This window comes from Tinamus guttatus, unplaced genomic scaffold (assembly GCF_059628265.1).
Source record: "Tinamus guttatus ecotype Peru unplaced genomic scaffold, ASM5962826v1 Tinamus_guttatus_pri_ptg000245l, whole genome shotgun sequence".
NCBI classification, from domain to species: Eukaryota; Metazoa; Chordata; class Aves; order Tinamiformes; family Tinamidae; genus Tinamus; species Tinamus guttatus.
The window spans coordinates 160,696-221,643 of record NW_028288779.1 but is presented as its reverse complement, the minus strand read 5'-3'; the positions used below and the strand labels follow the sequence as shown (position 1 = coordinate 221,643).

General features: G+C 45.3%; 3 protein-coding genes across 4 annotated transcripts; 2 read left to right on the top strand and 1 right to left on the bottom strand.

The window, feature by feature from the left end:
• The first annotated feature begins 485 nt into the window (after positions 1-485).
• On the top strand, positions 486-14,677 carry OPTN (optineurin). Of its 2 annotated transcripts, none has more exons than XM_088526289.1 (13): positions 486-664; positions 1,865-2,067; positions 3,454-3,609; positions 4,784-4,860; positions 6,894-7,025; positions 7,802-7,883; positions 9,552-9,667; positions 10,119-10,268; positions 11,362-11,455; positions 12,107-12,265; positions 12,520-12,650; positions 13,393-13,475; positions 13,712-14,677. In XM_088526289.1, exons 1-13 carry the CDS (start codon positions 499-501, stop codon positions 13,831-13,833), a joined length of 1,671 nt encoding a protein of 556 aa, XP_088382415.1. In that variant the 5' UTR covers positions 486-498; the 3' UTR covers positions 13,834-14,677. The 2 variants fall into 2 exon arrangements, with proteins under 2 accessions (XP_088382415.1, XP_088382414.1); XM_088526288.1 differs by having other exon boundaries at positions 6,891-7,025.
• Positions 14,678-19,009: 4,332 nt separating this feature from the next.
• Positions 19,010-40,002, top strand: MCM10 (minichromosome maintenance 10 replication initiation factor). Its single transcript, XM_010214276.2, has 19 exons — positions 19,010-19,016; positions 19,811-20,131; positions 21,398-21,502; positions 22,081-22,215; positions 22,556-22,730; positions 23,237-23,402; positions 24,133-24,300; positions 29,508-29,624; positions 30,467-30,666; positions 32,821-32,921; positions 34,017-34,118; positions 34,209-34,326; positions 35,104-35,332; positions 36,296-36,455; positions 37,147-37,265; positions 38,287-38,400; positions 39,131-39,276; positions 39,458-39,500; positions 39,919-40,002. Exons 1-19 carry the CDS (start codon positions 19,010-19,012, stop codon positions 40,000-40,002), a joined length of 2,610 nt encoding a protein of 869 aa, XP_010212578.2.
• A 6,333-nt stretch (positions 40,003-46,335) lies between these two features.
• On the bottom strand, positions 46,336-53,409 carry PHYH (phytanoyl-CoA 2-hydroxylase). Its single transcript, XM_088526313.1, has 7 exons — positions 53,305-53,409; positions 52,932-53,097; positions 52,542-52,623; positions 49,884-50,065; positions 48,902-49,048; positions 47,876-48,007; positions 46,336-46,407 (listed from the first exon to the last, which is right to left on the bottom strand). Exons 2-7 carry the CDS (start codon positions 53,046-53,048, stop codon positions 46,354-46,356), a joined length of 714 nt encoding a protein of 237 aa, XP_088382439.1. The 5' UTR covers positions 53,049-53,097; positions 53,305-53,409; the 3' UTR covers positions 46,336-46,353.
• Between the last annotated feature and the right edge of the window lie 7,539 nt (positions 53,410-60,948).

Below are 60,948 nucleotides of genomic sequence, written 5' to 3'. Positions count from 1 at the left end.
AGCCAGAGCTGGAGCGGGAGCCAGAGCCGGGCGGATTTTCCGCAGGAAATCCCCGTGGAGGTAGGCGGGGACGCGGCAGTCAGCTGAGCCGGCACTGCCAGCCGCCACCGCCGCCACCAAGGCCACTGCTGGCCGCCCTCCGCCTGCCGGCCATGGGCACGGCGTGAGCGAGGGTGAGCGCGAGCCGAGCCCGGAGCCTCCGCGCCTCTCGGGAAAGGGATGGGAGCATCCCGGGGCCAGAACGCGGCCCATGGGGCAACCACGGCCCTGCTAGGCCCAAAGCACCCGGGATCGGTGGCCCCGGACTCACTGGAGTCCCACGGAGGGGCAGCCGAGTCCCTTGGCTGACAGGTCATGGAAGGAGAAGGGGGCTCAGCCGGCTCATGTGGATGCACTGAAGGTATGATTGCTTTTTTTTTCTTTCTTTCTTTTTTTCAGCGCTTCTTTGGCCAAAAGCAGATCACCCTCTCGGCTGCCCTCGCCTGCGGCCGCCTCAGGATGTCGGGCAAGCTGCAGAGCCGCCCGGCCGAGCATGGCGAGGATCCCCGCAGGAGGGTGGCCAACGGCACGGGCGGCCCGGCCGCCCCTGTGCTCAGCACCTACACGCCCGAGGAGATGGTGCAGCAGATGAAGGAGCTCATCACCGAGAACAACGAGCTGAAAGGTGAGCGCCAGCACCAGCCAAATCCCACCGGAGCTGTGTGGAGGGATAGGGGGAAAACAGCTCCGTTTGTGGGTGAATTATTTGCTTGGGAATGGTAATTCTGTGCACTTGGGGAAGTGAGCTGAAAAATCTTTATATCTGCATCAAAAATTGCTATTTTGATGTGAAATAAAGAGCTGTCTTTATTCCCTCTAAAAGACCTCGGTGTTCATAGCGCAACAGAGCATGAATTTGCATTATTTCCTGGGTGTTATGATTTTAAGCTGTGGTATCTAAATCCCATCTGAATCCTCTGGAAATCTGCTCTAAACTCTCTGCCATGAAGTCATAAGGATATCACTGATAGGAAAGTAGCTTCACAGGTACCTCTGGAATTCTGCTAGAAGGTCCTATATCCTACAGAATCATTTTTAGGACCATATTTTCAGCTGTTCTAACTTATACCTTACAGAATGATTCTCCAGATTAATATTCATTTACAATATCCAATTTCTTCCTGCAAATCTTGTTGGCTGTGTATAATGTAACATCAGAATGCAATGGAAGTTACTGAAAATAAAATGTACAAAAGATTTTCAAGCTACTAGATTTGCATTTGTTGCTCTAAAAAGCAAGTCCAAAATATTTTAATTGACTCTGTAAAAATCTCATGAGCATTCTGGAGTGGACTGGCACATGCTTCTCAGCCAGGGGAAACTGTCTTTGCTTAAGATTATTGATTGTATGATTTTCAGTGCTTGCAGTCAAGTCTCAAGACGAACATTTTTAGACATATTTGAGACTTTCAAATTGATTGCATCCTTTTAAATTAAATAATTTACTGGCCTAGAATGAACATTTTCTCTACTGAATCTTACTCTTCTACTGTAAAAATATCTGCACTCTAGAATTAACTATTTTCATTTTGTTATTGTTCTTTTAAAGAATGCATGCAGCAAGGCAAGAAACTCTATACTTCTTGGCTTAGAATGTAGATATGTGATTTGAGCAATGGATTTAATGCTATTTTATAATAGTTAGGGAACTGTAAGAAATGTAGCTTTGGTTTGCTGTTTAGGACACTAAGAAGGAGGTCCCTGTTTTATACCTAAGTTAATCTATTAGATATAGAAGACTGCTAAGCCTAGTGTTGAGGAAATCTGCTATTTTACTGGCAGAGTATTGATGTGAATCAATGTCTTATCTCTGACTATGATTTAGAAGCCATGAAGTTGCACAACCAAGCTATGAAGGACCGGTATGAGGAACTTTCTGTCTGGCGAGAGAAGCAGAGAGAAGAACGTGAATTTTACGAGTCAAAATTTAAAGAAGCTAAGCAGTGTTTGCTAGCCAAATGCATGGAAAATGAACAGCTACAGAAAGAGCTTCAGAGCTTAAAAGCAAGAGAAGAAGGAGATGAAATGGTAAGTTGGGAATTGTTTGGATTGATCGGCTTTTAAACTGGAAGCCTGGAGCATTCATATCCATTCATCACACTGGGGGGGCGTGGAGTCTTGTCCACATACTCCATTTTCATCCTTATGCTTTAACAGTAAGTGTTGGCCTGAGTTATTTTATGAAGCTGGTCTTCTCAGAAATACATGTACATTTCCTGCCAGCTTTATGTCTTGCTTGCCAGAAGGATGAATATTCGTATCCAGGATCTGAATATTGGTATCCAGGATGGCCCTGGATACCAATATTGGATACCAATATGGACCAGTATCCTGCTGGCCCTACCTGAGTTTTCTGTTGTCCAGTAAAGGGTCAGTGTATTAGTCTTCTTCTCAACAGTCACTGATAGAGCCTCCTCTCTCTCCTAACTGCCAGTGTTATGGAATTCCATAGGAAGTCTTTTGTTATGTTAACTGAAATTGGCTAATAAGTTCAGAAGTTGCAAGAGTAAGAAAGACCCCTCTTAGCCCCCTTATAGATCATGTGATTATGTAAGTACTGCTTACATAAAACTAAATCAGAAGTCATATTCCAGATTTTCAAGCAAAGTCAGGAGGAGAGGAGCCAGGAAGAGACACTAAAGGGAAGTAGGGGCATTATTCTGCTTTTTCCTGCTTCAGAACATGTTGTACTTCGGATCCTTGAGCATTTGTCATTGGTTGAGTGATCCAACTTGCTTGAGTAATACGTTACTTGATAACGTTAAAAAAAGTCTCTCTCTATAGTCTTATCTCCAAGATCTTCAAAGAGTAAGCCTTGATTCTCGAGGGTTTCTTTGCAGTTTTATCAGTCAGTGACAACCATAACATATAGACACTTCATAAATAAAGACTGTGGAAGATGGTCAAAAATATAGGGAGAGATATCTACGTGCAGACAGAATACAGAGAGGACTGAAAGTGGGGCATGTATAAAATCTCCCTGATAATTTTTTTCTACCTAGAATCCTTGGTGGATTTGGGAAAGAGAAATAATGATTTGGGGTGGAAAATTAAAAGACAAGAATTATGGAAAGAAGAAAGTGTGGGCTGGCCTGAGACATTTTGTGGTGATGAGAGACATAGATTCATGCAAAGATTTACAACCTAATGATCTGTACTCTGTAATTATCTGTATCTCTGTATCCAAAGATCCAGGTCCACCTCCTGCAGAAGCGTGATCCTCATTGTGTGATAACTTGTTTCACTTCTTGCTATCCAGCCGACCAAAGCATAGCTCAGGAGTCTGTTCTGGGTTGTTCTAGGTGAACTTCAAGAGAGAAGCAGCAGTGTGGGGCAGTATTATTCTGTGTCAGCCTCTCTGCTCCGTGGCGGGTGTTTCCTTTCTGTTGCTAACGCTGGTTTCGTTTCTCCCAGGAGGGCTCCCTGACTCCCGAGAAGGCAGCGAGGCAGCTGAAGTCCCAGGTGCTGCGGCTCCAGGCCGAGAAGGCGGATCTGCTCGCCATCATCTCGGAGCTGCAGGTGAAGCTGAACAACGCTGCAGAGGACTCTTTTGTGGAGATTGCCATGCATGTAAGTGCAGGGAATAAAAGTAAGTGCAGGGATAAAAAGCAGCAGCCAGCAACTTTGATTCCAGCATCTTTTTGCCAGCTTAGTTTTCTTCCTGCACCAGTCTAGCTGATGAGAAAGTCAGGTCTGACTGAGAGTGTCACCTTGCAGTGAAGGTGCAGCTATTTACTTGATGACATTTTTAAAAAGTTTGAAGTATTTAGTACCTCATCTTCCTTTAGTAGAAAGAGTGAATTGACTCTGAAAGTAATGAACACTGTTTATGCCTCTTTGAGAGGGAATACCAAACTCTACCAGCACCATCAGTAATACAAGATAGAGGCAAGCTGGATTTGGGAGAGGGGTTGCATAGCCTCTAACATCAGCTGATTTATTAAGGGGCAACACTTCTGCATAGAGGGGGTCAGTTTCTTTTAGGAATGGGCTTTGTTTTCCTTCTGGCAGAAGCACAAAGATGAGGTCAAGCAAAATTAAGTCCACACTATTTTATTACAAAGTTATAATGTGTGCCATAAAGGCACAGAAATTTACTTCTGCTGTTCTTGTATCTGACAAGTTTTAACAGGGAAAATGTGAAAAGTGAAAATATGGATCTCCACTGTCTCCATAGTAGTGGATCCCTCTCTGGAAAGGACAATTTTAACAAGAGAGTAAAATAATTTAATTAAAACATATTTGTAAAGGTTTTTGAGTTGTCAAAGAAAATTTTAAATTGCAAGAAGTCTGTATTTTCATTTTTTGCTGTAAAGATTCTCCTTTGAGCTACAAGGTTCAGGGAGAAGGTGCTGAATTTTACTCTGGAAAAGAGGAGAGGTTCTCTTTGGGAGTGGGGAAGTGATTTTTAGGCCTGTATTCAGTCATCTCCAGTGATGTTGGGTCTTATTCCTTGGTGCCCCATCATCTTTGGGGAGAGTGGCCACATAAGTTGTGGATGAAAGAAGGTCAAATCTCTGAGTTCCACTTCTCTGATTGGTCCTGGAAAGATACTAGAGAAAACATGTGAAATATTTCAGAAATTCCAAATGTGAATCTGATCTGTAGAACTTTTATGTTTCAGTTATTTTAATTTCCACTGGAGTAATTTTTTCCTGTTTTCTTTGATTGCTTAAATGAAGTAAATAAAATTGTATGTTCTGCTTCGTTCAAATTCGAAGCTAACTGTTTTTCTGTTTCCTAGGAAGGAGAAATAACTAGAACTGCAAAAGAAAATCAAGATAACAGTGGTGAAATGACAAGTAATGCTGCTATTTACATGTATGTATGTTGTCATGTTATTTATCCTTCTGCAATGTGTTTTGCTCCTAGTGAGGACAGTATTTTTTTTCTATGAGCAATGAGCTAGTAAGTTTGTTTTTCTGTGATCTTGCATCCTTCCGTTTCAGTACTTCTGCCAGCCTACCATGGCAGGAAGATCTTCAGCTGTCTGATAATTATCTTTCCTGTTTTCATCTGCCCTTCCACCGAGAGGAGATAGTAAATGCTCAGGCCACTTGCAAAGGCACTTAGGTACACACGGACTTGCCAAGTGTCTGATAGTTTTCGAGCTTTCAATGGAGACCAAAGAGAGGAAGGCTGAATCTCCGCCCCTGTCTCTAGTCCCTGAGGACTCTAGTAGATCATCTGCTCTCTACCCCATTATCATGATGTTTTTAAGAATCAGAGGTCTCCAAACCTAAACCTTGTGAGCAGTTGGTATGAGGTCTTTTATGGTGTGGTAGGCAGAGAGTGCAATCACATAGTCCTATTTTTCAAATTACCAGGCTTAAAATATCAATGATCTCTTTAAGGTACATCTCAAAATTTGTTCTTTACGTCAGCTCCAGGGCATAAGGGACTTTCTCGCCCTTAGCTGAACCTTTACTCTTCATGGACATAGACAGCTGATACTAGTAAAGTTTCCATTTTGGATAGTGCCCATTTTAACAGCTAGATGGCTGTGGCTGAAGTTTCTTATTTACTTTGTGGCCTTTGCTTTTGGAAGGGACAGACATACAGAATGCTAATGAGACAGCAGGCTAGAAAGCTGTGCACTAGGTAAAGGTTTTTCCTTGAACCAGTCACAGTTCTGGAAGGGAGATTGGCATATAATAGAAGATAATAACAATATAATACAATATTCCAATATAATAACATGGAAAGCTTGGGCTTATATATGAAGTTAAGAAGTTGTAATTGAGTTAAGTTGCAAGCAAATAAACGATTAAGGTCCAAGAGAGACACAGTGAAAGTGTGACCACAGAGCAGGCTGCAAGCACTCAGACTGTCATTTGCAGCGGGTTGTGAGAACGTTCTGGTTACGAGGAGACGTTCTCTGTAAGACTTGCTTCCCTTTTGAGGAGTGTCTATGCCATATCTACAATAACAGGAGGTTGATGTGCCTCATAAAACGTTTCCGATGTCGCCATGTGTCTTTGTCCAGCATTGAAACTTTAGACTGGTGCTGTTAACAAGCTCAGAGAAACGTGATTCACTCAGGATTCATGCCTAGGGTTAGAAGCATGCAGTAAAAATCCCCTGATAAAGGTGTTTACTTAAAACACTCCTGGCTGAACACTGTCTTTGATACTGAACTTTGCTCTAGCTCACAGCAGCACATATAAGACTATTGTTTACTTTCAGTTCTGAACTACAGAAATGAAATTTTAACCACATGCTGCTTTCTAGCTGAGCTTTTGAAACGCAAAATGCACCGTGTATGCACCTATATCTCACCATATAATTAGAGGAGTTTGACCTTCTGTCTGGCTGGACATAAACATGGGAGGGAATAGAATACAGCATTTTATCACAGGGGATATTTTTTCTTATTTTTCAGGGAGTTTTGCGTTTGTTTTGAATTGTTCCTACATTACCATAATATGATTTTCCAAAGAGCTTTAGAATAGGATAGAGGTGGAAGTACTGAAGGGATTTTACCTGAAAAAGAAAGCAATTTTCAATACTTCTTTCTGATGGAACATGCCTTCTTTTCCTGGAAAGGAGTAAGACAGAGATAAGAAATGTTTCCTGTGTTTACCGGTGTCTATATCACTTTCGTTTTCCTTGCTCATATACAAAACTGTTTCCCCAGCTGTCTGAGCACTGTGCAAAACAAGGCCCGTATTTGCACACACAGGGGCTTTTTGAGGGCTTTGGCTCCCAGCCTAGGAGCAGGTTTTGATTCCCCTTTGCTCAGTGTTGGTTTTCTGTACTGGGGCCTTTCCCAACAGGTCCTGGCATTGGAGGAGAGAGGGTTCTGCCATAAAATCATAGCTGTTGTTACTTACAGTTGGTTTTGTTTGAAGCAGGAGCAAACCTGCAGATGAAGGGAAGAATTTAGAGTCTGAGGATCTAACCGTGAGTCAGCTGCTCTGCTGCCTTCGAAATGAAACGCAGAAGAGAGAAAACCTTGAGAAGGAACTGCAGAATCATAGAGAGAGGTATGAAACAGATGCACTGTGACAATGTGAGCTGCTTGCTTTCATGGATGCTGCTGTAGTTACCAGGTCTGTGGCTGATAAGAGACAAGCTGAAATATCAGTGTAATCTGTATGGGGAATGTCCTGAATGCTCAATAGTAATAACTACTTTTTATCATAGTCCTGGCAGGGATAAACCAGTTGTGTGAGGCACTGAGAAAAGCTCATTGGAAATGTCGAAAATAAATTTAATTCCAAACTTATCAAAGAGTATGTTTTTCCATGGAGATTTGCATGAAGACCTGTGTCTTCTCAGTTATATTGTTGTAAATCAGCATGACTGTTCAGGTCCGGAAACTGCCTGAACAGGAGCTGTTTCCTGATCCCTAGTTTGCAGAGACAGAGTTAGATTTCCTGAACATCATCTGCTGTAAAAAGCTGGTCTCACAGTAATTGCTTCTACATGGTCTTCCTGGAAGAAGTAATGAGCCATAGCCAAGTGATTCTTAGAAATCTCAGCCTTTGAAAATATCAGAGGAAAATAGAAGTAATGTTAATTATAGGTTCAGTGAACAGACTGACCCGTTTCCAGAGGGTAAGCAGTTTTGGACAGCACCAAAGACTGATCTCTGTGAGCAAAATCACTTTAGTGGTCATGTGGGCTTTCCTGCACATTTGTGCCTTCAGTTCATGGCTGTGATGTTAGGATGAGATTACATGACACATATGAAATCCTTCAACAGTCACAATCTCACTCAAATGTGGGCCAAATCACCTTTGGATCCTTCTGATTTCAGACTGTCAAAGCTGAAGAAGGAAGAAGGAAATTGTCTGGAGAGTGGGACTCAAACTGAGAAGGAAGAGGACAGTTCAGAGTCTGTGAGTACTTGTCCTCTTGGGCTGAGATGTGAAAACTCAGAGCTTGTCTGTTGAGGACAATAAGCTCAGAACCTTGATTTCCACTTGTACACAGGAAGCAAAGCACAAATATCCTGCATGGGGCCTGGAAATGAATCTTGAACTCTCCAATACAGATCTTAGAGATGGTTCAAAATTACATCAGGCAACAAAACAGATGTATGGTTAATAGCCAAGAATTAGGGGAGCATGACAATTCCAGGTATGCTTCTTTGCTGTGACTGTGCCCACTAAACAGAGAGGATTGCAGCCATTCTCAGGTTCAAAAGTATTTTAAACTGGGTGAATTTTCTCACTGCTGGGTAGGTCAACTTATGGGTCAGAGTCCCCTGGCAGAAAGCTGTAAAAACAGACTTTATATGTAGGCTCATATGGTACCTGGTGTTATTTTTTTTCCATCATTTTGATGAGATCCATTATAAAGGTGGAACATAACTATCCTGGACTGAGATGCAGCTGCAGGCAAAAAAAGTCTTGTTATTTTCAGTGACAGCTTTGAATGGATACTGGGCCTGGGATATAGATTCAGATTCAGTCTAATTTTTGTGCCTGCATTAGGTGTCTTTTTAGCCATGGCAAACCAACTCATTCCCAAGCTGAATGTAATGGGCTGGAGACTTTTCATGCATATGAGACGATCAGACATTATCAGTGAACACTACAGTACTAGGGACAATTAAACTAATGTTAGGAGGATTAGGAGATTTCAGGGTTTCTTTAGGAAAGTTCTGGGATGTAGCTCCAGGAGTCCAGGGTTTCACCTCTTCTAAAATACATGGATATACTTTAGGGATTGGGACACTGAGGTGTCCTTCATGTGTTGCGTTGGAGGAGAACGTAGCTGCTGTTTCTTTCCTCCTCCTGCTTTTTACCTAGCTTTAGGATTTTTGCATTGAACAAGCAGATGGGCAGTGAACAAGATGTTAGTGATCTAAACAAAGTCAGTACAGAATATGCATGGTTCAGTATCTTGCCCATATCAGGTAAGAAATAGTCCTGGTTCTGTGAATATTTGACCATTAGAAGTGAATCACTCTGAAGATTTGCAAACATCTCAGGCATTGATGGCAGATAATAGAAAATTTAACTAATTAGGTGTTTTGTCTAGTGCTCTTCCCAGGACTTAGAGCCCAAAGGAGAGTGCCAGAGACTCACAATAAAGCTGATTAAAATTTTGCTAGAAATTATTTTCTTCTTGTCTGCTATGTTGATTCATGAATGAGTGGTAATGGAGTTATTCTGGGGTTATTTCAGAGGAGTGGCAGTAAATGCCTGAATGTGTTTTACATTGTGATCTCTAAGAAAGAAAATGCAGGTGTGTTTCCCATCTAGTTAAGTTATACTCTAGCCAACACTGGAAAGTCAGTAACATTGGTGTCTTTGTGTCACCCAGATTTTACCAAAGTGTTAAGTCAAGATGACATTCTGTCATGTTTAGAGATAATCTGCAATGGTGAAGCACTGCAAAACTTTATGTTGAGCATAAAGTGTTATGGATTGACTCGTGCTGTTTTCTCTAGAGGAAGAGTGGTACTTCTTGGGGCTGGAGGTCTTTATTAGCCTGCAACTTTCCTATCTTGCATTCTATCATCAATTTTCCTATTTTTTCCTTATTTTTTTCTCTGTAAGGTTGGCAGTGAAGTAGAAATCCTGAATTTGCAAGTGTGTGCTCTGTTTAAAGAGCTTCAGGAGGCCCATGGGAAGTTAAAAGAAGCAGAAATGATTCAGAAGAAGCTTCAAGAAAAGTAAGATTCAGAAAAACAAAAATTCTACTATTACACCCACTATATATTTGTATGACAACTGATGGGAAACTCACCATCTCTACAAATATCAACTTAAGTATCAGCTCCATAGAACTGCTGTAAAAGATTGCTCTTCCTTTGTAAGTAGAAGAGCAAGTGCAGAAACTGAATAATTCTGACAAAATCTGAGCTGCCTTCCTCAAAAGACAAATCTTTCTTGTTTTCTTCTTCACATAATCAATCCGTGTTTTAATCTTAGATTCATAATCATAAAAAAAAAAAGTGTTGGCTTCCTCTTCTAATGGATCTGTACAGACTTAGTTTTGTCCTTCCTTGTTCTTCATCAAAATAAGTCTTTAAAATGAACCACAAAAAAAGATTTTTTTTTTGTATAATGCCTAAGAAGAGCTGAACAGAAGAAGCCAACCATCTTTTTTCCTTGTTCTGTCAGATGCCAAGTACTCGAAAGGAAAAACTCTGCTGCTGCATTAGAACTGGATGAGAAGCAGCAGCTAATATACACTGCCAAGAAGCTGGAACTTCAAGTGGAGAGCATGCAGGCAGAGGTCAAACTGGAACAAGCCAAGACACTGGAAGAAAAGTATGACTTGGTTTTGTACTTCAGATATCTGTTATCAATAAGGGAAGGAAATCAAAGAAATCCTGACCAAACTGACCAACTGAATCTGAAATAGGAGTTTTGTGTCCTCACCCTCTGTTGAGACCATGTTTGTCTGTAGAGTTTAAACTAGAAATCTGCATTACCTGAACATCTATGATGTCTTGAATCTGGTGTCTCCATATTAGGCCCAAACTGAGTCCTGTTACTCAGTAACCCCTTGCTTAGGGAAATTTGAGCTGTAAGTTCTGACTTGTATCTTCATTTTGTCTTCAAGTCTAAGAAAGTGGTAGAAGTGTTTGGGATCAGATTAAATAAACAAGCAGACGAAGCAGAAAAGTGACAACAGCTCTCCTATTGAGGAACAGGAGTAAATGTGTCCACAGGCTGACATGGTAAGGACAAGTCAGGGGGTGACAGTAATGGGCAAGTGACAGTAATGAGGAGGCCTGCATGCCCTCTCTCCCCTTCCTGTGCAATCCAGGTAAAGACTGTGAAAATGGCAGTCCAAGCCGTAGCAGGAGGCTGAATTATTTGAAGGATCAGTCTTTGGCTGCTTGATAGGATATTCGCTATCTTTGGGGTCTATGGTTCATTTCACCGTGAATTCTTCCTCACTGAATCCTTCAGTCAAGACCTGGAGGTCTTTTTAAAGGAGGTGTTGAAATTTGGGACAGAATTTATGAGCTCGATATAAAAATATTGTGTGAGAGATTCTTTAATCTGACATGCAGATCTGTAAGAACATTTGTTTAGACTTAGTCAGATAGAGCAGCATGCAATTCCTTGGAAGAGAGATTGAGAGAGATGGAGACCAATTTTTCTCTCATCAGGGATACAGATTCATTCTTAAGAACCATCTTTTTTTCTAAAGTCTAGTGGATTATTTAGATTTCTAGATACAATTCTTAGTCTTAAACCTGGGAAAACTGAAATTTTATGGAAGAATGAAAGAAATCTTCACTGGGAAAAGCAGGATAGTTTTGCAAAATGGAAGATGTTGAAAGGAGCACAGAAACATTCAAAAATTTTGAAGTTTTTAAAACTTTCACCTCTTTTTTCTCTTCAAAAACAGGGCAAAATTTAGTGGCTTGCAGGATGCATACGACAAACTCCTCTCTGAACTCACTGAGGCAATGACAACAATTGATGACATGAAACTCAAAGAGGTAAAGTCACCACGAGAAGAAATGACCATGAATTAGGAGTAGAGAGGGAAGGGTGGGAGAATGTATCTAGGAACAAATTTAAATTATTGTCATCCCTTCTACCTAACATAGCATGCAACATAGTATGCTCAGAATAAGAAAACAGCACTGCAATAACAGCACTGCAATTTCAGCACTCCTCTGAAAAACACAGATGCTCTGTTGTCAATTATTGAAACACATCAGCACTTCCATGCTGCTTTCTAAAGAGGGTCTAACCTCTGCAGTCTGGAGCCCAGCCCATGGACAGAAATGATATAAATGATATATAAAGGCATATGCGTGTTCCTGTATTGTAATATGTTATCTGGGGAAGGTAGACCTCTAAATATTTGTGCCATCTTAAAATTATAGGATGACCACAATGAGGTCCTGTTTGTAGCTCCTGTAGAATTTTGGAAAGTGGGAAATTATCTTTTCCAGCGTCCATTAGGGACTTCTTTTTGTCTTGTTATATTGAAACTTAAAAGCTCAAAACAGATCTATAAAATAAAATATTGAGGTGTTTCAGTTCCTTTCATGACCAGGGAGATGCCAGGGCAGGAGGACTAAGTAGCAAACTGTCCCACTTGAGGAAATGTCATATCTTGAGGTGAGAGTTCTTCCTTGCAGCTGGACTACGTGGATAAAGCTGCTTTCAAAGAACTTTCTGCAAAGGTGGAACTGGCAGAACAAGCCCTCGCTGCAAAGCAGCTCAAGATGGATGAAATGAAGCAAGTAATTGCGAAGCAAGAGGAAGACTTGGAAACCATGGCCGTGCTCCGTGCTCAGGTATGAGCTCTTCATCAGCAAAGGGATGGTGCCTTTGACCACTCTTCAGAAACAAGGGAGTTATCTGCCAGCTCCCTCGCTGCAAATTTTATATCAGTTTGCTGAATTCACTTTCGCTGCAGCCTGTAGATACTGTTGGGGTGTTTTAAGCACATGCAGGATATAATAGGGGTTTGCTGTTTTGATGTATGCTACATGGGTACGACTCAATCTAGACTTAAAAGTTCTCAACACAATTTAATTTTTCTGATCAGATGGAGGTGTATTGTTCTGATTTCCACGCCGAGAGGGCAGCAAGAGAGAAGATCCATGAGGAGAAGGAGCAGCTGGCCCTCCAGCTGGCCTACATGCTGAAAGAGCAGCAAAACCTTGAAGATCTCAGCCGGTAAGAGGTGCACTGCTTAGCTGAGCTACCGTTAGATTGTCTTGCTACTCTGTGTGCTGGAGCTGACCAGTATATTCCTGCTAGCATCTCCCTAGAGAAACAGATGGGCTTCAAGTCATTTATTTCTTGGTTAATTTGAATTTCAAAAGAGAAAAAAAACAGAGGTGACTGACTTCTGTTTTTTAATTTTGTGATAGAAAATCTGTAAGGTGTTTTAATCCTTGCTAGCCCTGGAAAGATTTCGCTTTGGATGATTCATAAACCTGCTTATTCATTTGAGGCATTTCTTGGGGGTTTGCCTTCAATTTTAGTTTTGAATCTGTAGTTAAGTTTGCTGGATGTGTCCCAGGGGTATCTGCTTCTGCCTTAAAGGGGTGGCAATATGTGGGCACATGCAGTGTTAAGTTCTGTGATATCCTGGGCATTCGCTATTTTAGCTCTTTTAATGGAAAAGAGGGGAGAAAAAAAAAGCAGCATTAACACAGCCCGTGTCCTCCACAGCCTGAATTCTCCACCCTGTTTCTGAGCAGCAGTTGTGGACCACATGCATTACTGGTTGACACAAATCTTACGTATCTAATTTATTTTCATTGTTACCTTTTCTGGAAATAATAGGAAGGAAACCTTCTCCATCTTTTTTATTATTTTTTTTATTTTTTATTTACTTATTTATTTATTTACTTATTTATTTACTTTTAGTTCTTCTAAGTAACTACCCCGTTCGCTTCTTTGTTCTCCTCAGAAGCAATTTGGTAGAGATGCAGAACCGCCATGGAGCCAGGGCAGCAGGAGATCGGGAACATTCACCTCATCTTGTTCAAAGAGGTACTGTAAGAAGCCTCCCTAGCCAAAAAAAAAAGACCAGGTTCTGCAGGGTTAAAATAGCTTTGCTTGGCTGCAAGCAAATCCCCAACTTCTCTTTGGTTATCCTGGCATCCGGCTAGTTGAAGGGAACGTGATTCTCTGGCAGTTATGAGCTAGACTTACTTCAGCCATTGCACAAAAAAAAAAAGAATAAAAAAAATCAATAACAAGTTATCTTTTATCCTCTCTGCTTGCAGGAACTGGTAGTCAAGACTGGTCACAGCAGCGGAATGTCTCTGTGTATTCATGTCCCAAATGTGAAGAAATTCTCCCTGATTTGGACACGCTGCAGATTCATGTTATGGACTGCATTAATTGAGTGATGCCCTCCGATTCCTCATATACTGGAATTTCACCTGCCAAACAAATACATTTTTCTTTCTGCTATAGTAACAGTCAGCATTATGTTTAGTCAAGGATTTTTCTAGGATTTTTCTCATTAATTCAATGGGAAATGGGGAAGACTCCCATCCTGCCCTGTACTCAGTTGTCTTGTTTTAATCTGCTTTAGGAAAAGAATTTTTATAGGCTAACAAAACAAATGCATTAAGGAACAACCAGGGTGTCTGCTGCAGTGAAAACTTGGACTAACATCTCCCTGACACGCTTTGCCCTCATGGCTGACATGCAAGTGATAACCTACAGTATCATGTTGAATTACTGAAATCAGAAGAGAAATGGGATACTGATCAGTTAAAGTATGGAAGCCCACATATAGTTCAGCTTTCCTATACTATTAATCAGGAAGGTAGGTCATTAAAAATACTGTTGGAGAAGCTTTCACTAAAATGGGGTAGTGTTGTATTCTTCAAAATGAGCCCTGTTCTTCCTTCGGGTGACAGTTTTATTGCTGTCCTTGTGACTGTGTTAATCTGATGTTAAATTTTTGATGGCCTATGTAACTTCTTGCTTTAGCCAGATGTGGGCAAGGTTTAAGATAGATCATTTAGGTCTGATACATGTAGCTACCGGTGTATTCAAGTCACTTGGTTTTACAGAACTGTTCATTTTAAGGTGTGGTCTTTATTCTTCTTTATTATATTAAGTTCATTTGAACCTGTACAGTATCATGATAGAAAGAACTGAGATGGATGTAATCTAATTTAAAAAGAGGAGTATAATGAACTTTCATGTCTGAGAATAAATCTATTATAAGTATAAAATCATCTCTACCCGTGAATACTTTAGAGGCTTAAACTGGATTGCAAATACCTGTGGCTCAAAAATGGGGATAGAAGAACTGCTGTGTATTAGTTCTATCCGTGTTTTCATGTGTTTATATTCCAACTTGCTGTCACCTAGTGGAAGAAAATACACCACTCTAACAAAACATGAACCAGCTTGAAAGGCAAGAAACAGCTAAAGGAAATTTCTGGGATCCATGAAAAAGAAGAGTTCAGTTTGTTTTGCAAGCAACTAATATTTGCACTGTTAGAAAATGGCAGGGAAGAGAGACCAACCAAATGCACAAAAACTTTTGAGCTGGCAAAATAGTGTCTTGTTATGATCACAGGAGCTATGCAGAATAGCAAGGGATTAGGTAAATCAGGTGAAGGACAAAGAAGGTGGGAGAGAACTCAGTATAATTATTTCTTTTTTCATTTGAAAACAGCATCTACTCCCATGCAGATAATCATGTAACACAATTCAGTTACAACACGTATCTCTGTTACCACATAAACCAGAAAAGGGGAAAGCAATTGTCGCTGTGGAGCTACAAATGGACAGACCCTTTTCCACAAACACTGCACCAGCAAAGTAAGTTACAGCAAGTTTCCTTCCACATCTCATGCCCTGACTTGAATGCTGTGTATGAGCTGGGCCTGTTTAGCCTGGAGAAGAGAAGATTGAGAGGAGATCTGATCAACATGTACAAGTACTTGAGGGCTGAATGTAGGGAGGATGGGGCCAAACTCTCCTCGGTGGTGGCCAGTGACAGGACAAGGGGTAATGGGTACAAGTTGAAAGTTCCATCTCCATGTGAGGAAGAACTTCTTTCCTGTGAGGGTGATAGGGCCCTGGACCAGGCTGCCCAGAGAGGCTGTGGAGTCTCCTTCTCTGGAGATCTTCCAAACCCACCTGGATGCCACCCTGTGCCACGTGCTCTGGGTGTCCCTGCTGGAGCAGGGGGTTGGACTAGATGATCTCTAGAGGTCCCTTCCAACCTCAGCCATCCTGTGGCTCTGTGTGATTCTATGTGAAGGAGTCACACGGTCACCTCCAAGACATGGTTCACTACCCCCGTCACCCATTTAGAAGAAATATGATGGTAAAGAACAGGTCGTGCACATCTGATGATATGCTGGTTTTCCTTGAAATTGAGACCAACATTATAATGGTGGTACAATCTATGAGAGAGAAAAACCTGTGAATTTAATTCTTCATGTTAACCCCAAAATGACACTCTCATGTCAACTTGTTTCTGTAAACAAGCTCTTTTCAGAACTGCCCTGTGGATGAAGGTCCAAAAGGAGGATCACAGAGGAGAAAACACACTAAACAGATCAGTAGCAGAACTAGCAATTTTGCTGTCTCAGTATTTTGCTTTGAGCCTGAAATAGAAGCTATTTTTCCCTAGACCCGATTACCTTAAAACCAAGGCCTCAATTCTATGAACACTTACATTTCACTCTATGCATATGAATATTCTTAAAATATACATATGAAAAATACCTGCATGTGTTTCCTGGACCAAAGAAAATATTTCTTCTGTATATTTTCAAGGGAAAATACAAACATTTGCTGTGTCATGTTGTCAATGCATTTTCAGCTACCAATACAAGGGAAAAATAATCCTTTTTTATTCCTCTGTGTGAAATAAGGAGTAGTTTTTATTTTGGTGGTTGACATTGTTATTTTAATTATCTACTGTAGACTCAGGATCCTTGTTTTCTGTTACTTATAGCTTATCCCACAGCTCCATCAATGCAAGTGTTGAAATCTGCGGTGAAGAGATATTCATAGGCTTCGTTGCAACCTTCCTCAATTACTACCACTCTCAGCAGATGCAATCTCTTATTGACTTTTAATTACATCCTTGTGATAGTAGGATTTATGGGCTTTTTCCCTGAATCTCATTTTATTATTGGAGCTTTGTGAACATTATGGATTTGGCAATGATCAAAATTTGATTGGATTGCTATTATGCCCAAAATCAGACTAAAAGAATGATATTAGAGCCGATTTCATCTGAGAAGCATTAACCTTAATAAAAACACTGCACATGCGTGTGAAAGGCCAAAGTGGGAATTACGCATTTGTCAAGTCAAAAAAATAATCATTTTAAGAGCCTTCAGTAAAACAGGGATCTAAGCACAGGAATAATAACAGGCAGACATGAGCTAGGGTAAGACAGCAGATCTAATGTTCATTTATATTATACATTATATTGTGTTTGCATTATATATAATTCATTCATTCCATAATTCATCTTTCATAATCTTAACAGCAATCTTCTAAAAAGCAGAGATATGCTCCTTTTTAAAAAAATAAATTATTTTACAGGGTGGATTTAATGCAAACCCCATGGAATCTCAGCTCAAATATTCCTCTTTGATTTTTGGGCAATTTCAGTGTAACTTCTGTATATAGTTCATGCAAGCCGGTAGGGACAAAAACAGTGGAAACAGTGTATTTTTGGAAATATGTATTTTTGAGAACCGTGGTTGCTCAAATTGAGGAAATATGGAAGGCGACTATGGAATCTTATCAGTGCATAGGGAAACAGTACATAGGTTGTAATTTGTGGAATTAACACAGGTGCCGCTTAATGCTCGTGGGGAAGCAGCGCAGCGGGAGCTTGAGGCGAATGGCAGCGCCATGATGTCGTCATCCTCCCCCCGTGACGTCATTCAGCGCCTCCTTCCCGGGCCCTGATCCCGGCGGGACACGAACCGCCCGTCACCAACATGGCGACGGGTGGTGCTGGGCTGCCAGGACTAATGATGGCGGCTGCGCCGAGGCGCGTGCGCAGGGCGGGCGCGCGGGCGCGCATGCGCGGAGGGGGCGGAGCGCGGTTGATTTTTGGCGGGTGCTGAAGAGCGCGGGGCCGTGGTAAGTGCGGGAGGGAAGCGGGGGAGAAAACGGGGATCTGCTGGGAGTCCCCGAACGGATCCGCCAGATTTGGGGGTGGAAGCGAGCAGGGATTCCCCGGGAAGCGGGGAGGGAGGGAGGGAGGGAGGGATGTCCTGTGAAGGTGGTGAAAGGAATCAGGAATCTTGTTTGGCGCCTCCGTTGGGATCTGTTGGGCTGGAGAGGGTCAGAGATCCCCCTTTTAGGTGAAGGGTGATGGGATTCCCGGGAAGGGGGTGGGAAGGATCTCCTGGGTTTGAGCATGGCCAGGATCAGGGATCTCCTGGAATGGGCCTGAAGGGATCAGGTGCCCCCTGGGAGTGGATCCTGGTTGGGGTGGGAGAGGGGGGTTGGATATTGACTGGGAATGGAGGGATACAGGAGATGGGAGACTCCCTGGCCAAAGGGGGCTGGAATGTCTCCCAGGGAGGGAGATCGTGGGATCCTGTGGCATGGAGAGTCCTTTTCCTTGCTGGAAATAAATATCCTGGAATTACAACCAAGAGGAGAGTGTGAAGTGTGGCAGACCCGGGTACGGCCCCCGGACACCCCCGCTGTGCAGCCGGGCCGCGCGTTACAGCCTCTCTGCAGCTTCAGCTTGTTTTGCTCTTGCGCTTCTTGTTCGCTCCCTTGCTCTCGCTCTGAGCTGCTTCTTGCAACACCTCAAATCTGATACACTGTGGGGGGCACAGGCGCCCTTTCTGTTTCTCCTGGACATGTTGAGGCTCACTCATTGGCACAGCATGCAGATCAGCTCCTTCCATGTGGACCCTGCTGTAAAGATTCAAAGAGAGATGGTTTATTATTAATTAACATTGTTTTTTTTCACCCAGTGCTAACACTGATGTTAGCACTACTAGACTCTCATGAAAAGCCACTGAAGAATGCTTGTATAGGGTTTATCTAGCCCTGTACCTGGTCTCCAGAACGCACACTTGTAAGAACAAGAACTGTTTTGGAAGAAGGTACTAGGGTTTCACTGTCTCCCAACATTTTCAAATGAAAACTGAGTGCTTTTTGGAAGATTTGCTTTAGCTAAATGCAAATCATGATTATGATGCAGGACTGGCAAGGCTGAAATCTGGTACATGATTTTTAGAAAAAAAATCGTGTACATGAAATTTTAAGATGTTTCCTAAAATTTCTAGTAGTGAGGGAGCTTGTTTGTAGAAGTTATGCTCTTGTGCTCAGGGAGTTCAGCAGAGATCAACCTCAGGTGTAGCAAGTGTACATGGGGAGTATAAATTTACCAGAGTTCTCACAAGGGAAAATGAGTGAGTGCTCTACAAATTACCAAGTAAAGAGTCTGACCTCCTGTACCCTCACTTGACCACTCCATCCTTTTTAGCATTATTGACTTTTGTTCTCCCTTTAACACAGAATATTTTTCCCTGAGGGACTCTTGAAGAAATTCTGGTGAAATCATGGATGGTAAGATCTTACTTTTCTACTCTTGGCCTCGGACCAGTAAATCAGTTTCAAAGTTCATATATTTATAAAATTTCCTCAAGTTTTTGGCAGTGGAGATTATGTTCTACTGTTTCCCTCACAAAAGTCTTTGAGGTTCCCCCTTAGCTTCCTCAGTGCCACCTCCCTCCGAGGCTGCTCTGATGCTTTTCTGATTTTGTGTTTTGTTCTGCAGCAAAGGCTAAAATACATTGCTTGGTGTGCTCTGAATTTCAGTTCTGCTCTGTTCCTGTTCTTTCTGTGCTTGTTTTTTTTTTTTTTTCCATTATCTTCCATTATTTTTATCCATTATCTATCCACACCCTCTGCTCGGTGTTTCTTTGCTGCTCTGGTCTTTTCCTGGAGCAAAACATACCCAAGTTTATGCTCTCTTGCCAGCTTTGCAGCTGATGACTCTAGAGAGATCCAGGCTATTTCTTTACAGATCCCCAGGCTTTTCTTTATAGCAGAAGCTGTTGTGCAAACAGCTGCCTAGGAGGAAAAGCCAGGAATAAGTGTCCTGCAACCTTTCTGCTGACCACCAGCTTGGATCACAGGTTGGGATTGTCTGCAACCACATTTCCATTCGGATAGGCAGCACGAAACTCCTTTGTCTTCCTTTAGCCAAAGATGAAGGAGCTTTTTCAAAAACAGCTCTTGCTGCTCTGTTTTACCTCTGGTTGCTATTAGCTTGTTAATAGAATGTCTTGGATGTTTTATTCCATAGCAGCTTTCCTCTAGCAGAACAGAAGTAACTCTGAGCTTAATTTCTGCCTCAGCTGATGATGACTTGGATCTATTAGCCTCCCTCCTGGAAGAAAGTGATGCAGCCGAGGAGGCAAATCCTCCACAGGAGGAAGGTGCCCCAGAGGAGGAGGGAGGAGAACCAGACGAATACGATGAGCTCTTCGATGCAGAGGATGATGGATCCTACACTGAGGAGGCCGATGCAGAGGAGAGCGCGGTCGAGGAACAGAAGGAGAACTTGGCTGCTTTGTTTGGAGATGTGGGTGACCTGCTGGAAGAGGAGGAAGTGGAAGAAGCTGTCCCTGCTTCAGCTCCTAGTCAGGCGAAAGAGAAAACCAACCAAGAGTTGCAAGGTTTCTGTAACGGCGTATTTGATCCGATTTGTTTTATGTATTGTTTCCACAGAGCTTTTGAGCAGAAGATAGGGCCTAGAGTGACTCAATTTAGGTCAGATGATGCCCTGATAGGGAATATATTGACACTTCTTATGAAAAATACTGGATAGAGCAGTTTAAATCTAGTTTTCATTGCTCATTTGGCAAAACTTGCCATACATATTGTCCCAAAAGGGAGAGTGATGATTGAGTAAGCCAGGGAGACTGAGCTTCTAGTGAGATAACATGGAGAACGTTACCTATGGACCTGTACCTTGTCTGACAAATAGCAATGTTATTTCTGTCCTCAGGGCTGTCTTTCTGACATTTTTTACCAGCCCAACTCTGTCTTCCTCTTTTAATGGTCCTAAACCACTTTGTGGTTTATCAGAACTGGGTCCTGTGGATCTTTGTCCCTGCGCTTGGCTGAGAGGTATTTTTAGGGATCAAGTCAGAGCTACTGGCTCTGCTCAGAAAGACAAGAAGATCAGAGGGATTTCTGGACCCTCAAGGCTTTAATGATCTGCTGAACTTGTTTTTTATTGTTCTCAAAATACCTCAGTTTTTCTGTTTTCTAGAGCTCCTCTTTTGGCCATCTCTCTTAGAGGGATGTACTTCATTTTTGAGCCAGCAGTGATAGTGTGATGCCCCCCATGTAATTAGGGGATGGGCTTTGTAAAGCTTCACGAAAGTTGGTGAAAAATTGACCTCAAGGCAAGTGTTCTTGCCATTATGTATCCCCCAAACAATTTTACACAGACTCAAACCATAAACCTGTTTTACAGAGAGGGAACATTGATGAGATCCCAAGTTCTGCCTTGTTGTGTGGAACATCTCTGCATCCGTACAGGAGGTTCTGCCATCTCAGCAGAGCCTTCCTAGGCTGCCCAGGCCACACACAATATATTTCATTATACTGGAAACATTTCTCTATGCCAAAGAATGCAATCCTCAGACATTGAAATTATTTGATGTTCAGTAGCAAACATGAATGCAACATGGCCAGCAAAGTGCCGTGCAGAAGCAAAATATTTATATGAGAAAAGTCAGCTCCTGGCTATTTTGGATAGTGGCCCTTCGCTGAACTATCCAGAATTAGATCTCGAACTGTATCCTGGCTCTAGTTCTCTTCTAAATTCCTATGATGTAGAGAAACGGCCAGTTTTCTAGGGGTCTCATAAATCTCTTGCAATGACTTTGTACTGTCTTCTTTATTATTCTTTTCTGTTCCCCTTTCTTTGCTAGCTGAGTTGAGAAAATTGCAAGAACAAATGAAGACATTACAGGAGCAGTTGCAAAAGACTGCAATTGGGCAGCCATCCAGCTCGGAGCCTGAGAAGAAAACCCCTGGTAATGAGACTAATGAAGTGATTTTCTGATTTGCTGGCCTCCCAGCTTGCAGTTTCTCGGCAAGGCTCCAGATAATCCTAAAGTGGGCACTGGGTAGTAAGGAGGGATGGTGGTTTGGTGTGCTCACGTGCAGACTGTATCCTGCAGCTGCAGACTGCTGTGACAATGCAAGAAATTACTGAGCTGCAGTTTTGGTGTCTGTATCATGGGTTGATAATGCAGGGGGCATCTTTTGTGACTGAAGAGCTCTGAGCTCTTCTGCTGGAAGTGTCCTTATTGGCACGTGTTGATATGTCCAGAAAATGATAAAACTGAAAAGCAGGGGAGCCCCAATGGTTCTTCCCCTGATGACACAAAACTCTAAATGTCACTGAAACCACAAGCTGTGGGAAGTAGAAAGAGCCACTGGGGCTTTTCCAGCTGTTGCATTTCAAGTGCTGGCAACTCTGTGCGAGGGTTTCCATGTGGGACCATGACTTGAGTTTTTATTCAAAGAATTATTTAGTTTGAGTAATTCTTAGTATTTGAGGCCAGATACTGAGATCTCATAAAATATATTTTTTTACTTTTTTGGCCAGGTAAATCACTCTGTCATCCCTTAAAGGAAAGGAAAGTTCAGAAGCTGCAGGAGTCACCGTGTTTCTCAGACCAGCTGGGCAGTCCTTTGCCAGCAGCCAAGCGACGGATCCAGAAATCCAAAATGTCCCCAGCAGGTACCATTCTCAGTCTGCTTTTCACTAAGCTCTTGCTGAGTTTTCATCCAAAAGGCACCTAGTTCACAGCAGCAGCATGGACACATCCTGGCTAGTTTTGCATGAGCCAGTGGAGCAGTAGCAACATGGTCACAGGAAAACAGAGCTTATTACAAAGTTGGTTATTGTGATTGTGATCAATGTACTTTTTACATTGCTTGATCTGGAACTCTCTGTTTCTAGATGATTAGAAGTTTTTGCTTAACTGTTTCAGATTCCTGTGTCTGGTTATGTGTAAGGTGGTGTTATTTATGTTTTCTTTCATTGTTGAAACTTTTTCCTCATTTTTTCCCCACTTAAGAGAGCAAGACTCCTCCTCCACGGCAAGTTCTCAGTATGGCCTTCCAGCCTCTCAAGTCTGCACCAGGGAACACAGCCAGTAAAGGGATCAGAGAGAAAACTCCTCAAGCGCCCGCGTGCTCCAGCGCAGCAGCTCAGCCAGTGTCTGTAGAGACCTTCTCTGGACTCAGACTAAGGTCAGCAGGTTAAAACTGCCTGTCCTGGGATGTCCTGAGGGGTGGAGGAGGGAAGCAGTGCATGTGTACAAGGTCTGAACAGGCACTGGTTGTGCAGATCAGAGCAAAACGTGCCCTCGGGGGACATTCCAGGTTCCCTGTGCTTGGTGTGGTGGCAAGAGGTCTCTGAGTGCTTGTGTCTGTCAGAAAACATGCTGGATTTCAAACCCTTCAGGTATTCAGTTCTTCCCCAAACAAACAGAATAAATGCAGGCCCAAGGTGAAGCTGTGCTGCAGGTGTTTGCACAAAGAACAAAGTGTGTGATCAGTGCAAATGCTGTGACTCGCAGGTGCAGAGCACTAAGGAGAGCTGCAAGGAGTCTCCTGCAATGGTGGAGGATGGATAGGTGCCAATTGCCAGCTATCACTTGAGGAATTTAAAGACATTTTTGCTGTGCTAGATGTTTTTTGATTGGCCCTATTTATGCCAAGGGATGTGTTCTCTTGCATGTTTTTGCTTCATGCAGAAAACCCCGGGTTTCATCAGCTGAAATGGACAGGAAAATGGCCAACCGGAAGCTCATCAGACTGTCCCAAATAAAGAGCAAAATTGCTGCAGAAAATCTGGAGGAAACGGACTGGGTAACATTTGGAGTCATAGTAAGGAAGGTCACTCCTCAGAGCTCAAATAACGTAAGTAACTTCAATGTATCCCTCACTCAGAACCAGTGAAATGTTGATTATCTTCCCTGAGAAACTAATTAGGTTTTTAGTTTCATCAACCAGATCCAACAAATTAATGAAAACTTTTCTTTTAAATGTCTTGGCTCATCTGGATTCATGCAGTGATGCTGGTCTCAGTCCTCAGTTATTAGCTGAACTGGTGCTGCTGTCCTGAGCATTACTGTAAAAAAATTGGCCACGGCATAAATCGCTAAATCTGCTCAGCTGCCTTTACCTGCTAAATGCTGGTGTAAGTGAAAGGTGTGAGTGTCCCTTTCTAGACAGTGAAAAATCTCTTGTTCTAAACGTGCCAGCAAATTTTCCTTCCCTCATTTCCCTAGAGGTCATTTTGTCCTCTGTTTTGTACATATGATATAGAAAGTAATTTATAAAGCAGAGATCTGGGTACATCTTGGTTTCATTTGCTCAGTGGGGTTAAAACCTGTATTCAAGTGAGCAGAGGTGCAGCCTGGCTATTAATACCAGGAAAACTAGTGATAGCAGCAGTGTCTATTACAGCTCTTATAGCCACTTTTGTTGATGCTGTTATTGTGTTGTCTTGGCCTTTAAGAAGCCCAAAACTGGAGATTTTCTAAAATTTAAAAAAATATCAAAATAACTCTTTCAAAGCAACAGCAAAAGGGGATGTCAGTAGGGTCCCCTTATGGAGAGCTAAAAGGAGAGTGAATGTCTGTTACAGGGCAGAACCTTCAGCATTTGGCGGCTGAATGACCTACGAGATCTCAACCAATGTGTCTCGCTCTTCTTGTTTGGTGACGTCCACAAAGAGCACTGGAAGACCGACCAAGGCACAGTCATTGGGTTGCTCAATGCTAATCTTATGAAACCTAAAGAGGGCTCAGATGAGGTGAGAGGATTTGTCACTTGCCTATCAGCTGCGGATAAAAATCCGTGGCTGAACTTCCTGAAATCTGTTTGAGAGTTACCACAGTAAGGGTGAATCTGTAGTAGTCTGCCGAACTAGTTTAAATTTCATTCAAAAAATTTATAGTGTATATTTGCCCCTGCTCTTTTGGAAGACTGAACTTCAAGAAGTCCCACTAAGGATTTAAAATCAGAGTTGACTGAAGTGGTTAACTTCCCAGGGACACAAAAGGAGAGAATGTGTTTGCACTGCAGGTTTTCTCAGCCTCTTCAGTGCACTGCCTAGTTCAGCTGAAAGGTCCCTCAACTTGGAGAGCTGAAAAAGGTGGGAGACCCATTTCCCTTTCCTAATTTAAGTGTGAGATGTGATTGGAAAATGATTCCTGGTTCTAAAATCATGGCTGCAAAGAGAATAAGCAATGTTCGACTTATTAAACAAGTGATATCTTATGTATCTTTAACTTAATACATAGAACTTCAATTGTTTAATCAATTACTTTAAATGCAGAACTATTTTTTTTCCTTATGTATCAAAACATTTAAGATGGCTTCATTTTGCTAACAAGTTAATCATTAAATATCTTTATAATGGACTGGTAACTTTTGAATCTAGTAACAGCAATGTAGTGCTTTGTATTTAAAATCCTCAAAATGGAAAAACGAAGAATCTCTGTCTATAAGGCTGTGTAACTGCTTAAATTCACATGAATAAGCAGTAGAAAATATGTTGCTGAGTAGAAAGGCATAGCAGATTTAATGTAAGGGCTCTTTTAATTATCATTGATAAGAATGACTCCTCTTAACTAAAAAGTACAAACTCAGAGCAACATTAAAATTCATAGAATCATAGAATCATAGAATCATAGAATGCTTAGGGTTGGAAGGGACCTCTAGAGATCATCTAGTCCAACCCCCCTGCATACGCAGGGACACCTAAAGCACGTGGCACAGGACTGCATCCAAGCGGGTTTTGAAGATCTCCAGAGAAGGAGACTCCACAACCTCTCTGGGCAGCCTGTTCCAGTGCTCTGTCACCCTCACTGTTAAGAAATTTTTCCTTAAGTTCCTATGGAATTTTTGATGTTTCAGTTTCCGGCCATTTCCTCTAGTCCTATCAGTGGCCACCACTGAAAAGATACCATGACCGTCCTCTGCACTCCCTCCCTTGAGGTATTTATATACACTGATTAGATCCCCTCTCAGCCTTCTCTTCTCCAGGCTGAACAGGCCCAGCTCCCTCAGCCTCTCCTCATAGGGCAGATGTTCCAGGCCCCTGATCATCCTTGTGGCCCTGCGCTGGACTCTCTCCAGCAGCTCCACATCCCTCTTGTACTGTGGAGCCCAGAACTGGACACAGTACTCCAGATGCGGCCTCACCAGGGCTGAGTAGAGGGGCAGGATCACCTCCCTCGACCTGCTAGAGACGCTCTTCTTAATGCAGCCCAGGATCCCATTGGCCTTTTTGGCCACGAGGGCACACTGCTGCCTCATGGTCAACTTGTCGTCCACCATGACACCCAGGTCTTTCTCCGCAGAGCTGCTCTCCACAAGCTCAGTCCCCAGCCTGTACTGGTGTCTGGGGTTATTCCTCCCCAGGTGCAGGACCTTGCACTTGGCCTTGTTGAACTGCATGAGGTTTTTCACCGCCCAGTTGTCCAGTCTGTCCAGGTCCCTCTGGATGGCAGCGCAGCCCTCTGGGGTATCGGCTACTCCTCCCAGTTTGGTATCATCAGCAAACTTGCTGAGGGAGCACTCTGTGCCTTCATCCAGGTCATTGATGAATAAATTGAACAGGACTGGACCAAGGACTGACCCCTGGGGGACCCCACTAGCCACAGGCCTCCAACTAGACTCTGCACCGCTGATCACCACTCTCTGGGCCCTGCCATCCAGCCAGTTCCTAATCCATCTCACTGTCCACTCATCTATCCCACACTTCCGGAGCTTGCCCAGGAGGATGTTGTGAGGGACGGTGTCAAAAGCCTTGGTGAAGTCGAGATAGACGACATCCACCGCTCTCCCCTCGTCTATCCAGCCGGTCATTTCATCATAGAAGGCTATCAGGTTAGTCAGGCAAGATTTTCCCTTGGTGAATCCATGCTGACTACTCTTGAGCACCTTCTTGTCCTCCATGTGCCTGGAGACAACGGCCAGTATGAGCCGTTCCATCACTTTTCCGGGGACGGAGGTGAGGCTGACTGGCCTGTAGTTGCCTGGGTCCTCCTTCTTGCCTTTTTTGAAGACTGGCGTGACATTGGCCTTCTTCCAGTCTTCCGGCACCTCCCCCGTTCTCCAGGATCTTTCAAAGATGATGGAGAGCGGCTTAGCTATGGCATCTGCCAGCTCCCGCAGCACTCTGGGGTGCATCCCATCAGGGCCCATGGATTTGTGGGTATCGAGGTTCCTTAGGTGCTCTCTGACCCAATCTTCCTCTACCCAGGGCAAGTCTTCCTCTCCACCCGCTTCTTCTCTTGCCTCTAGGGCCTGGGGCTCTAAAGGGCTGCCCTTGGTAAACACCGAAGCAAAGAAGGCATTGAGCAACTCTGCTTTTTCTGTGTTATTTGTAACCAAGGTGCCCATCCCGTCCTCCAGCGGACCCACGTTCTCCCTGATCTTCCTTTTGCTGTTAATGTATTTGAAGAATTTTTTTTTGTTATTTTTAACGTCCCTTGCCAGCTTGCCTTCCAGACGTGCCTTAGCTTTCCTTGTCGCATCTCTGCACTCCCTGACTACGTTCCTGTATTTCTCCCAGGGGGCCTGTCCTTTTTTCCACATTCTGTATACCGCTGCCTTCTGCTTGAGCATTGCCACAAGCTCCCGGCTCATCCACGCAGGTCGCCTGCCCCCTCTGCCTCCCTTCCTACACACAGGGATGCACTGCTGCTGGGCGTGGAGGAAGTGCCGCTTGAAAACTAACCAGCTCTCTTGGGCCCCCCTTCCTTCTAGAGCACTAGCCCATGGGATTCTACCGAGGAGGTCTCTGAAGAGGCTAAAGTTGGCCCTCCTGAAGTCCATCGTCGCAAGGCTACTTACAGCCCTGCCTCCTCCTCGTTGAATCCTGAACTCCACCAACTCATGGTCACTGCAGCCGAGGCTACCCCCCACCTTAACATCTCCTACTAGGCCCTCCCTATTTGATAGCACGAGGTCCAGTAGCCCACCTCTCCTCGTCGGCTCCTCCACAACCTGCGTCAAAAAGTTATCGTCGACGCTCTGCAGGAACCTCCAGGACTGCTTATGCCTGGCTGCGTTGTCCTCCCAGTTGATGTCGGGGTAGTTGAAGTCCCCCATGAGAACCAGGGCCTGTGACCGTGAGGCAACATCCAGCTGCCTATAGAAGGCCTCATCAACCTCCTCGTCCTGGTCAGGTGGCCGGTAGCAGACACCCACCACAGTGTCTCCCACATTAGCCTGCCCTCTAATCCTTACCCACAAGCTCTCAACTCGCTCATCCTCGACTCCCAGGTTGAGCTCCATGCATTCCAGTTGCTCTCTCACATAAAGAGCAACTCCACCACCTCGCCTTCCCAGCCTGTCCTTCCTAAAGAGCACATAGCCTTCCATGGCAGCGCTCCAGTCGTGCGAGCTATCCCACCACGTCTCTGTGATTCCGATGAGATCATGACGCTGGGACCGCACACAGATCTCCAGTTCATCCTGCTTATTCCCCATGCTTCGCGCATTGGTATACAGGCATTTCAGGGAAGCAACAGAGGCCACAGGTTTCCCAGGAGGGGTGAAAGAGGACCCTCCGTGATCATTTCCTATCCTCACTTCCCCACTACCATACTCCCGCTGGCCGCCATCTGACCTGGGCTGTGCGGTACCGCTTGCCGCGTCAGTGTGCCACTCCCCTTCCCCCTTCTTGCCTAGTTTAAAGCCCTCCTAACCAGGTTGGCCAGCCTTTTTGCAAAGAGACGTGTGCCCCTCTTGCTAAGATGAGTACCATCGTTCCCCACTAGCTGTTGGTCATCAAACAGAGACCCATGGTCGTAGAAGCCGAAACCCTGTTGCCAGGTCCAGCGGCGCAGCCAGTTGTTTAGCTGCCATATTCGCCTTCTCCTCCTTGAGTCCATTCCCCTCGTTGGCAGAATGGAGGAGAACACCACCTGGGCACCCGTACCTTTGATGGCCATCCCTAGGGCTCTGAAGTCTTGCTTGACGTCCCTCATTTTCCCCATGGCATCATTAGCACCCACATGAATCAATAGTAGAGGATAATAGTCCGACTCCTGAACTATTCTTGGGAGTCTTTCTGTGATATCCTTTATTTTGGCCCCAGGCAAGCAGCACACCTCTCTGGATGAGGGGTCCGGTCTACATATCGGTGCCTCTGTGCCCTGCAGCGTGGAGTCACCCATGACGATCACCCGCCGCTTCTTCCGGGTGCTCCTTCTCACTTTAGGGGGAGCAGCCTTGCTGCTTGGATTAGACTGCCCCTCTGTAGAGATCCCCTTAGACAGGTCTTGGTTCAAGGCCTCCTCTATCTGATTCACATGTTCCAGGGCCTCGTACCTGTTGAACGTGGTCACCGGTGGAGGTGAGGTGGGCTGTGGAGGGGATCTTCTGCCACCTCGAGTGGGGACCCGTTTCCATTGTTGGTCGTCCCTGGAAACTGTTAAGTCCACCCCCTCTACCCTAGGGCAAGAGGGCACTGGACTTTCTGACTGAATTGGGGAGTTCTGAGGGTCGCTTTCCTGGGAAGACTGCAGGATGCAGCTCCACCAGTCGATTTCCCTTTCGCATTCCCTGATGGCCCTCAAAATTGGTCGCCCAGATTGTTTCTTGCCTACAAATCCAACCTCCAGCATCTTTGGGTGATGTGAAGATGAAATTGTTGTTGTTGTACAATGGACTTAAGCCATCAGTCGCCCCCTGGAAACTTTTGAGTTATCAGTGACTTTTAGGGCCAGATTGCCAATACTGAGACTGGAAACATGCCCAGGCTGAGAGGGCTTTTTGCTCTTTGGTTTTGTAGAGACTGCCACCTGCTGCTCTGTTGAGTGAAGGTTTGTGCTCTGAAATTTGGCTAGAAACATTTCAAAGCCTCTAGATCACAGAAGGTTGGATGCTAGTGCTTGACCACTGAATGACTGTTGATTGGTACCAAACTGAGCCAGACCCAAGCCAATGACCTCTGGAGAGAAGCCCATTTGGTCCTCATCAAACTTTGCTCAAATTTCTTTCTAGGTGTGTTTGTCTGTTGACCATCCCCAGAAGATCCTCCTCATGGGTGAAGCTCTGGACATGGGGACCTGCAAAGCCAGGAAGAAGAACGGTGACCCCTGCACACAGATTGTGAACTTGGTCTGTATCTTGGTAGTTAGGACATCCTTAATCTGCTGCTGCTTTTACACTCATGTTTGACTAGTTTCTGTGTCTTAAATTGTAGCTAATTAAGTGTATTGAGAAACTGAGAAGTGAAACCATGCTCTGGGTGGTGCTACAGTGGAAGGAGATGGTCCTTACATGACTGTCCCCATCTCCATATCCTTTCCCTTCCCTTACTGCCAGTACAAGCTTCCATGCACTGCACTGGGGAACTCATCCTAGCTAAAACAAATGGAATTTCCATGTGGAAAAGGTTGTGGTTTTTCGGAGATTACTTTAACCATGATGAGTTCCCAGCTCCAGTGCCAGTGTGTTACACAAACTTCCAGAATATTTGTATGTGCATGTGAGGGACTGGAGAGGAAGCAGGAGCAAGCTAGGGAAAGATTGGTTTCTTCTTTTCGGGATAGCACTGGTTTGTACTAATAACTCTAACTATAGTAAAAAATAGTTTATACAATAAACCAATATACTCATATGAAGTAGTTGTGGTTTAGAAGCATGAAGCCTTTTCGTGTCTACAGAAAATGGCACTCGGATCATGAGTTGGCTTGAGCCAATGAATGCCCTTCAGATTCCTGGGACGGGAAAGTCCTCAATGCACAAAATTTGGGATTTTTTTTTTTACAATGATTAGCATGTGAAATTTTATCTTTGCTTTTTCGTTGCTGAGTTGTGGATCTGTTTGGTGACTGCACTGGACAGGAGAGCTGCAATGGAGATGTGACTTCAGCTGCAAAAAGATGAACTTGGTTGAGGGGAATGAACTCTGTTGTAATTGTCAGTGTTCTGCAACGGGTCTCTCTTCTTTTCTTCAGAATGACTGTGAATATTGTCAGTATCATGTGCAATCCCAGTACAAGAAGCTCAGCGCGAAGCGGGCGGATTTGCAGGCCACCTTCTCTGGAGGCCGCGTACCCAAAAAACTTGCTCGAAAAAATCCCACTTTGAAGGAGAGGCTGTGTCAGGATGGGTTTTACTACGGAGGCGTCTCCTCAGCAGCGTACGCAGCCTCAGTGTAAGATAAAACTCCTTATTTACCTCTAGCTAAAGCACCATTTTCTTCGCTGCCTTATACAAGTGAGCTTGTAGGCAGCTTTAAGAAGTTCCACGTAGTTAGTGGTTCCTTTGACTTAAGTACATTCATCAAAGAAGAGTATTACTGGCTGGATAGACGAGGGGAGAGCGGTGGATGTCGTCTATCTCGACTTCACCAAGGCTTTTGACACCGTCCCTCACAACATCCTCCTGGGCAAGCTCCGGAAGTGTGGGATAGATGAGTGGACAGTGAGATGGATTAGGAACTGGCTGGATGGCAGAGCTCAGAGGGTGGTGATCAGCGGTGCAGAGTCTAGTTGGAGGCCTGTGGCTAGTGGTGTCCCCCAGGGGTCAGTCCTTGGTCCAGTCCTGTTCAATTTATTCATCAATGACCTGGATGAAGGCACAGAGTGCTCCCTCAGCAAGTTTGCTGATGACACGAAACTGGGAGGAGTAGCTGATACCCCAGAGGGCTGCGCTGCCATCCAGAGGGACCTGGACAGACTGGACAACTGGGCTGTGAAAAACCTCATGCAATTCAACAAGGCCAAGTGCAAGGTCCTGCACCTGGGGAGGAATAACCCCAGACACCAGTACAGGCTGGGGACTGACCTTCTGGAGAACAGCTCTGCAGAGAGGGACCTGGGTGTCATGGTGGATGATAAGTTGACCATGAGGCAGCAGTGTGCCCTCGTGGCCAAGAAGGCCAATGGGATCCTGGGCTGCATTAAGAAGAGCATCTCTAGCAGGTCGAGGGAGGTGATCCTGCCCCTCTACTCAGCCCTGGTGAGGCCACATCTGCAGTATTGTGTCCAGTTCTGGGCTCCACAGTACAAGAGGGATGTGGAGCTGCTGGAGAGAGTCCAGCGCAGGGCCACAAGGATGATCAGGGGCCTGGAACATCTGCCCTATGAGGAGAGGCTGAGGGAGCTGGGCCTGTTCAGCCTGGAGAAGAGAAGGCTGAGAGGGGATCTAATCAGTGTATATAAATACCTCAAGGGAGGGAGTGCAGAGGACAGTCATGGTCTCTTTTCAGTGGTGGCCACTGATAGGACTAGAGGAAATGGCCGGAAACTGAAACATCAAAAATTCCATAGGAACTTAAGGAAAAATTTCTTAACAGTGAGGGTGACAGAGCACTGGAACAGGCTGCCCAGAGAGGTTGTAGAGTCTCCTTCTCTGGAGATCTTCAAAACCCGCTTGGACGCAGTCCTGTGCCACGTGCTCTAGGTGTCCCTGCGTATACAGGGGGGTTGGACTAGATGATCTCTAGAGGTCCCTTCCAACCCTAAGCATTCTATGATTCTATGATTCTATGATTTGCCTCGTGTTTGGTGTAATCCTCTAGATCTCATGCAATAAGAGAGTTGATGTGATAGGAAAACCTCAACCACATCTTCTTGCCTTTGATCTAGTGCTAGGTTGTAGCAGGGGGTGTCCCTACCTCCTAATTAGTATTGTGTTGCAGAGCATAAATAAATTTTTTTGTGAAGTCCCAAGCGTTTGAGTATCCAAGATGATATTTTAAGTGCTGTTCCCTTACCAGATTTTGCTGTGACTCACTGTATTTTAATCCCAGACTCGGCATATTCTTTTCCTTGACTGAAATGAGAGTATCACTATGTTTTAGTAGAGAGGCAGTAGTACATCCTGTGTATTAAGTGGCCACCAAGGTCAGTAGATGTGCATGCATCTCATGCTAGCCTTGGGTTAGGGCCTGCATCCAAATCCCAGTGAAGACAGCAGTGCAAAGACTTGAGTTACAGCTGCATCAAGCCCTGTGCTTGCTTTGATTCTCTTCCCACTGCTATCCAATAACCTGTGCAACTCCAAAGTAATGAAGTAATTCCAGCACTCTCTGCATTTTTGGAGCTAACAGTGAGCTAGGTTTAACTGTGACATATTTAGTATTCGCTTGATGGTTAGGAAATATGTATTTCAACCCAGGGAAAAATGGGAGACTAATGTGCTGGGATTAGATTTAGGTCCCAGTCCTTCCCAAAGACGAATGACTGGAGAGAGGATCCAATCTGGATTGAGTAAACGGCAACTGGAGCTTTGTTGAAACACTAGCTCCTGTTCCTGCTCTAAGTGTGGAAAAACTCTGATGTTCTTGTTTGTTTCCTCTTTCTAGTGCAGCAGCTGCAGTGCCAAAAAAGAAAATTCAAACGACTCTGTCCAATCTGGTTGTGAGAGGAGTTGATGCAATTGTCCAGGAAACCAGGCAGAAAATCGGTACCTACCACCCCACGTGGTCCCTTCTCCCATCATGTAGTTTCAAGTTGGTGTGTGGCTGTGTCCCAGAATCTGTCATTCGCTGAGCTCATCTGGCAGCTGGTTTGCTACAAAGATGGCCACTTGCAGGGTGCTCTCTCAATTGACCTAAACTCCTTTTCTCTCTCGAGATCACAGCTGCAAGGGAAATGTAACTAAGCAACTGGGTCCCTCCATGTATGATTTATCATTGAAGCCCCTAAATTAAGTCTCTGGTTCTGTCTCTGGATGGTGACAGAAGATCTTTACCAGATTAGTAGGAAATAGAAGCTCTGAGAACTTTGAACCAGAGAATTTGTTTTCATTGATTAAAATATATGACTTGTGTCAGTCTTGGAGGATCCAAGGAATACTAAGTATAAAGCAGAGACAGCTCTGCAATGCAGGCAGCCTCCTGAGTGCCCAGCTTGTTTCTAACACCTTTCTTTTGTGGTCTTCAAAGCGTGTTCCTATCATACCCTGTCAAAAGTCACTGATCTTCCCTGCCTCCATTTCCCTTCTGCAAAACACTTAATATTATGACACTCTTTACACTCAGTGGATAGCAAATTATTCTGAATTATTGAGTATTCTGAATATATGTTCTAGATGTCACTTAAATATCCAAACTATCTTTCATTTTCTTCAGTTATCTCCATCTCTGTCAGCATAGTGTGGGTCCTGGCCCTAGTTTTTAGCTGGTCTTAATTCTCCAAGGAAAATATTTAAAGGCTTTCAAGCATTCTAAAAACGGGAATGCCTCAGACTGTCAAGACTGGTGGGGGGACTGTCCAGCTAATGAAATTACTGAAGGGTAATGTGCTGTGTGAGGACAAGGCTTTAAGCAGCCTAAAGTAACTGAGAAGTTCACAGAATCACAGAAGGGACCTCTAGAGATCATCTAGTCCAACCCCTCTGCTCCAGCAGGGACTCCTAGAGCACGAGCTGGCCCTGCTTTGAGAGGAGAGCGTGACCCAGTGCCTTCCATAGGTGCCTTCCAACCTTAACTACCTCTCAAGCAGGCCTCTTCCCCTCCCTGGCTCTGAATCTGTTGGATTTCTGCCTCTTCTACTTTAGGTGCAGCAAAGAGACCCGCTCCTTGCTCTGAGGAGTTCAAAGAGCTGCTGGCACAGCCAACCTTTGGAGCACGAAATCTCTGCAAACACTGGACCAAAGCAGGTATGTGCCCTACGGAAAGCCCCCTCCTGATAACAACCTGGCTCCTTCTCAGCAAAAATTAGATTAGATTTATTTTGTTTTGTTTTCCAGATGCTGAAACTAAACAAGGGGCCGCCTTCCAGTCTGTCTCTGCTTCAGCACTGCTCAAGCAACAGAAGCAGAAACTGCTGGAGGCCAGAAAAAAACGATCTGAGGAGATTCAGAGGCGGTAATTCAACCTGGCTTTCATAGGAAGGGACCCCTTATTGTGGCCCTGCGCATAATTATGGAAACATTTTGGTGTTTTTATAGAAATATGCCAGTGTTTATTCAGTGGAGAAGCAAACGCTCCAGTGCAGTGCCTAGCAGTGGGAAGGGGTAATGGGAGGAGGCTGGTTAGAGCAGGACAGTGGGATCAGCGAAAACAGAACTTGGAGGAGGAGAATAAGACTAGGCACAATCACAGGGATACTTCCTCTAAATAGTCTTCCAGCCTCCAAAAGTGTGATGCCTCAGGGACTTCCTGAGCTAAAGGTCACTACTGTCTGTTAGAGTAGCTCTGAAGGGATTTTTTTTTTCTGTTCTGTGAACCTAACCTCAACTAGGACTTATGTAAACTTAAGCATTTAAGTGACTCCTGTGACAAGCACCAATGCTTAGTTACCTGTTCTATGAAGAAACTTGGTTTTTCAAATGCTTTCAACTCCTGCCTCCCAGCTTCACTTGATAATTCTCTCTTTTTTCATTTGTTTTGCAAATAAGTTGCTTGTTCGCTCCTCCTACCTTCTCTGAGTCACTCTTGATTTCAGCAGTCCAGTGGGTTCCTTAGTAGCCTTGTTTTGCTTTTCTGATTGGCTAAATAGATGCATGATTTATTAGCAGTACCAGGTCAGTTAGTCAAAAATCACAATTTTTGCATCCCTTGGCGTTCAAATCCCATCCTTAAGCCTTTCTGTTTCTATGCCTTTTGTCTCTATTCCAATGATTATTTTTGTTTTCCTCAAAGGTTTCTCCAGAACACCAGTAAAGCCGGCAGCCCTGCTCTTCCGTCCTCTTCCAGACAGTCTTCCCTCCATTCCCCAACACCCGGGGCAGAGTTTCCCAAAGCTGCAAAAATGTCAACACCTCAAAGGCCCAGGCTTGGCACAGGCTTCTCGGAAGGAGAAGATATCCTTTTCTTTGATGGGTCTCCACCTCAAGCACCAAAGCTGGACAGCCTGGCTGAAGCCAAAAAGGTAACAGCTCTTTGAGGATGTTAATTTTGAGCCCCAAGAAGGGGAGTTTAAGGGAATTTGTGATAGCAGAGGAGTCTTTGATCAAGTACAGGCTGCTTTTGGTGATTCCTGATCCATGGAATCAAACCAAGCTTTATTTTACCTAGTAAGCCTCTGGTCCAGACAGCTGGTAGTATTGAAGTACATGCTCCTGTCTTTGCTGTAGTCAACCTTCAGAGCAGCAGAAGAGCTACTAAAGAAGGTCCTGCCTTAGCCATAGGAGCTGGTGTCTTTTACTAATTCAAAGTCTAACTGGTTTGATCACATATTGGTTATTTTACAAGCATGAAATGATGGGAAGGGGCAGAGGATTTCTGCTGGAAATTCCTGGAATACTACGTGGTGCAAAATTTGTTCTTTGGCTTTGTGAGTGAAAGCTATTATGGACGTTTTTGTTTGCCAGGTAGGTGACAGTGAATTCCATTGGTTTAAGTTGATGTTTCTCAAGTCTGAGTAATTTTGGTCCCTCGCCAGAACTGACTTCTATGTTCCTTGACAGAGATCTCTTCTCCTGCCTGTCAAACAAATATATTTTTTTTCCAGCAAGTCTAGTAGGAAGGAGGAGTCTAACATTTTGCGATGGTGAGAAAGAATACTTTTATGCAATTTCTCATTAGTTCCCAATTATTAGTGATTTATTCGAAAATCTCCATAGTTTAAGTGATCTGCAGAGACACCAAACTTGATAATACCCTAGAAAAAGCCATTTTATGGAGTGGGAAGGGATCAGGGGTTGGGTGATGTAGTGAATTACCACACGTACAGAAAAGCTGGGATTTTTTTGTGCTTCTCTGACCACCTCCGTGCTTAGACCAGTGGATTTTGCCTCTTCCACTTAAGAAATTCCCTCTTCTACCTTTGGAACTAGCTATATGAGAGCTAGACTGGCCAGCTAAACATTTGCTGCTTTTTCTTGCTTTCCAGCTAGCTGCGATACACAGACTCCGAGCAAAAGGCCAGATTCTTGCTAAATCCGACCCAAACAGTGTCAAGAGGAAAAGGTCTGATCTTGGAGATGTCCTAGAAATTGCTGAAAGAGTTGAGAAAAATATTGCTCAGCCCCAGGGTGCAGAAGCAAGACACGGTATGTAACGTTAGTCACTGTAACATAAAAGATGTGCTGGACTGAGCACCACTGTTAATAACTTATTTGCTGTGACAAAGGGAGGCCAAATTAAATCTCTTGGAACATAAAGAATTTACTGCGTAGTGATCCTCGCTCAAAAGCTAAATGATCCACAGCCCTGTAGAGAAAAACTGACATGTTGTCTGCAATAAACTTCTGATTCTCATCTCTGATTTCTTTGCTCCAGCATTTGAGCACCTGCAATGGAAGGGTGACTTGACTAAGGGAACAATTTCTGGGAGAGCATGAAATAGTCAATAGAAAATTCACCATGAATTTTATCAAGGAACCTGAGTTTCTCTACTGCTGATTTGGTGTGTGGCCTTGGATAAGTTGCTCAATCTTATTCAAGCTTCTGGATCAGTAAGGGGGAGAACATGGATTGTTCTCCCAGGAGTGGTGTGAAACTTCCTAGTATAGTGCTTTGAGAGAGGACTTGATGTTAACTTTAAAATGCTTTTAGTTTCCTGAGCCCATCTTATGAACTTACCATGTTCTTCTGAATAGTTAAGAGTTTTATTTGTTTGTTTGACCTGAACATCTGCCTGAAAGGCCTGACATTTCCAAAGTCACCTGTGATGATTATGCTTAAAAATCACAACCTTGTTCTGAGTTTGGCCTCTAGTACTTATTCCTTTTATTTCCCTAGATATGGATGAACTGGAGCCTGCCCAGAAGAAACGGCGAGAGCAGCTGGCCTACCTGGAATCAGAAGAGTTCCAGAAAATCCTGAATGCCAAATCCATGCACACAGGTGTCCTGAAAGAGGTATGGCCTCAGTCCAGCCTTGAGCGAGTGCTCGAACGCAGAGAGCTGCCTGGACTTCCCCATAACAATTTCAGCAAGAAGCAGGCATGAAAACATGTGATAGACACCACATTTCTTGAAGGAGGAGGTCAAGGGATGCCAAGCACACAGGGTGCAGTGCCTGCAGATCAGTTTTGTTACCATAAACATGGTGAAGTCAGATTGCTATCATGTTTCTTTGGGTTTGAAAGATTCAGTGAAGCATCCTGGTCAGTGGATGATCAAAGAAAGCCCTCTGCTTTAAAACCAATGAAGGACTTCACCTTCTTGATCTCTGACATTCATCCAGGCGAGGACAGATTGCCATTCAGGCAATTCCAATTGCCTGAATCCCTGCTGTGCCATAGCAGGTGGCCTGTTGGAGGGCTGTATCTGTATAAGGTCTTTCTTTCCCTCAGGAAAGATGGACACTTGCCTATTTTGTCCCTCATTTCTCCTCATTTTAGCTACGTAAAGACAGCTGCCACCTCAGTGTAGGACTTCTGTAAGTGGTGGAGCCAGCAGTTGCACTGATGAGTCAAGAGGTAGTGTTATTCCACCAGAGTAATTGCTGAGCATGTTCCCAGGAGATAACAGCACCTCCAGCAGCACATGACCCTCATCTCTTGTACCTGAAGTTTTAGTTTTAAACTTTTAAGGTCTTCTGAGGAACAACATTTTGGCTAAGAATCAAACCTATTCGTTACACCTGCCTACTGACCTCTCCCTGCCCTGTTTTATCCGTGTATGCTTATTTCAGTAGCACATAAACCCTCCCACTCTCTCACTTCAGATGAGATGACATAGAGATACATGTGCTCCACTACCACAGAAAAACAGCCATTATATTCATTTAAAAAAATTTAAAAATAGCTGTTTGGTGTTTCACTGGCTCCCAGACTGCAGGCTGTACCAGGCAGGCCCAGTGATTTTCCCCCAAGATTAGATGTCGGTGTCTTCTCCCATGTCTGTTTCCCCACAATCCTCTGTCATGCCCTGACAGGCTGAGGCTGAGCTGCAAGAAAAATACTTCGAGCCACTGGTGAAAAAGGAAGAATTGGAAGAGAAGATGAGGAACATTAAAGAAGTGAAATGCCGAGTCGTGACGTGTAAAACGGTGAGTGGCGCCGCACAGAGAGGCCAAAGTGACAGCAGTGGAGTGGGGCAGGGGCTGTGCAAATTGTGCTGGACTTTGCTGCAGACTCCCATGATTCAGTCTCTGGGCCATAGTTTGGTACTTGGATCACATGGAGAACGTTTGATTCTGTGTGGCTGCTGCAGCCCGTGCAGCAAGGGACTTTGGAGGCACGGAGGAGCTATCAGCAAGGCAGGCTTCAGTGCTGGGCTGAGCGTTTCAGCTTCATGCCTGTGTCAGTGGCCAGTGGATCCTGGACTCTGGTGTCCTGGCATCCATATTTCACAGTCCCTTCTCCTAAAGTGTTTTGTACCAGGACCCTCGTGATAAATGAAGCCCGGTGCCTGGAAAAAAAAAAAAAAAAAAAAAAAACACTGCAAGGAGGAATGGAACTTTATTGCTATCCCAAACACACTGAGAGGAGGGAAGAATTACCTCCCACCCTGGAGCTTCAGCCCCTGCCATGTTTTCCCCCTTGTGGGCTTTCCTATGTGCCTGGAGCAGCACAGAGGGCCCTTTTGTGCCCCATGTGGTGCTGGAAGCAGGGCTGTGGCAAGAAGGGGAGGGTGGCATTAGAAAGTGGGGTGGCAAAACCTTGGTCAGTGCTCTCTGAGCAGCAGGCACCTTGGGATGGGAGGAGGGAGGGAGCCTTCCTCTTGGACCCTTCACTTCCATGCCAGCGAAGCACTCACGGCTCCCTCCTCCCTGGCAGTGCAATTACACCTATTTCAAGCCTCTCGAGACCTGTGTGCAGAACAGCCACAACTACCACTGGCACGAGGCCCTCAAGCGATTCTTCAAGTGTCCGTGTGGGAGCCGAGCGCTCTCCCTCGACAGGCTCCCCAGGAAGCCCTGCAGGTGGGTGAGCAGCCTCGCCAGGCCCTGCTGGCAGCTCCTGCATGAATCCCTGGCAGTCACTTAAATACTGAGTGATAGCCCTTGCTGCTAAGTGGGAAAGGGGGGGCGGCTAGTTTTTCCTCACCCTCCACCTCATAACTAGGCACCACAGCGGTCCTCACCTTCCATCTTCCTCTTTCAGTACCTGCGGCCTCTTCAAATGGGAGCGGGACGGGATGCTCAAGGTAAGAATGAGCCAGCAGGTCCTGAGCACCCCGGCTGCTTCTCTTGGTGCTTCTCTCCCACCCTTTGCATCGCTGCTCCTGAATCCAAGCTGCTCTGCATCTTCTCAGATACTTACTGGGCACTTGCTGTCGCTCTGTGCACTGGGAGATACAGTGAGATGCAGCAGCAAATCTTCCATGCTGTGTTTTGGTGCTGTTTCTCTCCTTGCTTTTTGTTCTTGAAGCCTCTTTTTTAATCAGCTCCTGGGGAATTTGTTTTTGGCTAGATTTGTAAGAATTTTAAGTGTCAAAATGTATAGAGCTTCTGTCAATAGTATATCAGATAATTTAGCCCTACCACAATTTCTGTCATAAAACTATTGGGGAACCACCTTGCCACATGTTTAACTTTGTTTTCCTCCATGGATCATCTTTTTAGGAGAAGAAAGGTCCGAAGATTGGTGGAGAAACACTTTTACCAAGAGGGGAAGAACAGCCAAAATTCCTCAACAGTCTCAAATGACCTGCAGTTGATTTTCTTTTCACAACACAGGGATGCATTTCTGTGTCTAAACCACACATACATTTACTGCAAAGCCAAGAGGATTCTGTTTTTAGGGACGAATGAACAGGAAAATCAGTTCCAATGAGAAGGACATCCACAAAGTCTCCCCCAGACCACCGCTTCGATACTCGATTTTGGTCTTTTTAAGACTGACTGAATAAGGCTGCGTGTGAAATACATGTTCATGCCTGTTCTTGGTAGCAACATGATTTCTGAGATTTAGCCTAGGAAAGAGACAGCTACTCTGGGATTTGTACCAAGAAATCCCAGGGATCCCGCACATTTGTTGAATGACGGATGTAGATTGATGCCACCAGAATTTCAGGTGACAAACCATCATGGCCTGGGAGGCCTGCAGACACTGCAAACTTGTGAAGTCAGTAACACAGTGTGTAGTGCTGCTTGCAGCTCTCCCCAGAGCTCCCTCTCCGCCACGCAGCCTGCGCTGGCTTCCCCCCTGTCTGCACTACAGTGTCTTTGCAGCTGCAAACCTGGAGCTTCAGCCTTGAAAAAGGCATTTTAATGAATCTGGTACTGAGTGCAAGTGATTTTAACAAGCTGAAAGGTTACATTTGATTGATAGCTTCTGCTAACATTTAAAACTTTTTGGAAGCCCTCTTGGTCATCACCCTGTTAGCCTTAGATGCTGGCGCAGCAGCCTTGGAGACAGGGGCTGCTTCAGCCCCAGCTGGGTTGAGTCTCCAGGGGTGGCTCCGAAGGGCCGTGCTCCTGCAGGCATTTCCATGGAAGCACCTCCCTGTAGGGATGTGCTCTGTTCATCCAGGTGTCCCTGAACCTGAGCCCTCTGCTGCCCTGAGCTCATGCCAGGTAGGATCACAGGGTCTTTGGGGTACAAACCCCACTACCTCGTTGATTTGGTGAAACTGCCACAAACTGTACGCTGTATCTCAGCGTTGCTGTAGATACCTTTTGCCTTGTTCTTGGTTTACACAGGGGCTGGAGAGAAATAAATTGCTCAACTTTGGGCAGCTGAAGAGATCTACCTGTGTGCTGCAGCCCCTGCCTCCAGCTGGTGCTATTCCTGGGCAGGCTTGCTCAGCACAGCGACCTGTTCCTCTCATGTCAGCCCATTTGATGGTGGAGAAGTGGCTGTTTGATGACTGTAGATATGTGACACTTTGCTTGGAAATATTCCCTATAGATTCCTTATCCAGAATAGTTGCAAATACACAATAAAACACTGCCTGGGTTTGCATGGTGTCATTTTAGTTGTAAGATGGAGTAATGCTTTATTTTTGTAAAGGCACTTGAATATGTAGGCATATATCTGTATCCCTTGAGAGCCAAGGAAGACCTGAGCTACTACTGTAAAGTTATCCTATTATTATATTAGATGCAAGCTGAGTCCAAGTGCAGCTGAGCCTGGTGCAGACATTGATGCTGACCCGGCCCAACCTCTTTATTCGGTAAGAAGAACGTGGGGGTAGATGTGTCTTTGGTAAAGACCTTTCAGCATGACAGACCCACGCAGGAGAGTGGAAAAGGCCTGGTGTCTCTGCGACATGGCTTCTCCGGGGTAACTATTTCCACCCTTAATTTTGCATCCTCCTTCCAGTTAGATTTCTGCTAGTTGTACTTAGCTTCAAATTTATCTTGTTCATTGGCTAAGATTGCTTTTTTCCCTGTCACATCGTTTCTTCTCCAGCACAACCTTTTATTTTTCTACCCTCTTTGCTTTCGAGCCAAGAGGGAAACATCCAGGCTGGTTTTGCTGGATACAGCAGAGCTGGGCACAGTGCTGGGAATAGCAGGGATTGATGCTGCCTTCCCAGCAGGAGCATCTGGTGAGAGCCTGGATTGCACCCTGGGCTCCAGGTGAGAACCTGTCCCTACCCCTCTGGGACGCTCTTGAGAGTGTCACAGGACACTAATTGGGATAAACTGATGAGGTGCTGCCTCCCCTCGGAGATCGCGTGGTGAAGGTGGAGGAGGCCAGGCTGGGGCTGCATGGGCCCCTATCGGGCCTCGCTGCTCTCCAGCTGCTGCTCCAACAGGATGGCACTTGCTGAATGTGGGAAGAGCGAAGGGTTTTTAGCCCAGAAATTTCCTGGGAGCAGCTGTGATTGCTGGAGCTGCAGGTGTCACAAGCCCAACGTCCCGTTTCCTCCTGCTCTTTGCTGCTGTGGTTGTTTTCGAGAAGTCTTTTTTGGGGAGCCTTTTTTTCTGCATCCCAATATCCTAATGTAAACCAGTGGATTTATGGAACTGAAGCAGTGGGGAAGAGCCCTGTAGGACAGTGTCCAGCTGGGCAGCCAGGGTTGGCTTTCCCACAGTCACCTGTGTTGACACAGATATTCTGCTAACGTGCAGCCGAACTGGGAGTCCTGACTCTCATTCTCCAAGAAAAGAAGGTCCTGCCAGGCCCGACGGGAAATCCTGGAGCTGGGAGAGGTGGAGAGGTGAAGCTAGCATCAAAATGGGAGCCACAGGCAAAGAAGGCAGGAATGAGACCTCAAGTTGGGACGTGCTTAAAAGTGATATATGTGCCTTGTCCTCGGCACACGCTCATCCACCTCACGTGTTTCATGTCATCTGCCACGTTGGAGGAGAAAAACAGGAGGTTGAAAATGAATCCATAGCTAACGCAGCACAGACCAAAGGGGTGGCCGGGGTGTCTTTGTATCCAGCCCCTGCTGCTGCAGTGCCCTAGGGCCTCGCTATTCCTGCCCATGGAATGGATTCTGGTCATCTGGGTGAAAATATTTAAGCAGGCAGGGGGTCCCTGTTGTTAAATGTGAGTGTTGGAGAAGCGGGGCCATGCAGATGGCCAGGCTGGCAGAGACACCAGCTGGTGCCACCTTTGTTGCTGTGAAAGTCCCCGATCAAAAGCAAAAAGGTGAGGGGGATAAAAAGTGAAGTATTTATGAAAACCCTGGTGTTTCCAGGCTGAGGGCAGCTGGCAGTTTTGGTACTTACTGCTCTCCCTCCTCTGCCCTATCCCAGCTGCCATCTGGGCTCTGCAGAGGAGAGGGAATTTGAACCGTGAAGATGCTCAAACCCTGCAGCTCTGCTGTGCCTGGAGCTCCCTCTGCAGCCCCCTTGTCTCAGCCTGGCCTGCCACAAGTGCAGCTTTTCTCTGAGAAATCTCCCCTCATCCAACATTTCCACTCATCCTGCAGCAGGGCCAGAGGGTGATACCTCCTACTGCTCCGTGCAGGTTTGTGCCACTGCTCCATAGTATATTATTTCTTAAAAATAAACACCGGCCCATTAAACAGGCTGTTTTCTAGCAATGGCCTCACTAAAAACGCTCTCTGCACCCAGGGAGAGCTTCTCCCTTTGCTAACTATGTCCCAAAGACCCTCGCAAGCATCACTGCGGTCCTGCACCGTGCTGCCAGGACATCAAGCAAGAGAATAGATGTGGATTTTGTGGGTTTGTTTCTTTTTTGTCCCCTAAAGGCCTACTGTTGAGCCTGTTCAGCCTGGAGAAGAGAAGGCTGAGAGGGGATCTGATCAGTGTCTATAAGTACCTCAAGGGAGGGAGTGCAGAGGACGGTGCTGGTCTCTTTTCAGTGGTGGCCACTGATAGGACTAGAGGAAATGGCCGGAAACTGAAGCACCAAAAATTCCATAGGAACTTAAGGAAAAATTTCTTATCAGTGAGTGTGACAGAGCACTGGAACAGGCTGCCCAGAGAGGTTGTAGAGTCTCCTTCTCTGGAGATCTTCAAAACCCGCTTGGATGCAGTCCTGTGCCACGTGCTCTAGGTGACCCTGCGTGTGCAGGGGTGGGTTGGACTAGCTGATCTCTAGAGGTCCCTTCCAACCCTAAGCATTCTATGATTCTATGATTTCTGTTTGTTCCCTACTTTGGGGGCACAGGCTTTGGAAATGTTGCTGAAGAAACCCTCCTGAGGGGTGATGGAAACAGGCCCAAGAGGGGGTTTTCCAGGTAGGGCCCTGCAAAGGGGCTCAATCCGCACTCACTCCTCAAGCACCGTTTGGACTAGTCCGTGTTCATGTATCTTGTGAATCAGAGTCTGTAGATCCTGGCACCCCCAGGACATGATCCCCACTGCCAGCCTGCACCCAGGAACACAGGGCTTTGCCGAGAAGGAGCCAAGAAGTCCTGCTGGAGCCGGCTGTGCCCAGGATCATTTCAGGAAGGACTCGGTCTCCTTGGTGTTGCTGGGTCAGCCTTGCGCAGAGCTGAGCCTGAGCTTAGGCCCTCAGGCTCTAGACTATCCTTGACCTGTTTTGTAGTTGCTCCTTCCTACAGTGAATCACTCCTCAGGCGGAACAACACTTTGAGAAGGGCTGGGTTCAGAAGTTCTGAGAAAAACGAACTCCGAAAGTCGAAAGGACTGAAAAAATCACAGAGACACAAGTAGCTCTGCTGGGCTCACAGCTCCCTCTGCAGCCAAGCCAGCTACATGGAAAATACCAGGCAGGAAAGTCCCCCACCATGAATCCAAAGTTATAGAAGAGATGAGACACCCAAGATCCTCACAGAGATCCCCTGGACGGCGCCAGCGGGGCTGCCATCCAGAGCTCGTAAAACCAACGGAGAGTCTGCAGCTCCCTGGAAATGGTCATGGGGCACACGCAACTGAGGCCTGGCGAGGCGCCTACACGTCTCCTGGGAGCAGGCCCAGCAGCCAGGCTGTACACAGCGTGTGGGAAGAGCTGCCGGCACCGGCATTCCCAAACACTGCCCTGAGCAGGGGTGGCAGGGAATGGTCTTAACGTGTCCTCCTTGCTAGCACCTGGTGTCACTGTCAGGGCTCTCACAGGGGATCTCCGTGTCTCCACGCAGGAGTCACAGCCCCAAAACCTCTCTGCCATCAAGGTGTTAGAGAAAACCAGTGGAAGTGCCTGAAGGGCTCTTGGTTCAAGAGGAGCTTCAAGGGCTTCTACAAGAGACGAGAAAGAAGTGCAAAAAATTTCTGCGGCGATGGCCCAGCAATCCGCTTGCAGCAAGCTGCAACGACACTGACTTGCTGCCTCTTGTCCAGGCAATCCCGGGAACAGCAGTGCTGGCATCTCCCGCGTTGAGGACCCAACTGCACCCCCTTCTTGCCCGATCCTCTGCCGAGACACAGGATGGAGGAGCAAAAGGAACCACGGCAGCAGGGGGATGGAGCTGGGGCCTTTGGATGTGCCCTCTGGAAACCACCCAAACCTCCCAGGGTGGGGGAGGACTTTGTGTCTGCATCTGGATCTGGATCAGACCACGCAGCCAGCCATCCCATCAGCACAAGGGGCTTTTGGAGCAGGCCCAGCAGCAGCATTTGGGGACCAGCAGCACTCAGACAACAGTTGCCTTTGACAGCACTTCAGTTTTGGCACATTCTGCAAGGGTAGAAGAGGGGAATGGGACAAATGGCAATTTTAGATGAGTGTTTTCTACTGCCCACCCATCCCCATACTTGGGGAATGTAGAAAGAAGACAACGCAGACTCCATCGGTGGCTTTGCTCTAATTTAATCTGCATTTCAAAAATAGATTCTGAAAGCAAAATGCTGCAAAAGGTAAGAGATTTGTTCCAGTGCAATCCGGCCGCTGGAGCATCCCGAGGAGAACCTGCACCCACCTGGCAACAGCCTTTTCCTGGGCACCACAGACTCCCAGGAGACCGTTTTAACCAGCTTTGAGGAGGCTGGTTTGCTGTCCTGGGCGTTCTCCAACCCTATCAAACACCTTCCACCCCTGCTAGCACCGCTCACCAAGGCCTCACCAGCCCACACTACAGGAACTGTATCCATGGATGATGCTCTAGAGCACAAATCCCGCTTTTCTATCCATCACACAGCTCCTTCCACCCTTGCTGCTCCTGGTTCCAATAACACCACCTTCATCAGCTGCACTAATCACGTGTTCCCCACGAGATCCTATTAAGTGCTTGGATGAAATTCTGATTCATTGTATTTTCTTTGTGTAGAAAATGGCGTTGGGAATCTTAAAAAAAACATTAGCTTGCATAAAAACTTATATTAATATAGTGTAATCCCCAAAGTATGTCACATGAGACACCTTCAAAAAACAGGAAGGAAAACATCAAAAAGTGAAGGTGATCTTTCCAGACCATATTTCTTTGATTGCCTAAAATAACTAACCAGAGCAAGTCTCAGATTTTGTAGGTTAGATTTTCTTTGAAGTACATTAGCTGTTAAACATCAATGCAATTATTTTAGATCAGCATAAAGTGACTTTGTAATGCAGTCTTTGGTTAAGTTCTGATACAGAAGTCACCCAGGTATCGAATCCTGACTGCCTGGGCAGAAATCTCCGCTCAGAGACGGGGACCTTCAGGCATGAGTTTCCCATCCTGGTCTTCAGAGGCTGTTCTAGAGGTTCATTCTTTCCCCTTGCACGAGCCGTGCTCGAAAGCTCCAAATATCCTTCAAAAACAAAAGAAAAGTAAGGAAAAGCCTAAAGGGCCAGCCATGATGGTGAGTAGGATACAGCAGGAAACAGATACAACATTCTCTGCTTAGGTAGTATATATAATGTAATAGTAATATAGTAGTAATATAGGTGGGATACATATGTGTATATATAGTAGTAGTATACGTAGTAATATACCAAAATACCAAAAGACTCCTTTCTAACCCTAAGTATCATGAACAAAAATACAGCTAGCACTAAAACACCCTGTAACACTATATAACATATAACAATAAAACGCACCTTAGGCACCCAATGAAAAATGAACAAAAAGCAAATAAGCCAAAGAAAAAAAACAGGCCCCCTATCCCTGCCTCCCCAAAAAAACTTTGGGCATCTAGTGATTTAAAAGGTACTTATTGTCTATTAAATCTAGAATTTACTCTCCTAATAATGCATGTGTGCACATCTGGGAAATGCTGTGGCTTACAAAATTTCGAAGATTAGGAAACTTTCAATCCTAGTGGAAGGTTTATCTTTTTTTTCAGTGGCTGAACCCCTGCAGAATTTAGATTTATTTTCTGTTGTACCCAACTGTTTCAGTTAGTTAGTCAGCATCAATCTCATCCCACTACCATTTTGGGGGAAGGGAGATACAGTGACAGATGTACATCCATGCTCACTTTCCTCCTGTTGCTTCAAATCTAAGTAATTGATATATGATAATATTTAATAATAATAATAAGAAGAAGAAGAAGAAGAGTCAATTTGTCCTGTCAGATGTGACGTTACTTCTTTTTAAAATGAAAACCCACTTGCTGTTGGGAGGTGAAGCCTGTAAGCACTATGTGCATAGCAGCTATGGAGGAGCACTGAATTTATTGCTCATTCTTTTTCTTGCAAATTCAAGGCAAGAGATCACCCTGTCTTCTTACCCACGCCACAAAGCCTAGAAAAGTGCCAAGACCTCTGTTTGAGCTGTACTCCCCCAAAAATACAGAATAAGGCCATGCAACGAAGGGTAACACCTGCATAAACTTCACCCTGTTCCGGCATCAGCCCTTCCCACATAATCTGCTACCCATCTGGGCAAGTCTGGGCTTCTTGTGTGGAAGTCTGCAGCCTTGAACGGTGTCAGACGTGAACGTGAGCAGCCCCAGGGCTGACTTTCTGCACTCGCTCAGGCTGCACCAAGGGGCACTCACAAAACCCGCTTGGATGAGCAAGAACTGGGGCAGGAACATCCAGAGCTCCAAGAGACATCGAGGGATGTCTCTTCCTAGAGAACAAGGTCACTGAAACCCTGCCAGTCGCCCACAAGTATCAGATCTTCTATTCTGAAAGCCTCTCTGCTTGGCCCTGCAGTTTCTTACACCCGGTTTGACCCATGGCACTGGGAATAACAGAAAAAACCTACAAAACAGTTGTGCAAGGGAGCATTACACACAGAAAAGGGAGCTGTTACACAGGTCAAACTCTTACCTTGAGGTCCACAGAAGTCACATTAAATTTTGCACGTGCCTGTTCTACTACTTCTTTCTCAATGTCTTCTTGGACAGTGTTCTTCACATCAATGTAGTGGCACTCTGAGCTGGCGAAGTGACAGCTTATACTCTGCAGGCAGAAAATGGGTATCACTGTCACGCAGATTACAAAATAACCAGTGGAAAAAGCTTGTTCATCCCTGACTGTGGACACCGGACCTCTTCTTTACACATCAAGATAGACCTTTCCTCCCAGAGGACCAGTGAGCTGTGTGTGAAGAAAGAGGCAGCAGATTGGACTCAATAGCTGCTGGGGATTCCACAAGTGCTACTGAGACTGAAAAAATGTGTCATGAAAGAGTCAATGTAGGCAAAAAACCCCCAGTAATCTGTGCTGCAGTGCATGAGGGTGAACATCTGTATTACTGACAGCAAAGAGATGGAGGCAACAGCTCCCTTAGCCCTTGATTCAGTGAAACCAGTTCTGGCAAAGGATCGGGCCCCAGAAGGAGGACACCTTTGCTTATTTCTGGTCTTAAATCATAATGACGCAAAACTGCAAAAGCTGATGTGAAATCTGATGTTTAACAGGAAAAAAAAAAAAGGGTCTTCTCATCATAGGAATAATTATTATTTATTGACCAATGGTGGCTCCCAGTATCAAGAGATGATGTATGAAGAGGATGGGGGAAAGAAGTTAGAGAATATTTGAGATAGATGGAAGGGAACTATTGGAGAAGGAGAAACATCCAGCCAGGCTTCAAAAATAGATTCAACACCTGATTTCTGTTCCTGCTCCATTTTTCTCCAGGACTCCTTGCAAGCTCTTTCCAAAAGACTGAGGGTTTTTTTGGTTTGATTTCTTTTTTTTAAGATACCAGAAGTGTATTAGAGACTTAAGAAGACATTAAAAAGTTCATCTAGATCTTCATGAGTTTGGGAAGAGGGGGAAGGTAATGTTACTTGGTTCAGTTTTTAAAAGCAAACAAAATATTTATAGCTGTAACCAAGGCTAGTTTCCCACCTTTCGGAAACCTGACGTCTTGTTTACTCCAGAGCCATGAATGAGCAGGGGGTGGAAGAAGACCGTGTCTCCCTTTTCCATGACAACGTGAACCCTGGGGCTGTTCTCATCCAAGTCAAGAATTCCATGAAACAATTTGTTTACACTCTAGAAAAACAGCAAACTTGAAATTACTCAATGAAAAGTAGAGCAATTAGAATTTCTCAGGGCAAAGGAGGGCAAAAATAACAACTGATTTGATTTCTTCTATGTAGGATACTCTGCATGCTCAACTAAGAGCCCACAAGTTTGAGGCACAACACAATTGTTCTCTGTCTGAAGTTCTGAAGATGGATTTAAATAATTAAGAACTTGACTCCGCTGGTGAGAACAGAGAAGAGCATGAGATGCCACCTCTGTGGTTCAGGCTCCTGCTCCAACTATGACTATCACCAATGCTAGGTCAGTTCAGGAAACATCCCTTAAGAAGAAGCCACTCCCTATATTTAATTCCATCTGGGTGTTTCCTGGATGAGTAAGAGGAAGAGGCCTCAGGTGGGGCAAGAATGGGGAAAATGGTAGCATGTGTTTATGTGGTTATGTCACAGTGTGACAGATGATAGTTCAGAGGCCCCAGTCCCATGCCCTGAACTGCACTGCGGTGACAGCTCAGCTCCAGAAAGGCTCCCATCCCCGCCAGCATCAAGAGTACAGCAACATTTTCCCCTCATTTACCAGGGTGAACAACCAGTAAATGACGGGTAAATGATCTGAACAACTCCACTCCCATAACTGGGAGAAGGAGGACATCTGCCCAAGGGGAGGAGGGCCACTCTGGAGTCACACACAGTGACAGGGAACAGCTCTCCTGTGAAAGAGCATCTAGGTGGCTGCAGAAACAGAAAACCCATCCCTGAAACCTGTAGCTTTGACCTGTGCTTCATCCCTGCACGGGGGCCTCTTCCCAACCACGGCGTGACCCACACCCTCCACAAGGCTCTACCTGCCCCTCGGGGTATCCGTGAGGCCTCAGGGGCTCCGTGTGCGTCCCCGGCAGCACGACGAGGCAGCCGTTGTCCCTGTGGGCCCTCTCCATGGCGGTCCAGGCGCACACGATGCGCTCTGCCGGGCGGAAGGGGAAGTAGTGCAGGTCCTGGTGCATGGGGTGGAGGAAGGTCTGCTTGTCTGCAACAGAGCTGCCAAACATCAGCCTCGCCGAACGCGACACCGCCTTTTCACAGAGTCACAGAGTCACAGGACGGCTGAGGTTGGAAGGGACCTCTAGAGACCACCCAGTCCAACCCCCTGCTCCAGCAGGGACACCCAGAGCACGTGGCACAGGGTGGCATCCAGACGGGTTTGGAAGATCTCCAGAGAAGGAGACTCCACAGCCTATCTGGGCAGCCTGTTCCAAGGCTCTGGCACCCTCACAGGAAAGAAGTTCTTCCTCACATGGAGATGGAACTGCCTGTGTTTCAACTTGTACCCATTACCCCTTGTCCTGTCACTGGCCACCATGGAGAAGAGTTTGGCCCCATCCTCCCTACAATTGCCTCTCAGATACTTGAACATATTGATCAAATCTCCTCTCAGCCTTCTCTTGTCCAGACTAAACAGGCCCAGCTCGCTTAGTCTTTCCTCATACGATAGATGCTCCAGTCCCTCAATCATCTTCGTTACTGTACGCTGCACACTCTCTTCTCTTTGAGCTTCTGCTCAATGTCCTTGTCTTGGGGAGCCCAGAACTGCACCCAATGCTCCAGCTGTGGCCTCACCAGAGCTGAGGAGAGGGGCAGGATCCCCTTCCTCGACCTGCTGGCAACGCTCAACGCTTTTCCTCCATGTTAAGTCATTTCACTTGTGTCTTAGGGGGTTATCAGTGGGTAGACACTGCTCAGCAAACACGTGGTGGAGCCCACCACCAGTTCTGAAGCCCAGTCATCCTCCTGCTAAGATGTAGTATGAGCAAAGACATGGACCTCAGGTCAGCAAGGCAAGGGCACACAGCACCATCTCCAGGAGGCTGCCTGGCCATGCACTTGCTCAGAGACCTGTTTTGCTGGCCCGGGCCATTACCCCTACTTTGCTGAGTTTCCACTTTTTACTCGGGCTGCTCTCCAGCTTCATGAACTTTAGCCAGCCCTGTGTTATATAAAACTTTCACAGTACAAAGACTTTCAAAGAATTACAGAGAGCAATGCTGGAAAAGGTATAAAGAAGACATTCGATCCATCCCTGTGTTGCAAGCAGAATCAACCCTGACCGTGCTGTTCCCAACAGATGTTTGTTTAACTACTTAACTTTTATTTTATTTTATTTTATTTTATTTTATTTTATTTTATTTTATTTTATTTTATTTTATTTTATTTTATTTTATTTTATTTTATTTTATTTTATTTTATTTTTTCTAGAATCTCTATTTATGAGCCTGTAGCCTTCCCAGACAACTACCCAGCACTCATGAGCCTGCTTCCTAGGGGCTTTTTTATTAATATATAAACACCAAAAGCATTGCTGTTGTTATGCTTGTTAGTTCTCTTTCCACTATGGAAATGGAAACAGAATATCCTCTTCTATATCAAAACGGTCTACTATTATATTATATTCCATGACTTCTCTTGCCACTATATTTTCTCTTTACATTGATACAATCAGGATGTTTCTGCTTGTCTCAGACATGCTTTGGATAGCCTAGAAAACCCTGTGGAGACTGTATCTCTCCTAAAACACTCCTCAACAGGATTCCTGTGGAGGTCTTGCAAATACAGAACAGCTTCCCATTTGCTGACCACTTTTGTTGTTACTTTATAAATGTATCATCTTCTACTGACCTTTCAAACAAACATGCAAAACTTCTGTGGTGTTTTTAAGACAACAAATGAAGATGACATGAAAAAACCCCAGTGTTTTAATAACACAGCACAATATGCACACACTTAGAAGCTGCACACCTGAGAATAAGAAACGCAGCTCAGGTTGCAACTTTGCTAACTAAAATACCTTATACAGAGCCAAAGCTCCTTTGAAATATTATAGTATGCTTAATTAGGTTCTTCTCTCCCTCCCACCACCCTTGTATGAATTATGACATGAAATTTTAGCAGCGAGAGCCACAGCTGAGCTTCAAAATCCTTGTTCTGGCACCTCTTCGATATGTGTCCACGCATCAAAGTGCTGAGCAGCCGACAGCTGTCAGTGAGGTTAGGAGTTACAGCCTCAATTTGACATGTCTGAACTCTTAGCATGGAAAAGACCACATAAACTCTAAGCAAAGGATGCTCTCTCTGTTGCTGTTTTTTATTAAGGTGCACAGAAGCACTTGCCTTGAACACATGTGAAAAGACAAGCTCAAGAAGAGCGCGTTAGCTTTGACTGGGGACCTTTATGTAAGAGCAGGGGGCCGAATAAGCAGCTCCAATGTCTACTTTTGAACACACGGGCAAACAAATAGCCACAGAAAACTGAAAGATAAGAAATGCCTCTCAGGAAGACAGAGCCCAAACAAACAAACCACTATCCGAGTGGCCTCGTATGTTTTCAAAATGATTTGGTCTTAATTCGTCTCAATTCAAGCAGCTTTTCTAAAACAGTATGTTCAGTTTGGGCTAGATAGCATACACACAGCAATTTCTGTATTTTCCTGTTATCCAATTCTCCTTACCAGAATCTGGAAGTTTGTTTATCAGCATTGTGTGCATTGCCATTATGTTTGGCCCCGTGAAGCACTCTACATATCTGAGAACCTACAGAGAAGAAAACATTAGGAGAAAAAATTAGAAAAATGAAAGATGCAAGAAATAATGCTGAGAAAGTATTGGGACCCACATGTCTGCTGAGAAGGCCTGAATATCAGCTACAAGGCTAGAGAGCACAAGCTTTGCCCAGAGGGAAAAAAAAAAGTTCACAGAGAAAACACTTATATTGTCATGGGAGTGATATCTGGGGGCCATATGTGGGCTAAACGATGATGTTTCATCAGAACCAAACAAAGCTTCTTCCCACAGGCTTTAGAATAATTATGTTCATATAGGTTCTTCCACTCCTTTTTTACCTGTGGCAGAGTGCAGTATCTGAACAATTCTTCATCTTCCTGGAAGTCCTGCACTTTATTGACTGCTTTTTCAGCTGGAGCAGACTGGGACCTCCGCACTTGGTCTTTCATAATCATAGCTCCCAGTGGCTTTACCTCCTTGTTACAGATCCTTATGAATTCCTTCCTGGAAAATGGGCGGGAACCAGAGACGATGGAGCAGTTTAGCAATCTCCTACCAACTCATGCTCCTCAAAAACACTTTTGAGGCAGAGGAATTCAGCGACAACACCCACTTCCCATGTTGGAACAGCCCAGTTCTGCAGTTTCCAAGACCTCCCAAGGATGCTACTCTACAGAAACACTGCAAGCAGCTTTGGCAGGGGGCCTGTACCTGAAGCGTTCAATGTCTTCATCAGAAACCAGCTTCCTAATGACCAGGTAGCCATTCTCTTCATAGAACTGCCTTTGCTCTGTGGTTAGAAGATTGTTGTTCAGGGTGTAGCTGAGAGAAAGAGGAGAAGCATGTTAGCACCACCGGGCAGAGCAAGGGCAAAGGGGAGCATGAAAGAGGAGACCTGAAATCACAGAATCCCAGAATGGCTGAGGTTGGAAGGCACCTCTAGAGATCATCTAGTCCAACCCCCTGCTCCAGCAGGGACACCCAGAGCACGTGGCACAGGGTGGCATCCAGGCGGGTTTGGAAGATCTCCAGAGAAGGAGACTCCACAGCCTCTCTGGGCAGCCTGTTCCAGGGCTCTGGCACCCTCACAGGAAAGAAGTTCTTCCTCACATGGAGGTGGAACTGCCTGTGTTTCAACTTGTACCCATTACCCCTTGTCCTGTCACTGGCCACCACGGAGAAGAGTTTGGCCCCATCCTCCCTACATTCTCCCCTCAGGTGCTTGTACATGTTGATCAGATCTCCTCTCAGTCTTCTCAAAGGAGGAACATGGGGAGCTTGGGTTAGCTGCTCACGGGGAGAGAAGTCTCCAGCTGGTGTCCTCAAGGGAAACATGAACCAGAAACCCCCCAACATACGGTGACAGCGGACACCGAGGACACTGCCTGCCCCTTGGCTCCTAGGACATGCGGAGCTACACAGCCGGGCGGATACTCTCGGCCCCTTCTTGCCCTTTCAGGTAGGAAAAGGGAGCAGAAAAGTAGAGATCAGTCCTCAAGCAGCCTTCCTCCCAGCTGAGATGACAGTCAAATGTATACAAATATGCCCTGGGGTCACATTATTCACTCCCACAGGCATTTTCAACGTTCAGAGCCACTTTTTGGCTAAACTACAGCTAAACAAAAAATCCCTGCAAATCAGCACGTGAGCTAAGATAAATTGGGAAAAAAAATCAGAAAACTGAAGAGTCATTATTTATTTGTGTACAAAGAGAGATACAACTTACCGAAACCTCCCTGGCTGGGTAGCAGCACTAACTTGTGCTGAAGTCGGAATGGCTGTCTTAGATATAAGTTAAGGAATATTCACTAAGGCACAGTATAATATAAAGGCATCTACGTAAGTACTCTGAACGTTAAAGCATGTTTCTTCTTAAAAATACACTCTATGCTGTACGACTAAAGTGGTTCTTGCTTGTTTTGCTCCTGGAAAGCCTTTTCCACCTTCTAAGTAGCATGCCTGTCAGAGAAGCATAAATTATAATAATATATAATTGTATTATTCCATACAGTAATGAAATCATAGACAGAGAAGGCCACAGGCCTGGATTCACCTCCTATTTAATAAGATGACCATCGGAGATGTTTCCTTGCAAAGTCTTCGGCTCTGCTCCTGACAGCGTTTGAGTCTGGTGGAAACAGGGGACACAGGACAAATTGGCCAAGTGTGGGGTCCTATTTGAACACCTTACATCCATCTCTGTGACAAGCAAAGGAGAAGTGCAGGTTCCCTCAGACCCTGTTTGTGCTCATGCTACCTGAGACAAGAGAAACATGGGCTGGGGGGAAGGAGCTGCCACCTGTACTCCAGCCTCCAATCTGGGGATGATCTCCCTTGCTGTGCACACCCAGCTATGTGCAACACTGTATTAAAACTCTCTATTACAGAGATTTGCATTTAAATAAACAGAGAAGATCAGGACATCAATTTTATGTTGTATTTCAGTGACTGGCTGGGGTGGGAAAAGAATCATCCCCCCGAATACCGCCCCCCGCCCCCAATATCACATCACAGCCTTCATGTTGGCCAAGAAATGACATCCAAGACAGCTTTATTACAGATCAATTTGTTTTAGTGTCCCTAGCCTTAGTGGTGAAGACTTCTCACTTCCTTCCTACAATTAAGGCAGCAGCTTTAAACATAATATCTGCAGTCTGTTTGCATTTGCTTTTTGGAAACGCAGAGCAGACCCCCATGAAAACTTCCTTCTGCCCTGACCTTTCGCTGATACATCTTGGAAGTGGCGGCCTCTAAATTTCCCATTTCGCATCCACAAATGCAATAAAATAAAATAAAAAATCTCAATTTTCCCTGCCTGTGCTCTGCCAGTCTGGCCTGTCCCCCGTCCAAGCTTCCCTGTGCCCTTGTGGGACCCAGTTCCTCAAACGCCAGGAACCTCTAGGATAGAAACCCCCTCTCATGCAGCGCTCCGGAGGCTGCTGTGAACGCTGGCAAGCCTTGAAGCGCGGGGAGGCAGAATTTAGCTTTTTAGTCCATTTTTCCAACCAAACGAGCTGGCGACGGTGCCCCGCGGCGCCGAGACCTACCGGGAGGGCTGGCGGGAGGCGCCCGGCCCTGCAGCCATCGCGGAGCAGTCCCAGGGATCCCCCCGCTGCTCCCACATCCCTCCCGGCACAGCAAGGATACGGGCGCCGGCGGCGGCGGGCAGAGGTGCCGGAGGACGGCGTCCAGCCGCGCCGCGGGCCCCGCGCGCCGGCCCTGCTGCTCCATGGCGCCCGGCGCTCCCTGCGCGGCCTGAGCCGGAGCTCGGCCCGGCCGCCCACGGCGCCTGCACATGCGCCAGCCCCGGGCCAGGCGGGGCTACCCCGGGAGAGCTCCGGCCTTCCCCCTTTCCCGGACTTTTCCCCTTTCTTATCCGCCAGCTGCGCCTCATCTGTCAGGATTTAATCCATGCAGAGCACCTCGCTCGGCGCTCTCGCTCGCCTGGTGTTGGCCCCGAAATTTCCTTCATTTACCTCCCTCGCTAAGGAGACGGCCGGAGTTTTCCCAGTCTCTCCAAGAACAGGTTTCTGGGGATTTTCCTGGCCCCACAGTCACCCTGGCAGAGTTTCCCCAAAGCGCCTTGTTGGCACTGATAGCGATCTGCGATGTGTGCAGATTGCAGCAGAGCTTTGGCACCAGCCCGCCGAGCTGGTTAGGACGCTTTTAGGGAAGAAAAGAGGTAAAGGAGCAAAAAAACAGTCATCCCGTAACACCTCGGAGTGGGAGGGGGAGAGGAGGGGAAGCTCCGAGTGGGAATCCTAGTGGAGGGAGAGGAGGAGAAGGGAAGCAAGCGTCAGAATAGGACTCGCAAAGACTGCAAAATAAGTTATGTTCCTCTCAAGTGTGGACATGCTTAACAACACACTCTGTGCTCAGCAGACCCTCATCTGCCTTCATCAGCACCACATGCACCTAATCTGACACTTCTGAGGAGGAAAATAATATTAAAAGACTGTAAATGGATCCATAGCAAAGGCTGGCACAGCACAGGTTAAAAGATAATATTTGCATCTTTGCATGTAGCCACTGTTGTTGAAAGGTATGGATGGTTCCTCCTACTGGAATTTGCTACTCCTCATCTTTCCCTATTCCCTAAGCCAGGAGATTGATCTCTAAGCAAGAGAGGGCCAAGCACAGCAGGGAAGAGGGGAATGGAATTAAGGCTATGTGGAGGATGGGGAAGGGAGGAAGGTCCCCCTCGTAGGCTGCTCCCCACCTCCGCTCCCAGGAGATGGAGTAGACATCTGAGTAAGAGCAGGGAGAACAGAGGTGGGTGACCTGAGTAAAGACAGCAAACCCAATAACAAATATGTGGTAATCACAGAAGCTGGTTAGGAGCATCAGGATGGGAAGGAAATTACATTGACAGTTTGCATTTTTTTGCACACCTGCCCAGTTGGTCCATAAACCACCTCTACGTGGGCAGACCCGCCAGGCTCTGCTCCCGAAGCAGAAACTAAATCCCTTTTGCTCCAGGCAGTCATGATAACAGCACGTACGCCACAACAGCACCAGCCTAGCACAAGGCCACTTGGCAACAGGTTTTACCGGTGGCATCTGGATGAATCAGGTGTCAACACGCTAAGCTTCAGTACCAGTGTGCTGCAGAGAAACTGGGGAACGGATAAGGACTTCTGAACCTAATCCGCACTTGAAAAGCAAATCTGGCTCCCTTTAGCATCAGTGGCAAAACTCACAAGGATTTTGAGTAGACCAAAGATGTCGCTTAGCAGGTTTGCATAATCCCTTTGCAGCAGCTGGAGCACGTTCCTGCTGGTGACCTGTGGCTCCACGTGTCCTTCTCTACAGTTAGTCATTCCCTCTTCAAAGGCGATGGCGGAACACATGCAGTTCAGAAAAAAAGGGACAACCAGGGTTAGGAACACAGAAAACTTCTCATATGAAGAAACTGTTCCATGGAGTCAGAGATACAAGCGTGCAGGAGGTGAAAAACAGCAGCACCAGCATCAGCACCCAGCCTTTTATTGACAACAAACACAGACCTTCAACCTCCGAGCTACAGAACTCTTGGTTGCAGGTAAACAGCAAGCTAATAGAAGACCCAAAACCAAAATTCAAGTCGGGGAGGGAAAAAAAAAAAACAAAACAAAAGGAACTAGAGTGATAGTTTTGTTATTGAATTTTGCTATTGAATCTTAATTATATTTGCACTGAAAAATCTGTTTATAATTCAGATACACACTGTAATTGTCTTCACAACCCAAACAACAAGAACCCTGATAAATCTTCAGTCTACTTCAAAATGAAGATAAAGGTCCCATCTACAGGACAATGCAGAGCAAAACTACGAATAAAAAATCTGTCAAGTACCTGCTTCTGAGGTGGATAATTCTTCCTTTGCATGTTTTGCCAGCATCTTAAGTTAAAGCATCTTTCACATCTGAAAAACAAAGGGTAGTACTTAGTGATTTTGCTATACTGATTTAAAAGTGTATGCATATATATTTTACAGATATAGATGTGTATAAAATATGTATTTTTAAACAAGAACCTATCAAACCTCAAAAAAAATCCCTGACCACTAATAAAATTATTGCTTTGAATTTATTGCTTCTCTGATAATCTTGGTAATAAGTAGTAACCAGTAATACTGGCTTGTGCAGTAATTCTCATGTTACTGGACTGCTGTATGGCACCACACCCCCAAATAACTCAGAATAGCTCCCCTGTCTAGCCACAACCACAGGAGGTTGATACGACTGCCCTTTATTTGTACCATCACATGAATACAGTCTAATATCAAAGCACCTTGGACATACACTTTAATGCAACAGAAGGCTGATTCCAAGCATAGCAGCCACACCTCTGGGGCAGAGCACAGCAACAAAGATGACAAAACTGGTGGTTGTGGCATATCCACACTCTTTAAAAACAGCAGAAGTGTTTGTTCTGTTCTGCGTATGGAATTCTTTGTATCTTACTCCAATTTAAAAAAAAAAAAAAAAACAAAACACACACCAGAGTGAATCGTTTTCAAAACCAGTTGATAAGCTCCACTTAAGTACAGATTGGATTTTATGAACTTGGTAAAGAAATGAGGAAGAGATTTTTCTTTGTTAAGAAAACTGATGGTGACATTCGTCTTTCTATTAACATCAGTGGCATTTAGCAGGGATTGTATCCTTGGAAAGATTTTTTTTAAAGTGTATCTGTCATTTTCCTGCATTTTATAGAATGGTTTTATATAGCTGTTTTGCATTTGGCTTTAAGTTTTAATGTTTTCTGTTCATTAAATCACAAAATAATAAAAACTAAATGATCGAGATTTCTAAAGCACTACCAGGAACAGTTCTAATGTACAGTGTTATAATTTAATAAGCATCGCAACTGACTATTAAAATCCACATTATAATCAGAACTGTAATTCCAAATATGAGGCCTTCTGAAAGCTTAATTTACTGTGGTGGGAAGTGGCAGCTGTTGCAGCTCAGCAAAATTAGTTTTTTAGCTTACATGTCAGGGAAAACAGATGCAGATGAGACAATAACAAGCACAGCAACAGAAATCCACTGCCAACATGCAGGTTCTTTTCTCATCACCACGAGATGTAAGAAAGGTTTCTGTGATTATGTCTGCAGAAGAAGGGAGACAAAGGAAAACGTGGACCCAAGAGAGGACCACACAGGGGGGACTAGGGCTGGAAAAGGTAAGGGGACTTGTTGCTCTCTCTGCTTTGGTGAGTTTGCAGGGCTCCCACATTCACAATCCTGGCAGCGGAGTCTGGGGCCTAACCCCCACAGTAGGGAAGACTGAGTTGGAGGTCACTGGACATTCCCAAATCCATGGAACCAAACAAGAGGCATCTGTAGGAGAGAATATCATCACAAAACTGCACTCTGTCCTGGCGTCGGTTCGTATTGACTGAAAAAAGGCAGATGTCACACGCTCATCTTCACAAAGTTCTAAGGAACCATAAGATAATCGGTCACACCTCAATCTCTAGAAAGGTTTTAGAATAAATCCTCCTGAATTTGACATGTCCAGATACATGAAGGACAAGACAATTAGTGAGAGTCTGCACAGATTTACCAAACTGTGTCCCACCAGTGGCCTTGTCGTCTATGACGGAGCTCTGTGGGCCAGGGGAAAGCAACGGAGATGTGTTTACATTTTTCTAGGGAAGGTTTTTGACCTTAGTATCCTTGTAGCCAGGTTTATGAGATGGGTTGGGACAGGCAGGCTAGAGCGTGGGTGGTTAACTGGCTGAACTGCAGGGTTCAAAGAGCTGTGACCAGCAGTACTAAAGTCCATCTGGATATCAGTGATCCCTCTCTCTCAGGAGTCAGAAGTGGGGATGATTTTGTTTGGTTTCTTTATTAATGACCCGGACAACTGGACAGAGTGAACTCTCAGAAAATTGGCAGAGGACCAAAGAGCACTCAGTGCTGCTGGAAGGCAGAGCTGCCAGTCAGAAGAACCTCAACAGGGTGAAAATGCAGGTTGGCAGGAGTCCTTTTCATGCTCAGCAAAGGCAAACGCAGAGAGCTGCACCTGGCATGAACTGATCCCATGCAGCAGGACAGGCTTGGCTCTCACGGCTTTGCAGGAAAGGACCCAACAGCTGACGAAGTGAACATGGGCCAGCAATGTGCACTGCAGCAAAGCAGGCTCCTGGGCTGCATGCAGGAGAGGAGACTCAGCAGGCCAAGGGACGTTACTCTATCTAGCACCTACAAGGCCATGCCTGGATAATATGTCCAGTTCAGGACTCCCCAGAACATTAGGAATGTTGACATATTAAAGAGAGCCCAACGGAGGGCCACCAAGATGAGCAGGCGGAAGCACACGATGCTGGGGGAGAGGCTGAGAAGGCTCCAGAGGGATCTTACAGCTATCTGCAACTACCTAATGACTACCTAAAATAGAGGAGGAAGAGCCAAACATTTTTGGAGGTTTACAGCAAAACTACAGGAGACAACAGGCACAAACAGCAGGCAGGACAACTCCTATTGGATATAAGGGGAAAATTCTTCATAGTGGGAATGCTGAAAGACAAAAATAAATAAACAAATAAAAAGAAATAAGGATCCAGAGACACCGTGAAACTTACACCTATAGAGATATTCAAAACTCAGTTGGACACAGCCCTGAGCCACCTGATGTGATCTGAAGGTAGGCTCTGCTTTGCTCCAGAAGACCACAAGAGGTCCTTTCCCAACTGAATTATTTTGTAATTTTAAGAGTTCAGACGTAGGGGCAGGGACATACCCTGAGCGACCTATTACAACAAGAATGTGTATCTGGACACAAACATGTATTTACCTTAGAAGTATCAGGACCATTTTCGTTGCGACTTTCCCACCTCGAAGGATGGAGATGTGGGGCGACAGC

Excerpts from the sequence above, each read along its gene's own strand:
- OPTN (XM_088526288.1), top strand. The coding sequence starts at position 499 with ATGTCGGGCAAGCTGCAGAGCCGCCCGGCCGAGCATGGCGAGGATCCC. Across the intron at positions 2,068-3,453 it reads GAGAAGAAGGAGATGAAATG|GAGGGCTCCCTGACTCCCGA; the intron begins GTAAGTTGGGAA and ends CGTTTCTCCCAG. Across the intron at positions 4,861-6,890 it reads AGTAATGCTGCTATTTACAT|CAGGAGCAAACCTGCAGATG; the intron begins GTATGTATGTTG and ends TTTTGTTTGAAG.
- MCM10 (XM_010214276.2), top strand. Across the intron at positions 24,301-29,507 it reads CTAAAGAGGGCTCAGATGAG|GTGTGTTTGTCTGTTGACCA; the intron begins GTGAGAGGATTT and ends ATTTCTTTCTAG. Across the intron at positions 39,277-39,457 it reads CTCCCCAGGAAGCCCTGCAG|TACCTGCGGCCTCTTCAAAT; the intron begins GTGGGTGAGCAG and ends TTCCTCTTTCAG.
- PHYH (XM_088526313.1), bottom strand. The coding sequence starts at position 53,048 with ATGATTATGAAAGACCAAGTGCGGAGGTCCCAGTCTGCTCCAGCTGAA. Across the intron at positions 52,624-52,931 it reads GATACTGCACTCTGCCACAG|GTTCTCAGATATGTAGAGTG; the intron begins GTAAAAAAGGAG and ends TCTTCTCTGTAG. Across the intron at positions 46,408-47,875 it reads TGACTTCTGTGGACCTCAAG|GATATTTGGAGCTTTCGAGC; the intron begins GTAAGAGTTTGA and ends TTGTTTTTGAAG.